This window comes from Lemur catta, chromosome 3 (assembly GCF_020740605.2).
Source record: "Lemur catta isolate mLemCat1 chromosome 3, mLemCat1.pri, whole genome shotgun sequence".
Classification (NCBI taxonomy): Eukaryota; Metazoa; Chordata; class Mammalia; order Primates; family Lemuridae; genus Lemur; species Lemur catta.
In genome coordinates, this window is record NC_059130.1 from 12,011,904 (window position 1) to 12,083,160 (window position 71,257).

The window sequence follows — 71,257 nt, forward strand, 5'->3', positions numbered from 1 at the left end:
CTTGCTATTTCCCATAGCTGGCACAGGAGCCTTGGAAGATAGGATTGTTTTCAGTATTATTTCACCATTTTTTCACCACTGTTTCAAGAACGGGAGCCCTTTTCAACCGGTAGCGGAAGAATCCTTCTTTGGAGATGAGATATTTTTCTGGGGTGGCAAGTGCAGGGCCTCTGTCAGTCCTGGGTTTGTTGGACTAGCGCCAGACATGAGAAGTGCGCCTTTGTGGGACAGGTGAATAGTGCGGATCCTGTTTCAGTCTAAAGACTGAAACAGGATCCGCACTTTTCACCGTTCCTTTCAGAATCATTTGATTCATCAGCTAGGAATGCCGATTGCTTCTCCAGACCAATAGAAGGCTAGGCCAAAGTAACTCGATCTTTCCAAGAGGTGTGTGGCCCAACTTTTGAAAGAACCGCTAAGTGGAGAACTATTTGGTATTTTTCCTAAGCACTTTTCACCGTAATTGTCCTAAGGTTCGTCTCTGCATCCTTAAGCATACCAGAGTTTTCACAGACGAAACAGGCTGAGGCCCATTAATCTTGGCATTTCCAATAGTTGGTCCTAGAGACTACCAAGAAAGTGTTCTTTTAAGTATTATTCTGTTGTGGTTTCAGCATTATTTTCAGAACGGGAGCAGGGTTCTCGCATTAGCATAAGAATCCTGCCTGGTAGTTGAGATTTCTGGGTGGGGTGTGGGTGCGGGGCTTCTGTCAGCCCTGCCTTTGATTTGTTTACCTCCAGAGTTGGAAAGTGCATAGTTGCGTGAGATGGGAAAAGTGTGGATCGTGCTTCAGATTTCATCCAGACACTTTGAAATGACCAGTGTGTTGGTAATTAATTGCCATTTCCATGGCGTTTGGCCCCGTAATAGTGATGAGGTCGGTCTCTGCATCCTGAAGCCTATGATGCTTTTTGCAGAGAAACCTCTGCTGAGGCCCAGGTAACTTGCTATTTCCCATAGCTGGCACAGGAGCCTTGGAAGATAGGAGTGTTTTCAGTATTATTTCACCATTTTTTCACCACTGTTTCAAGAACGGGAGCCCTTTTCAACCGTTAGCGGAAGAATCCTTTTTGGAGATGAGATATTTTTCTGGGGTGGCAAGTGCAGGGCCTCTGTCAGTCCTGGGTTTGTTGGACTAGCGCCAGACATGAGAAGTGCGCCTTTGTGGGACAGGTGAATAGTGCGGATCCTGTTTCAGTCTAAAGACTGAAACAGGATCCGCACTTTTCACCGTTCCTTTCAGAATCATTTGATTCATCAGCTAGGAATGCCGATTGCTTCTCCAGACCAATAGAAGGCTAGGCCAAAGTAACTCGATCTTTCCAAGAGGTGTGTGGCCCAACTTTTGAAAGAACCGCTAAGTGGAGAACTATTTGGTATTTTTCCTAAGCACTTTTCACCGTAATTGTCCTAAGGTTCGTCTCTGCATCCTTAAGCATACGAGAGTTTTCACAGACGAAACAGGCTGAGGCCCATTAATCTTGGCATTTCCAATAGTTGGTCCTAGAGACTACCAAGAAAGTGTTCTTTTAAGTATTATTCTGTTGTGGTTTCAGCATTATTTTCAGAACCCGAGCAGGGTTCTCGCATTAGCATAAGAATCCTGCCTGGTAGTTGAGATTTCTGGGTGGGGTGTAGGTGCGGGGCTTCTGTCAGCCCTGCCTTTGATTTGTTTACCTCCAGAGTTGGAAAGTGCATATTTGCGTGAGATGGGAAAAGTGTGGATCGTGCTTCAGATTTCATCCAGACACTTTGAAATGACCAGTGTGTTGGTAATTATTTGCCATTTCCATGGCATTTGGCCCCGTAATAGTCATGAGGTCGGTCTCTGCATCCTGAAGCCTATGATGCTTTTTGCAGAGAAACCTCTGCTGAGGCCCAGGTAACTTGCTATTTCCCATAGCTGGCACAGGAGCCTTGGAAGATAGGATTGTTTTCAGTATTATTTCACTATTTTTTCACCACTGTTTCAAGAACGGGAGCCCTTTTCAACCGGTAGCGGAAGAATCCTTCTTTGGAGATGAGATATTTTTCTGGGGTGGCAAGTGCAGGGCCTCTGTCACTCCTGGGTTTGTTGGACTAGCGCCAGACATGAGAAGTGCGCCTTTGTGGGACAGGGGAATAGTGCGGATCCTGTTTCAGTCTAAAGACTGAAACAGGATCCGCACTTTTCACCGTTCCTTTCAGAATCATTTGATTCATCAGCTAGGAATGGCGATTGCTTCTCCAGACCAATCGAAGGCTAGGCCAAAGTAACTCGATCTTTCCAAGAGGTGTGTGGCCCCACTTTTGAAAGAACCGCTAAGTGGAGAACTATTTGGTTTTTTTCCGAAGCACTTTTCACCGTAATTGTCATAAGGTTGGTCTCTGCATCCTTAAGCATACGAGAGTTTTCACAGACGAAACAGGCTGAGGCCCAGTAATCTTGGCATTTCCAATAGTTGGTCCTAGAGACTACCAAGAAAGTGTTTTTTTAAGTATTATTCTGTTGTGGTTTCAGCATTATTTTCAGAACCCGAGCAGGGTTCTCGCATTAGCATAAGAATCCTGCCTGGTAGTTGAGATTTCTGGGTGGGGTGTAGGTGCGGGGCTTCTGTCAGCCCTGCCTTTGATTTGTTTACCTCCAGAGTTGGAAAGTGCATAGTTGCCTGAGATGGGAAAAGTGTGGATCGTGCTTCAGATTTCATCCAGACACTTTGAAATGACCAGTGTGTTGGTAATTAATTGCCACTTCCATGGCGTTTGGCCCCGTAATAGTCATGAGGTCGGTCTCTGCATCCTGAAGCCTATGATGCTTTTTGCAGAGAAACCTCTGCTGAGGCCCAGGTAACTTGCTATTTCCCATAGCTGGCACAGGAGCCTTGGAAGATAGGAGTGTTTTCAGTATTATTTCACCATTTTTTCACCACTGTTTCAAGAACGGGAGCCCTTTTCAACCGTTAGCGGAAGAATCCTTCTTTGGAGATGAGATATTTTTCTGGGGTGGCAAGTGCAGGGCCTCTGTCAGTCCTGGGTTTGTTGGACTAGCGCCAGACATGACAAGTGCGCCTTTGTGGGACAGGTGAATAGTGCGGATCCTGTTTCAGTCTAAAGACTGAAACAGGATCCGCACTTTTCACCGTTCCTTTCAGAATCATTTGATTCATCAGCTAGGAATGCCGATTGCTTCTCCAGACCAATAGAAGGCTAGGCCAAAGTAACTCGATCTTTCCAAGAGGTGTGTGGCCCAACTTTTGAAAGAACCGCTAAGAGGAGAACTATTTGGTATTTTTCCTAAGCACTTTTCACCGTAATTGTCCTAAGGTTCGTCTCTGCATCCTTAAGCATACCAGAGTTTTCACAGACGAAACAGGCTGAGGCCCATTAATCTTGGCATTTCCAATAGTTGGTCCTAGAGACTACCAAGAAAGTGTTCTTTTAAGTATTATTCTGTTGTGGTTTCAGCATTATTTTCAGAACCCGAGCAGGGTTCTCGCATTAGCATAAGAATCCTGCCTGGTAGTTGAGATTTCTGGGTGGGGTGTAAGTGCGGGGCTTCTGTCAGCCCTGCCTTTGATTTGTTTACCTCCAGAGTTGGAAAGTGCATAGTTGCGTCTGATGGGAAATGTGTGGATCGTGCTTCAGATTTCATCCTGACACTTTGAAATGACCAGTGTGTTGGTAATTATTTGCCATTTCCATGGCATTTGGCGCCGTAATAGTGATGAGGTCGGTCTCTGCATCCTGAAGCCTATGATGCTTTTTGCAGAGAAACCTCTGCTGAGGCCCAGGTAACTTGCTATTTCCCATAGCTGGCACAGGAGCCTTGGAAGATAGGATTGTTTTCAGTATTATTTCACCATTTTTTCACCACTGTTTCAAGAACGGGAGCCCTTTTCAACCGGTAGCGGAAGAATCCTTCTTTGGAGATGAGATATTTTTCTGGGGTGGCAAGTGCAGGGCCTCTGTCAGTCCTGGGTTTGTAGGACTAGCGCCAGACATGAGAAGTGCGCCTTTGTGGGACAGGTGAATAGTGCGGATCCTGTTTCAGTCTAAAGACTGAAACAGGATCCGCACTTTTCACCGTTCCTTTCAGAATCATTTGATTCATCAGCTAGGAATGGCGATTGCTTCTCCAGACCAATCGAATGCTAGGCCAAAGTAACTCGATCTTTCCAAGAGGTGTGTGGCCCAACTTTTGAAAGAACCGCTAAGTGGAGAACTATTTGGTTTTTTCCGAAGCACTTTTCACCGTAATTGTCATAAGGTTGGTCTCTGCATCCTTAAGCATACGAGAGTTTTCACAGACGAAACAGGCTGAGGACCAGTAATCTTGGCATTTCCAATAGTTGGTCCTAGAGACTACCAAGAAAGTGTTTTTTTATGTATTATTCTGTTGTGGTTTCAGCATTATTTTCAGAACCCGAGCAGGGTTCTCGCATTAGCATAAGAATCCTGCCTGGTAGTTGAGATTTCTGGGTGGGGTGTAGGTGCGGGGCTTCTGTCAGCCCTGCCTTTGATTTGTTTGCCTCCAGAGTTGGAAAGTGCATATTTGCGTGAGATGGGAAAAGTGTGGATCGTGCTTCAGATTTCATCCAGACACTTTGAAATGACCAGTGTGTTGGTAATTATTTGCCATTTCCATGGCGTTTGGCCCCGTAATAGTCATGAGGTCGGTCTCTGCATCCTGAAGCCTATGATGCTTTTTGCAGAGAAACCTCTGCTGAGGCCCAGGTAACTTGCTATTTCCCATAGCTGGCACAGGAGCCTTGGAAGATAGGATTGTTTTCAGTATTATTTCACCATTTTTTCACCACTGTTTCAAGAACGGGAGCCCTTTTCAACCGGTAGCGGAAGAATCCTTCTTTGGAGATGAGATATTTTTCTGGGGTGGCAAGTGCAGGGCCTCTGTCAGTCCTGGGTTTGTTGGACTAGCGCCACACATGAGAAGTGCGCCTTTGTTTGACAGGGGAATAGTGCGGATGCTGTTTCAGTCTAAAGACTGAAACAGGATCCGCACTTTTCACCGTTCCTTTCAGAATCATTTGATTCATCAGCTAGGAATGGCGATTGCTTCTCCAGACCAATCGAAGGCTAGGCCAAAGTAACTCGATCTTTCCAAGAGGTGTGTGGCCCAACTTTTGAAAGAACCGCTAAGTGGAGAACTATTTGGTATTTTTCCTAAGCACTTTTCACCGTAATTGTCCTAAGGTTGGTCTCTGCATCCTTAAGCATACCAGAGTTTTCACAGACGAAACAGGCTGAGGCCCATTAATCTTGGCATTTCCAATAGTTGGTCCTAGAGACTACCAAGAAAGTGTTCTTTTAAGTATTATTCTGTTGTGGTTTCAGCATTATTATCAGAACGGGAGCAGGGTTCTCGCATTAGCATAAGAATCCTGCCTGGTAGTTGAGATTTCTGGGTGGGGTGTGGGTGCGGGGCTTCTGTCAGCCCTGCCTTTGATTTGTTTACCTCCAGAGTTGGAAAGTGCATAGTTGCGTGAGATGGGAAAAGTGTGGATCGTGCTTCAGATTTCATCCAGACACTTTGAAATGACCAGTGTGTTGGTAATTAATTGCCATTTCCATGGCGTTTGGCCCCGTAATAGTGATGAGGTCGGTCTCTGCATCCTGAAGCCTATGATGCTTTTTGCAGAGAAACCTCTGCTGAGGCCCAGGTAACTTGCTATTTCCCATAGCTGGCACAGGAGCCTTGGAAGATAGGAGTGTTTTCAGTATTATTTCACCATTTTTTCACCACTGTTTCAAGAACGGGAGCCCTTTTCAACCGTTAGCGGAAGAATCCTTTTTGGAGATGAGATATTTTTCTGGGGTGGCAAGTGCAGGGCCTCTGTCAGTCCTGGGTTTGCTGGACTAGCGCCAGACATGAGAAGTGCGCCTTTGTGGGACAGGTGAATAGTGCGGATCCTGTTTCAGTCTAAAGACTGAAACAGGATCCGCACTTTTCACCGTTCCTTTCAGAATCATTTGATTCATCAGCTAGGAATGGCGATTGCTTCTCCAGACCAATCGAAGGCTAGGCCAAAGTAACTCGATCTTTCCAAGAGGTGTGTGGCCCAACTTTTGAAAGAACCGCTAAGTGGAGAACTATTTGGTATTTTTCCTAAGCACTTTTCACCGTAATTGTCCTAAGGTTCGTCTCTGCATCCTTAAGCATACCAGAGTTTTCACAGACGAAACAGGCTGAGGCCCATTAATCTTGGCATTTCCAATAGTTGGTCCTAGAGACTACCAAGAAAGTGTTCTTTTAAGTATTATTCTGTTGTGGTTTCAGCATTATTTTCAGAACCCGAGCAGGGTTCTCGCATTAGCATAAGAATCCTGCCTGGTAGTTGAGATTTCTGGGTGGGGTGTGGGTGCGGGGCTTCTGTCAGCCCTGCCTTTGATTTGTTTACCTCCAGAGTTGGAAAGTGCATAGTTGCGTGAGATGGGAAAAGTGTGGATCGTGCTTCAGATTTCATCCAGACACTTTGAAATGACCAGTGTGTTGGTAATTAATTGCCATTTCCATGGCGTTTGGCCCCGTAATAGTGATGAGGTCGGTCTCTGCATCCTGAAGCCTATGATGCTTTTTGCAGAGAAACCTCTGCTGAGGCCCAGGTAACTTGCTATTTCCCATAGCTGGCACAGGAGCCTTGGAAGATAGGAGTGTTTTCAGTATTATTTCACCATTTTTTCACCACTGTTTCAAGAACGGGAGCCCTTTTCAACCGTTAGCGGAAGAATCCTTTTTGGAGATGAGATATTTTTCTGGGGTGGCAAGTGCAGGGCCTCTGTCAGTCCTGGGTTTGCTGGACTAGCGCCAGACATGAGAAGTGCGCCTTTGTGGGACAGGTGAATAGTGCGGATCCTGTTTCAGTCTAAAGACTGAAACAGGATCCGCACTTTTCACCGTTCCTTTCAGAATCATTTGATTCATCAGCTAGGAATGCCGATTGCTTCTCCAGACCAATAGAACGCTAGGCCAAAGTAACTCGATCTTTCCAAGAGGTGTGTGGCCCAACTTTTGAAAGAACCGCTAAGTGGAGAACTATTTGGTATTTTTCCTAAGCACTTTTCACCGTAATTGTCCTAAGGTTCGTCTCTGCATCCTTAAGCATACCAGAGTTTTCACAGACGAAACAGGCTGAGGCCCATTAATCTTGGCATTTCCAATAGTTGGTCCTAGAGACTACCAAGAAAGTGTTCTTTTAAGTATTATTCTGTTGTGGTTTCAGCATTATTTTCAGAACCCGAGCAGGGTTCTCGCATTAGCATAAGAATCCTGCCTGGTAGTTGAGATTTCTGGGTGGGGTGTAGGTGCGGGGCTTCTGTCAGCCCTGCCTTTGATTTGTTTACCTCCAGAGTTGGAAAGTGCATATTTGCGTGAGATGGGAAAAGTGTGGATCGTGCTTCAGATTTCATCCAGACACTTTGAAATGACCAGTGTGTTGGTAATTATTTGCCATTTCCATGGCGTTTGGCCCCGTAATAGTCATGAGGTCGGTCTCTGCATCCTGAAGCCTATGATGCTTTTTGCAGAGAAACCTCTGCTGAGGCCCAGGTAACTTGCTATTTCCCATAGCTGGCACAGGAGCCTTGGAAGATAGGATTGTTTTCAGTATTATTTCACCTTTTTTTCACCACTGTTTCAAGAACGGGAGCCCTTTTCAACCGGTAGCGGAAGAATCCTTCTTTGGAGATGAGATATTTTTCTGGGGTGGCAAGTGCAGGGCCTCTGTCACTCCTGGGTTTGTTGGACTAGCGCCAGACATGAGAAGTGCGCCTTTGTGGGACAGGGGAATAGTGCGGATCCTGTTTCAGTCTAAAGACTGAAACAGGATCCGCACTTTTCACCGTTCCTTTCAGAATCATTTGATTCATCAGCTGGGAATGGCGATTGCTTCTCCAGACCAATCGAAGTCTAGGCCAAAGTAACTCGATCTTTCCAAGAGGTGTGTGGCCCCACTTTTGAAAGAACCGCTAAGTGGAGAACTATTTGGTTTTTTTCCGAAGCACTTTTCACCGTAATTGTCCTAAGGTTGGCCTCTGCATCCTTAAGCATACCAGTGTCTTCACAGACGAAACTGGCTGAGGCCCAGTAATCTTGGCATTTCCAATAGTTGGTCCTAGAGACTACCAAGAAAGTGTTCTTTTAAGTATTATTCTATTGTGGTTTCAGCATTATTTTCAGAACCCGAGCAGGGTTCTCGCATTAGCATAAGAATCCTGCCTGGTAGTTGAGATTTCTGGGTGGGGTGTAGGTGCGGGGCTTCTGTCAGCCCTGCCTTTGATTTGTTTACCTCCAGAGTTGGAAAGTGCATAGTTGCGTGAGATGGGAAAAGTGTGGATCGTGCTTCAGATTTCATCCAGACACTTTGAAATGACCAGTGTGTTGGTAATTATTTGCCATTTCCATGGCGTTTGGCCCCGTAATAGTCATGAGGTCGGTCTCTGCATCCTGAAGCCTATGATGCTTTTTGCAGAGAAACCTCTGCTGAGGCCCAGGTAACTTGCTATTTCCCATAGCTGGCACAGGAGCCTTGGAAGATAGGATTGTTTTCAGTATTATTTCACCATTTTTTCACCACTGTTTCAAGAACGGGAGCCCTTTTCAACCGGTAGCGGAAGAATCCTTCTTTGGAGATGAGATATTTTTCTGGGGTGGCAAGTGCAGGGCCTCTGTCAGTCCTGGGTTTGTTGGACGAGCGCCAGACATGAGAAGTGCGCCTTTGTGGGACAGGTGAATAGTGCGGATCCTGTTTCAGTCTAAAGACTGAAACAGGATCCGCACTTTTCACCGTTCCTTTCAGAATCATTTGATTCATCAGCTAGGAATGGCGATTGCTTCTCCAGACCAATCGAAGGCTAGGCCAAAGTAACTCGATCTTTCCAAGAGGTGTGTGGCTCAACTTTTGAAAGAACCGCTAAGTGGAGAACTATTTGGTTTTTTTCCGAAGCACTTTTCACCGTAATTGTCATAAGGTTGGTCTCTGCATCCATAAGCATACGAGAGTTTTCACAGACGAAACAGGCTGAGGCCCAGTAATCTTGGCATTTCCAATAGTTGGTCCTAGAGACTACCAAGAAAGTGTTTTTTTATGTATTATTCTGTTGTGGTTTCAGCATTATTTTCAGAACCCGAGCAGGGTTCTCGCATTAGCATAAGAATCCTGCCTGGTAGTTGAGATTTCTGGGTGGGGTGTAGGTGCGGGGCTTCTGTCAGCCCTGCCTTTGATTTGTTTACCTCCAGAGTTGGAAAGTGCATAGTTGCGTGAGATGGGAAAAGTGTGGATCGTGCTTCAGATTTCATCCAGACACTTTGAAATGACCGGTGTGTTGGTAATTATTTGCCATTTCCATGGCGTTTGGCCCCGTAATAGTCATGAGGTCGGTCTCTGCATCCTGAAGCCTATGATGCTTTTTGCAGAGAAACCTCTGCTGAGGCCCAGGTAACTTGCTATTTCCCATAGCTGGCACAGGAGCCTTGGAAGATAGGATTGTTTTCAGTATTATTTCACCATTTTTTCACCACTGTTTCAAGAACGGGAGCCCTTTTCAACCGGTAGCGGAAGAATCCTTCTTTGGAGATGAGATATTTTTCTGGGGTGGCAAGTGCAGGGCCTCTGTCAGTCCTGGGTTTGTTGGACTAGCGCCAGACATGAGAAGTGCGCCTTTGTGGGACAGGTGAATAGTGCGGATCCTGTTTCAGTCTAAAGACTGAAACAGGATCCGCACTTTTCACCGTTCCTTTCAGAATCATTTGATTCATCAGCTAGGAATGCCGATTGCTTCTCCAGACCAATCGAAGGCTAGGCCAAAGTAACTCGATCTTTCCAAGAGGTGTGTGGCCCAACTTTTGAAAGAACCGCTAAGTGGAGAACTATTTGGTTTTTTTCCGAAGCACTTTTCACCGTAATTGTCATAAGGTTGGTCTCTGCATCCTTAAGCATACGAGAGTTTTCACAGACGAAACAGGCTGAGGCCCAGTAATCTTGGCATTTCCAATAGTTGGTCCTAGAGACTACCAAGAAAGTGTTTTTTTATGTATTATTCTGTTGTGGTTTCAGCATTATTTTCAGAACCCGAGCAGGGTTCTCGCATTAGCATAAGAATCCTGCCTGGTAGTTGAGATTTCTGGGTGGGGTGTAGGTGCGGGGCTTCTGTCAGCCCTGCCTTTGATTTGTTTACCTCCAGAGTTGGAAAGTGCATATTTGCGTGAGATGGGAAAAGTGTGGATCGTGCTTCAGATTTCATCCAGACACTTTGAAATGACCAGTGTGTTGGTAATTATTTGCCATTTCCATGGCGTTTGGCCCCGTAATAGTCATGAGGCCGGTCTCTGCATCCTGAAGCCTATGATGCTTTTTGCAGAGAAACCTCTGCTGAGGCCCAGGTAACTTGCTATTTCCCATAGCTGGCACAGGAGCCTTGGAAGATAGGATTGTTTTCAGTATTATTTCACCATTTTTTCACCACTGTTTCAAGAACGGGAGCCCTTTTCAACCGGTAGCGGAAGAATCCTTCTTTGGAGATGAGATATTTTTCTGGGGTGGCAAGTGCAGGGCCTCTGTCAGTCCTGGGTTTGTTGGACTAGCGCCAGACATGAGAAGTGCGCCTTTGTGGGACAGGTGAATAGTGCGGATCCTGTTTCAGTCTAAAGACTGAAACAGGATCCGCACTTTTCACCGTTCCTTTCAGAATCATTTGATTCATCAGCTAGGAATGGCGATTGCTTCTCCAGACCAATCGAAGGCTAGGCCAAAGTAACTCGATCTTTCCAAGAGAGTGTGGCCCAACTTTTGAAAGAACCGCTAAGTGGAGAACTATTTGGTATTTTTCCTAAGCACTTTTCACCGTAATTGTCCTAAGGTTGGTCTCTGCATCCTTAAGCATACCAGAGTTTTCACAGACGAAACAGGCTGAGGCCCATTAATCTTGGCATTTCCAATAGTTGGTCCTAGAGACTACCAAGAAAGTGTTCTTTTAAGTATTATTCTGTTGTGGTTTCAGCATTATTTTCAGAACCCGAGCAGGGTTCTCGCATTAGCATAAGAATCCTGCCTGGTAGTTGAGATTTCTGGGTGGGGTGTAAGTGTGGGGCTTCTGTCAGCCCTGCCTTTGATTTGTTTACCTCCAGAGTTGGAAAGTGCATATTTGCGTGAGATGGGAAAAGTGTGGATCGTGCTTTAGATTTCATCCAGACACTTTGAAATGACCAGTGTGTTGGTAATTATTTGCCATTTCCATGGCGTTTGGCCCCGTAATAGTCATGAGGTCGGTCTCTGCATCCTGAAGCCTATGATGCTTTTTGCAGAGAAACCTCTGCTGAGGCCCAGGTAACTTGCTATTTCCCATAGCTGGCACAGGAGCCTTGGAAGATAGGATTGTTTTCAGTATTATTTCACCATTTTTTCACCACTGTTTCAAGAACAGGAGCCCTTTTCAACCGGTAGCGGAAGAATCCTTCTTTGGAGATGAGATATTTTTCTGGGGTGGCAAGTGCAGGGCCTCTGTCAGTCCTGGGTTTGTTGGACTAGCGCCAGACATGAGAAGTGCGCCTTTGTGGGACAGGTGAATAGTGCGGATCCTGTTTCAGTCTAAAGACTGAAACAGGATCCGCACTTTTCACCGTTCCTTTCAGAATCATTTGATTCATCAGCTAGGAATGCCGTTTGCTTCTCCAGACCAATGGAAGGCTAGGCCAAAGTAACTCGATCTTTCCAAGAGTTGTGTGGCCCAACTTTTGAAAGAACCGCTAAGTGGAGAACTATTTGGTATTTTTCCGAAGCACTTTTCACCGTAATTGTCCTAAGGTTGGTCTCTGCATCCTTAAGCATACCAGTGTCTTCACAGACGAAACAGGCTGAGGCCCAGTAATCTTGGCATTTCCAATAGTTGGTCCTAGAGACTACCAAGAAAGTGTTCTTTTAAGTATTATTCTATTGTGGTTTCAGCATTATTTTCAGAACCCGAGCAGGGTTCTCGCATTAGCATAAGAATCCTGCCTGGTAGTTGAGATTTCTGGGTGGGGTGTAGGTGCGGGGCTTCTGTCAGCCCTGCCTTTGATTTGTTTACCTCCAGAGTTGGAAAGTGCATAGTTGCCTTAGATGGGAAAAGTGTGGATCGTGCTTCAGATTTCATCCAGACACTTTGAAATGACCAGTGTGTTGGTAATTATTTGCCATTTCCATGGCGTTTGGCCCCGTAATAGTCATGAGGTCGGTCTCTCCATCCTGAAGCCTATGATGCTTTTTGCAGAGAAACCTCTGCTGAGGCCCAGGTAACTTGCTATTTCCCATAGCTGGCACAGGAGCCTTGGAAGATAGGATTGTTTTCAGTATTATTTCACGATTTTTTCACCACTGTTTCAAGAACGGGAGCCCTTTTCAACCGTTAGCGGAAGAATCCTTCTTTGGAGATGAGATATTTTTCTGGGGTGGCAAGTGCAGGGCCTCTGTCAGTCCTGGGTTTGTAGGACTAGCGTCAGACATGAGAAGTGCGCCTTTGTGGGACAGGTGAATAGTGCGGATCCTGTTTCAGTCTAAAGACTGAAACAGGATCCGCACTTTTCACCGTTCCTTTCAGAATCATTTGATTCATCAGCTAGGAATGGCGATTGCTTCTCCAGACCAATCGAAGGCTAGGCCAAAGTAACTCGATCTTTCCAAGAGGTGTGTGGCCCAACTTTTGAAAGAACCGCTAAGTGGAGAACTATTTGGTATTTTTCCGAAGCACTTTTCACCGTAATTGTCCTATGGTTGGTCTCTGCATCCTTAAGCATACCAGAGTTTTCACAGACGAAACAGGCTGAGGCCCATTAATCTTGGCATTTCCAATAGTTGGTCCTAGAGACTACCAAGAAAGTGTTCTTTTAAGTATTATTCCATTGTGGTTTCAGCATTATTTTCAGAACCCGAGCAGGGTTCTCGCATTAGCATAAGAATCCTGCCTGGTAGTTGAGATTTCATGGTGGGGTGTAAGTGCGCGGCTTCTGTCAGCCCTGCCTTTGATTTGTTTACCTCCACAGTTGGAAAGTGCATAGTTGCGTGAGATGGGAAAAGTGTGGATCGTGCTTCAGATTTCATCCTGACACTTTGAAATGACCAGTGTGTTGGTAATTATTTGCCATTTCCATGGCGTTTGGCCCCGTAATAGTCATGAGGTCGGTCTCTGCATCCTGAAGCCTATGATGCTTTTTGCAGAGAAACCTCTGCTGAGGCCCAGGTAACTTGCTATTTCCCATAGCTGGCACAGGAGCCTTGGAAGATAGGATTGTTTTCAGTATTATTTCACCAATTTTTCACCACTGTTTGAAGAACGGGAGCCCTTTTCAACTGGTAGCGGAAGAATCCTTCTTTCGAGATGAGATATTTTTCTGGGGTGGCAAGTGCAGGGCCTCTGTCAGTCCTGGGTTTGTTGGACTAGCGCCAGACATGAGAAGTGCGCCTTTGTTTGACAGGGGAATAGTGCGGATGCTGTTTCAGTCTAAAGACTGAAACAGGATCCGCACTTTTCACCGTTCCTTTCAGAATCATTTGATTCATCAGCTAGGAATGGCGATTGCTTCTCCAGACCAATCGAAGGCTAGGCCAAAGTAACTCGATCTTTCCAAGAGGTGTGTGGCCCAACTTTTGAAAGAACCGCTAAGTGGAGAACTATTTGGTTTTTTTCCGAAGCACTTTTCACCGTAATTGTCCTAAGGTTGGTCTCTGCATCCTTAAGCATACCAGTGTCTTCACAGACGAAACTGGCTGAGGCCCAGTAATCTTGGCATTTCCAATAGTTGGTCCTAGAGACTACCAAGAAAGTGTTCTTTTAAGTATTATTCTATTGTGGTTTCAGCATTATTTTCAGAACCCGAGCAGGGTTCTCGCATTAGCATAAGAATCCTGCCTGGTAGTTGAGATTTCTGGGTGGGGTGTAGGTGCGGGGCTTCTGTCAGCCCTGCCTTTGATTTGTTTACCTCCAGAGTTGGAAAGTGCATAGTTGCCTGAGATGGGAAAAGTGTGGATCGTGCTTCAGATTTCATCCTGACACTTTGAAATGACCAGTGTGTTGGTAATTATTTGCCATTTCCATGGCGTTTGGCCCCGTAATAGTCATGAGGTCGGTCTCTGCATCCTGAAGCCTATGATGCTTTTTGCAGAGAAACCTCTGCTGAGGCCCAGGTAACTTGCTATTTCCCATAGCTGGAACAGGAGCCTTGGAAGACAGGATTGTTTTCAGTATTATTTCACCAATTTTTCACCACTGTTTGAAGAACGGGAGCCCTTTTCAACTGGTAGCGGAAGAATCCTTCTTTCGAGATGAGATATTTTTCTGGGGTGGCAAGTGCAGGGCCTCTGTCAGTCCTGGGTTTGTTGGACTAGCGCCAGACATGAGAAGTGCGCCTTTGTTTGACAGGGGAATAGTGCGGATGCTGTTTCAGTCTAAAGACTGAAACAGGATCCGCACTTTTCACCGTTCCTTTCAGAATCATTTGATTCATCAGCTAGGAATGGCGATTGCTTCTCCAGACCAATCGAAGGCTAGGCCAAAGTAACTCGATCTTTCCAAGAGGTGTGTGGCCCAACTTTTGAAAGAACCGCTAAGTGGAGAACTATTTGGTATTTTTCCGAAGCACTTTTCACCGTAATTGTCCTAAGGTTGGTCTCTGCATCCTTAAGCATACCAGAGTTTTCACAGACGAAACAGGCTGAGGCCCATTAATCTTGGCATTTCCAATAGTTGGTCCTAGAGACTACCAAGAAAGTGTTCTTTTAAGTATTATTCCATTGTGGTTTCAGCATTATTTTCAGAACCCGAGCAGGGTTCTCGCATTAGCATAAGAATCCTGCCTGGTAGTTGAGATTTCATGGTGGGGTGTAAGTGCGCGGCTTCTGTCAGCCCTGCCTTTGATTTGTTTACCTCCACAGTTGGAAAGTGCATAGTTGCGTGAGATGGGAAAAGTGTGGATCGTGCTTCAGATTTCATCCTGACACTTTGAAATGACCAGTGTGTTGGTAATTATTTGCCATTTCCATGGCGTTTGGCCCCGTAATAGTCATGAGGTCGGTCTCTGCATCCTGAAGCCTATGATGCTTTTTGCAGAGAAACCTCTGCTGAGGCCCAGGTAACTTGCTATTTCCCATAGCTGGCACAGGAGCCTTGGAAGATAGGATTGTTTTCAGTATTATTTCACCAATTTTTCACCACTGTTTGAAGAACGGGAGCCCTTTTCAACTGGTAGCGGAAGAATCCTTCTTTCGAGATGAGATATTTTTCTGGGGTGGCAAGTGCAGGGCCTCTGTCAGTCCTGGGTTTGTTGGACTAGCGCCAGACATGAGAAGTGCGCCTTTGTTTGACAGGGGAATAGTGCGGATGCTGTTTCAGTCTAAAGACTGAAACAGGATCCGCACTTTTCACCGTTCCTTTCAGAATCATTTGATTCATCAGCTAGGAATGGCGATTGCTTCTCCAGACCAATCGAAGGCTAGGCCAAAGTAACTCGATCTTTCCAAGAGGTGTGTGGCCCAACTTTTGAAAGAACCGCTAAGTGGAGAACTATTTGGTTTTTTTCCGAAGCACTTTTCACCGTAATTGTCCTAAGGTTGGTCTCTGCATCCTTAAGCATACCAGTGTCTTCACAGACGAAACTGGCTGAGGCCCAGTAATCTTGGCATTTCCAATAGTTGGTCCTAGAGACTACCAAGAAAGTGTTCTTTTAAGTATTATTCTATTGTGGTTTCAGCATTATTTTCAGAACCCGAGCAGGGTTCTCGCATTAGCATAAGAATCCTGCCTGGTAGTTGAGATTTCTGGGTGGGGTGTAGGTGCGGGGCTTCTGTCAGCCCTGCCTTTGATTTGTTTACCTCCAGAGTTGGAAAGTGCATATTTGCGTGAGATGGGAAAAGTGTGGATCGTGCTTCAGATTTCATCCTGACACTTTGAAATGACCAGTGTGTTGGTAATTATTTGCCATTTCCATGGCGTTTGGCCCCGTAATAGTCATGAGGTCGGTCTCTGCATCCTGAAGCCTATGATGCTTTTTGCAGAGAAACCTCTGCTGAGGCCCAGGTAACTTGCTATTTCCCATAGCTGGCACAGGAGCCTTGGAAGACAGGATTGTTTTCAGTATTATTTCACCAATTTTTCACCACTGTTTGAAGAACGGGAGCCCTTTTCAACTGGTAGCGGAAGAATCCTTCTTTCGAGATGAGATATTTTTCTGGGGTGGCAAGTTCAGGGCCTCTGTCAGTCCTGGGTTTGTTGGACTAGCGCCAGACATGAGAAGTGCGCCTTTGTTTGACAGGGGAATAGTGCGGATGCTGTTTCAGTCTAAAGACTGAAACAGGATCCGCACTTTTCACCGTTCCTTTCAGAATCATTTGATTCATCAGCTAGGAATGGCGATTGCTTCTCCAGACCAATCGAAGGCTAGGCCAAAGTAACTCGATCTTTCCAAGAAGTGTGTGGCCCAACTTTTGAAAGAACCGCTAAGTGGAGAACTATCTGGTTTTTTTCCGAAGCACTTTTCACCGTAATTGTCTTAAGGTTGGTCTCTGCATCCTTAAGCATACCAGTGTCTTCACAGACGAAACTGGCTGAGGCCCAGTAATCTTGGCATTTCCAATAGTTGGTCCTAGAGACTACCAAGAAAGTGTTCTTTTAAGTATTATTCTATTGTGGTTTCAGCATTATTTTCAGAACCCGAGCAGGGTTCTCGCATTAGCATAAGAATCCTGCCTGGTAGTTGAGATTTCTGGGTGGGGTGTAGGTGCGGGGCTTCTGTCAGCCCTGCCTTTGATTTGTTTACCTCCAGAGTTGGAAAGTGCATAGTTGCCTGAGATGGGAAAAGTGTGGATCGTGCTTCAGATTTCATCCAGACACTTTGAAATGACCAGTGTGTTGGTAATTATTTGCCATTTCCATGGCGTTTGGCCCCGTAATAGTCATGAGGTCGGTCTCTGCATCCTGAAGCCTATGATGCTTTTTGCAGAGAAACCTCTGCTGAGGCCCAGGTAACTTGCTATTTCCCATAGCTGGCACAGGAGCCTTGGAAGATAGGATTGTTTTCAGTATTATTTCACCATTTTTTCACCACTGTTTCAAGAACGGGAGCCCTTTTCAACCGGTAGCGGAAGAATCCTTCTTTGGAGATGAGATATTTTTCTGGGGTGGCAAGTGCAGGGCCTCTGTCAGTCCTGGGTTTGTTGGACTAGCGCCAGACATGAGAAGTGCGCCTTTGTGGGACAGGTGAATAGTGCGGATCCTGTTTCAGTCTAAAGACTGAAACAGGATCCGCACTTTTCACCGTTCCTTTCAGAATCATTTGATTCATCAGCTAGGAATGGCGATTGCTTCTCCAGACCAATCGAATGCTAGGCCAAAGTAACTCGATCTTTCCAAGAGGTGTGTGGCCCCACTTTTGAAAGAACCGCTAAGTGGAGAACTATTTGGTTTTTTCCGAAGCACTTTTCACCGTAATTGTCATAAGGTTGGTCTCTGCATCCTTAAGCATACGAGAGTTTTCACAGACGAAACAGGCTGAGGACCAGTAATCTTGGCATTTCCAATAGTTGGTCCTAGAGACTACCAAGAAAGTGTTTTTTTATGTATTATTCTGTTGTGGTTTCAGCATTATTTTCAGAACCCGAGCAGGGTTCTCGCATTAGCATAAGAATCCTGCCTGGTAGTTGAGATTTCTGGGTGGGGTGTAGGTGCGGGGCTTCTGTCAGCCCTGCCTTTGATTTGTTTACCTCCAGAGTTGGAAAGTGCATATTTGCGTGAGATGGGAAAAGTGTGGATCGTGCTTCAGATTTCATCCAGACACTTTGAAATGACCAGTGTGTTGGTAATTATTTGCCATTTCCATGGCGTTTGGCCCCGTAATAGTCATGAGGTCGGTCTCTGCATCCTGAAGCCTATGATGCTTTTTGCAGAGAAACCTCTGCTGAGGCCCAGGTAACTTGCTATTTCCCATAGCTGGCACAGGAGCCTTGGAAGATAGGATTGTTTTCAGTATTATTTCACCATTTTTTCACCACTGTTTCAAGAACGGGAGCCCTTTTCAACCGGTAGCGGAAGAATCCTTCTTTGGAGATGAGATATTTTTCTGGGGTGGCAAGTGCAGGGCCTCTGTCAGTCCTGGGTTTGTTGGACTAGCGCCAGACATGAGAAGTGCGCCTTTGTGGGACAGGTGAATAGTGCGGATCCTGTTTCAGTCTAAAGACTGAAACAGGATCCGCACTTTTCACCGTTCCTTTCAGAATCATTTGATTCATCAGCTAGGAATGGCGATTGCTTCTCCAGACCAATCGAAGGCTAGGCCAAAGTAACTCGATCTTTCCAAGAGGTGTGTGGCCCAACTTTTGAAAGAACCGCTAAGTGGAGAACTATTTGGTATTTTTCCTAAGCACTTTTCACCGTAATTGTCCTAAGGTTGGTCTCTGCATCCTTAAGCATACCAGAGTTTTCACAGACGAAACAGGCTGAGGCCCATTAATCTTGGCATTTCCAATAGTTGGTCCTAGAGACTACCAAGAAAGTGTTCTTTTAAGTATTATTCTGTTGTGGTTTCAGCATTATTTTCAGAACGGGAGCAGGGTTCTCGCATTAGCATAAGAATCCTGCCTGGTAGTTGAGATTTCTGGGTGGGGTGTGGGTGCGGGGCTTCTGTCAGCCCTGCCTTTGATTTGTTTACCTCCAGAGTTGGAAAGTGCATAGTTGCGTGAGATGGGAAAAGTGTGGATCGTGCTTCAGATTTCATCCAGACACTTTGAAATGACCAGTGTGTTGGTAATTAATTGCCATTTCCATGGCGTTTGGCCCCGTAATAGTGATGAGGTCGGTCTCTGCATCCTGAAGCCTATGATGCTTTTTGCAGAGAAACCTCTGCTGAGGCCCAGGTAACTTGCTATTTCCCATAGCTGGCACAGGAGCCTTGGAAGATAGGAGTGTTTTCAGTATTATTTCACCATTTTTTCACCACTGTTTCAAGAACGGGAGCCCTTTTCAACCGTTAGCGGAAGAATCCTTTTTGGAGATGAGATATTTTTCTGGGGTGGCAAGTGCAGGGCCTCTGTCAGTCCTGGGTTTGTTGGACTAGCGCCAGACATGAGAAGTGCGCCTTTGTGGGACAGGTGAATAGTGCGGATCCTGTTTCAGTCTAAAGACTGAAACAGGATCCGCACTTTTCACCGTTCCTTTCAGAATCATTTGATTCATCAGCTAGGAATGCCGATTGCTTCTCCAGACCAATAGAAGGCTAGGCCAAAGTAACTCGATCTTTCCAAGAGGTGTGTGGCCCAACTTTTGAAAGAACCGCTAAGTGGAGAACTATTTGGTATTTTTCCTAAGCACTTTTCACCGTAATTGTCCTAAGGTTCGTCTCTGCATCCTTAAGCATACCAGAGTTTTCACAGACGAAACAGGCTGAGGCCCATTAATCTTGGCATTTCCAATAGTTGGTCCTAGAGACTACCAAGAAAGTGTTCTTTTAAGTATTATTCTGTTGTGGTTTCAGCATTATTTTCAGAACCCGAGCAGGGTTCTCGCATTAGCATAAGAATCCTGCCTGGTAGTTGAGATTTCTGGGTGGGGTGTAGGTGCGGGGCTTCTGTCAGCCCTGCCTTTGATTTGTTTACCTCCAGAGTTGGAAAGTGCATAGTTGCGTGAGATGGGAAAAGTGTGGATCGTGCTTCAGATTTCATCCAGACACTTTGAAATGACCAGTGTGTTGGTAATTATTTGCCATTTCCATGGCGTTTGGCCCCGTAATAGTCATGAGGTCGGTCTCTGCATCCTGAAGCCTATGATGCTTTTTGCAGAGAAACCTCTGCTGAGGCCCAGGTAACTTGCTATTTCCCATAGCTGGCACAGGAGCCTTGGAAGATAGGATTGTTTTCAGTATTATTTCACCATTTTTTCACCACTGTTTCAAGAACGGGAGCCCTTTTCAACCGGTAGCGGAAGAATCCTTCTTTGGAGATGAGATATTTTTCTGGGGTGGCAAGTGCAGGGCCTCTGTCACTCCTGGGTTTGTTGGACTAGCGCCAGACATGAGAAGTGCGCCTTTGTGGGACAGGGGAATAGTGCGGATCCTGTTTCAGTCTAAAGACTGAAACAGGATCCGCACTTTTCACCGTTCCTTTCAGAATCATTTGATTCATCAGCTAGGAATGGCGATTGCTTCTCCAGACCAATCGAAGGCTAGGCCAAAGTAACTCGATCTTTCCAAGAGGTGTGTGGCCCCACTTTTGAAAGAACCGCTAAGTGGAGAACTATTTGGTTTTTTTCCGAAGCACTTTTCACCGTAATTGTCATAAGGTTGGTCTCTGCATCCTTAAGCATACGAGAGTTTTCACAGACGAAACAGGCTGAGGCCCAGTAATCTTGGCATTTCCAATAGTTGGTCCTAGAGACTACCAAGAAAGTGTTTTTTTAAGTATTATTCTGTTGTGGTTTCAGCATTATTTTCAGAACCCGAGCAGGGTTCTCGCATTAGCATAAGAATCCTGCCTGGTAGTTGAGATTTCTGGGTGGGGTGTAGGTGCGGGGCTTCTGTCAGCCCTGCCTTTGATTTGTTTACCTCCAGAGTTGGAAAGTGCATAGTTGCGTCTGATGGGAAATGTGTGGATCGTGCTTCAGATTTCATCCTGACACTTTGAAATGACCAGTGTGTTGGTAATTATTTGCCATTTCCATGGCATTTGGCGCCGTAATAGTGATGAGGTCGGTCTCTGCATCCTGAAGCCTATGATGCTTTTTGCAGAGAAACCTCTGCTGAGGCCCAGGTAACTTGCTATTTCCCATAGCTGGCACAGGAGCCTTGGAAGATAGGATTGTTTTCAGTATTATTTCACCATTTTTTCACCACTGTTTCAAGAACGGGAGCCCTTTTCAACCGGTAGCGGAAGAATCCTTCTTTGGAGATGAGATATTTTTCTGGGGTGGCAAGTGCAGGGCCTCTGTCAGTCCTGGGTTTGTTGGACTAGCGCCAGACATGAGAAGTGCGCCTTTGTGGGACAGGTGAATAGTGCGGATCCTGTTTCAGTCTAAAGACTGAAACAGGATCCGCACTTTTCACCGTTCCTTTCAGAATCATTTGATTCATCAGCTAGGAATGGCGATTGCTTCTCCAGACCAATCGAATGCTAGGCCAAAGTAACTCGATCTTTCCAAGAGGTGTGTGGCCCCACTTTTGAAAGAACCGCTAAGTGGAGAACTATTTGGTTTTTTCCGAAGCACTTTTCACCGTAATTGTCATAAGGTTGGTCTCTGCATCCTTAAGCATACGAGAGTTTTCACAGACGAAACAGGCTGAGGACCAGTAATCTTGGCATTTCCAATAGTTGGTCCTAGAGACTACCAAGAAAGTGTTTTTTTATGTATTATTCTGTTGTGGTTTCAGCATTATTTTCAGAACCCGAGCAGGGTTCTCGCATTAGCATAAGAATCCTGCCTGGTAGTTGAGATTTCTGGGTGGGGTGTAGGTGCGGGGCTTCTGTCAGCCCTGCCTTTGATTTGTTTACCTCCAGAGTTGGAAAGTGCATATTTGCGTGAGATGGGAAAAGTGTGGATCGTGCTTCAGATTTCATCCAGACACTTTGAAATGACCAGTGTGTTGGTAATTATTTGCCATTTCCATGGCGTTTGGCCCCGTAATAGTCATGAGGTCGGTCTCTGCATCCTGAAGCCTATGATGCTTTTTGCAGAGAAACCTCTGCTGAGGCCCAGGTAACTTGCTATTTCCCATAGCTGGCACAGGAGCCTTGGAAGATAGGATTGTTTTCAGTATTATTTCACCATTTTTTCACCACTGTTTCAAGAACGGGAGCCCTTTTCAACCGGTAGCGGAAGAATCCTTCTTTGGAGATGAGATATTTTTCTGGGGTGGCAAGTGCAGGGCCTCTGTCAGTCCTGGGTTTGTTGGACTAGCGCCAGACATGAGAAGTGCGCCTTTGCGGGACAGGTGAATAGTGCGGATCCTGTTTCAGTCTAAAGACTGAAACAGGATCCGCACTTTTCACCGTTCCTTTCAGAATCATTTGATTCATCAGCTAGGAATGCCGATTGCTTCTCCAGACCAATAGAAGGCTAGGCCAAAGTAACTCGATCTTTCCAAGAGGTGTGTGGCCCAACTTTTGAAAGAACCGCTAAGTGGAGAACTATTTGGTATTTTTCCTAAGCACTTTTCACCGTAATTGTCCTAAGGTTCGTCTCTGCATCCTTAAGCATACCAGAGTTTTCACAGACGAAACAGGCTGAGGCCCATTAATCTTGGCATTTCCAATAGTTGGTCCTAGAGACTACCAAGAAAGTGTTCTTTTAAGTATTATTCTGTTGTGGTTTCAGCATTATTTTCAGAACGGGAGCAGGGTTCTCGCATTAGCATAAGAATCCTGCCTGGTAGTTGAGATTTCTGGGTGGGGTGTGGGTGCGGGGCTTCTGTCAGCCCTGCCTTTGATTTGTTTACCTCCAGAGTTGGAAAGTGCATAGTTGCGTGAGATGGGAAAAGTGTGGATCGTGCTTCAGATTTCATCCAGACACTTTGAAATGACCAGTGTGTTGGTAATTAATTGCCATTTCCATGGCGTTTGGCCCCGTAATAGTGATGAGGTCGGTCTCTGCATCCTGAAGCCTATGATGCTTTTTGCAGAGAAACCTCTGCTGAGGCCCAGGTAACTTGCTATTTCCCATAGCTGGCACAGGAGCCTTGGAAGATAGGAGTGTTTTCAGTATTATTTCACCATTTTTTCACCACTGTTTCAAGAACGGGAGCCCTTTTCAACCGTTAGCGGAAGAATCCTTTTTGGAGATGAGATATTTTTCTGGGGTGGCAAGTGCAGGGCCTCTGTCAGTCCTGGGTTTGTTGGACTAGCGCCAGACATGAGAAGTGCGCCTTTGTGGGACAGGTGAATAGTGCGGATCCTGTTTCAGTCTAAAGACTGAAACAGGATCCGCACTTTTCACCGTTCCTTTCAGAATCATTTGATTCATCAGCTAGGAATGCCGATTGCTTCTCCAGACCAATAGAAGGCTAGGCCAAAGTAACTCGATCTTTCCAAGAGGTGTGTGGCCCAACTTTTGAAAGAACCGCTAAGTGGAGAACTATTTGGTATTTTTCCTAAGCACTTTTCACCGTAATTGTCCTAAGGTTCGTCTCTGCATCCTTAAGCATACGAGAGTTTTCACAGACGAAACAGGCTGAGGCCCATTAATCTTGGCATTTCCAATAGTTGGTCCTAGAGACTACCAAGAAAGTGTTCTTTTAAGTATTATTCTGTTGTGGTTTCAGCATTATTTTCAGAACCCGAGCAGGGTTCTCGCATTAGCATAAGAATCCTGCCTGGTAGTTGAGATTTCTGGGTGGGGTGTAGGTGCGGGGCTTCTGTCAGCCCTGCCTTTGATTTGTTTACCTCCAGAGTTGGAAAGTGCATATTTGCGTGAGATGGGAAAAGTGTGGATCGTGCTTCAGATTTCATCCAGACACTTTGAAATGACCAGTGTGTTGGTAATTATTTGCCATTTCCATGGCATTTGGCCCCGTAATAGTCATGAGGTCGGTCTCTGCATCCTGAAGCCTATGATGCTTTTTGCAGAGAAACCTCTGCTGAGGCCCAGGTAACTTGCTATTTCCCATAGCTGGCACAGGAGCCTTGGAAGATAGGATTGTTTTCAGTATTATTTCACTATTTTTTCACCACTGTTTCAAGAACGGGAGCCCTTTTCAACCGGTAGCGGAAGAATCCTTCTTTGGAGATGAGATATTTTTCTGGGGTGGCAAGTGCAGGGCCTCTGTCACTCCTGGGTTTGTTGGACTAGCGCCAGACATGAGAAGTGCGCCTTTGTGGGACAGGGGAATAGTGCGGATCCTGTTTCAGTCTAAAGACTGAAACAGGATCCGCACTTTTCACCGTTCCTTTCAGAATCATTTGATTCATCAGCTAGGAATGGCGATTGCTTCTCCAGACCAATCGAAGGCTAGGCCAAAGTAACTCGATCTTTCCAAGAGGTGTGTGGCCCCACTTTTGAAAGAACCGCTAAGTGGAGAACTATTTGGTTTTTTTCCGAAGCACTTTTCACCGTAATTGTCATAAGGTTGGTCTCTGCATCCTTAAGCATACGAGAGTTTTCACAGACGAAACAGGCTGAGGCCCAGTAATCTTGGCATTTCCAATAGTTGGTCCTAGAGACTACCAAGAAAGTGTTTTTTTAAGTATTATTCTGTTGTGGTTTCAGCATTATTTTCAGAACCCGAGCAGGGTTCTCGCATTAGCATAAGAATCCTGCCTGGTAGTTGAGATTTCTGGGTGGGGTGTAGGTGCGGGGCTTCTGTCAGCCCTGCCTTTGATTTGTTTACCTCCAGAGTTGGAAAGTGCATAGTTGCCTGAGATGGGAAAAGTGTGGATCGTGCTTCAGATTTCATCCAGACACTTTGAAATGACCAGTGTGTTGGTAATTAATTGCCACTTCCATGGCGTTTGGCCCCGTAATAGTCATGAGGTCGGTCTCTGCATCCTGAAGCCTATGATGCTTTTTGCAGAGAAACCTCTGCTGAGGCCCAGGTAACTTGCTATTTCCCATAGCTGGCACAGGAGCCTTGGAAGATAGGAGTGTTTTCAGTATTATTTCACCATTTTTTCACCACTGTTTCAAGAACGGGAGCCCTTTTCAACCGTTAGCGGAAGAATCCTTCTTTGGAGATGAGATATTTTTCTGGGGTGGCAAGTGCAGGGCCTCTGTCAGTCCTGGGTTTGTTGGACTAGCGCCAGACATGACAAGTGCGCCTTTGTGGGACAGGTGAATAGTGCGGATCCTGTTTCAGTCTAAAGACTGAAACAGGATCCGCACTTTTCACCGTTCCTTTCAGAATCATTTGATTCATCAGCTAGGAATGCCGATTGCTTCTCCAGACCAATAGAAGGCTAGGCCAAAGTAACTCGATCTTTCCAAGAGGTGTGTGGCCCAACTTTTGAAAGAACCGCTAAGAGGAGAACTATTTGGTATTTTTCCTAAGCACTTTTCACCGTAATTGTCCTAAGGTTCGTCTCTGCATCCTTAAGCATACCAGAGTTTTCACAGACGAAACAGGCTGAGGCCCATTAATCTTGGCATTTCCAATAGTTGGTCCTAGAGACTACCAAGAAAGTGTTCTTTTAAGTATTATTCTGTTGTGGTTTCAGCATTATTTTCAGAACCCGAGCAGGGTTCTCGCATTAGCATAAGAATCCTGCCTGGTAGTTGAGATTTCTGGGTGGGGTGTAAGTGCGGGGCTTCTGTCAGCCCTGCCTTTGATTTGTTTACCTCCAGAGTTGGAAAGTGCATAGTTGCGTCTGATGGGAAATGTGTGGATCGTGCTTCAGATTTCATCCTGACACTTTGAAATGACCAGTGTGTTGGTAATTATTTGCCATTTCCATGGCATTTGGCGCCGTAATAGTGATGAGGTCGGTCTCTGCATCCTGAAGCCTATGATGCTTTTTGCAGAGAAACCTCTGCTGAGGCCCAGGTAACTTGCTATTTCCCATAGCTGGCACAGGAGCCTTGGAAGATAGGATTGTTTTCAGTATTATTTCACCATTTTTTCACCACTGTTTCAAGAACGGGAGCCCTTTTCAACCGGTAGCGGAAGAATCCTTCTTTGGAGATGAGATATTTTTCTGGGGTGGCAAGTGCAGGGCCTCTGTCAGTCCTGGGTTTGTAGGACTAGCGCCAGACATGAGAAGTGCGCCTTTGTGGGACAGGTGAATAGTGCGGATCCTGTTTCAGTCTAAAGACTGAAACAGGATCCGCACTTTTCACCGTTCCTTTCAGAATCATTTGATTCATCAGCTAGGAATGGCGATTGCTTCTCCAGACCAATCGAATGCTAGGCCAAAGTAACTCGATCTTTCCAAGAGGTGTGTGGCCCAACTTTTGAAAGAACCGCTAAGTGGAGAACTATTTGGTTTTTTCCGAAGCACTTTTCACCGTAATTGTCATAAGGTTGGTCTCTGCATCCTTAAGCATACGAGAGTTTTCACAGACGAAACAGGCTGAGGACCAGTAATCTTGGCATTTCCAATAGTTGGTCCTAGAGACTACCAAGAAAGTGTTTTTTTATGTATTATTCTGTTGTGGTTTCAGCATTATTTTCAGAACCCGAGCAGGGTTCTCGCATTAGCATAAGAATCCTGCCTGGTAGTTGAGATTTCTGGGTGGGGTGTAGGTGCGGGGCTTCTGTCAGCCCTGCCTTTGATTTGTTTGCCTCCAGAGTTGGAAAGTGCATATTTGCGTGAGATGGGAAAAGTGTGGATCGTGCTTCAGATTTCATCCAGACACTTTGAAATGACCAGTGTGTTGGTAATTATTTGCCATTTCCATGGCGTTTGGCCCCGTAATAGTCATGAGGTCGGTCTCTGCATCCTGAAGCCTATGATGCTTTTTGCAGAGAAACCTCTGCTGAGGCCCAGGTAACTTGCTATTTCCCATAGCTGGCACAGGAGCCTTGGAAGATAGGATTGTTTTCAGTATTATTTCACCATTTTTTCACCACTGTTTCAAGAACGGGAGCCCTTTTCAACCGGTAGCGGAAGAATCCTTCTTTGGAGATGAGATATTTTTCTGGGGTGGCAAGTGCAGGGCCTCTGTCAGTCCTGGGTTTGTTGGACTAGCGCCACACATGAGAAGTGCGCCTTTGTTTGACAGGGGAATAGTGCGGATGCTGTTTCAGTCTAAAGACTGAAACAGGATCCGCACTTTTCACCGTTCCTTTCAGAATCATTTGATTCATCAGCTAGGAATGGCGATTGCTTCTCCAGACCAATCGAAGGCTAGGCCAAAGTAACTCGATCTTTCCAAGAGGTGTGTGGCCCAACTTTTGAAAGAACCGCTAAGTGGAGAACTATTTGGTATTTTTCCTAAGCACTTTTCACCGTAATTGTCCTAAGGTTGGTCTCTGCATCCTTAAGCATACCAGAGTTTTCACAGACGAAACAGGCTGAGGCCCATTAATCTTGGCATTTCCAATAGTTGGTCCTAGAGACTACCAAGAAAGTGTTCTTTTAAGTATTATTCTGTTGTGGTTTCAGCATTATTATCAGAACGGGAGCAGGGTTCTCGCATTAGCATAAGAATCCTGCCTGGTAGTTGAGATTTCTGGGTGGGGTGTGGGTGCGGGGCTTCTGTCAGCCCTGCCTTTGATTTGTTTACCTCCAGAGTTGGAAAGTGCATAGTTGCGTGAGATGGGAAAAGTGTGGATCGTGCTTCAGATTTCATCCAGACACTTTGAAATGACCAGTGTGTTGGTAATTAATTGCCATTTCCATGGCGTTTGGCCCCGTAATAGTGATGAGGTCGGTCTCTGCATCCTGAAGCCTATGATGCTTTTTGCAGAGAAACCTCTGCTGAGGCCCAGGTAACTTGCTATTTCCCATAGCTGGCACAGGAGCCTTGGAAGATAGGAGTGTTTTCAGTATTATTTCACCATTTTTTCACCACTGTTTCAAGAACGGGAGCCCTTTTCAACCGTTAGCGGAAGAATCCTTTTTGGAGATGAGATATTTTTCTGGGGTGGCAAGTGCAGGGCCTCTGTCAGTCCTGGGTTTGCTGGACTAGCGCCAGACATGAGAAGTGCGCCTTTGTGGGACAGGTGAATAGTGCGGATCCTGTTTCAGTCTAAAGACTGAAACAGGATCCGCACTTTTCACCGTTCCTTTCAGAATCATTTGATTCATCAGCTAGGAATGGCGATTGCTTCTCCAGACCAATCGAAGGCTAGGCCAAAGTAACTCGATCTTTCCAAGAGGTGTGTGGCCCAACTTTTGAAAGAACCGCTAAGTGGAGAACTATTTGGTATTTTTCCTAAGCACTTTTCACCGTAATTGTCCTAAGGTTCGTCTCTGCATCCTTAAGCATACCAGAGTTTTCACAGACGAAACAGGCTGAGGCCCATTAATCTTGGCATTTCCAATAGTTGGTCCTAGAGACTACCAAGAAAGTGTTCTTTTAAGTATTATTCTGTTGTGGTTTCAGCATTATTTTCAGAACCCGAGCAGGGTTCTCGCATTAGCATAAGAATCCTGCCTGGTAGTTGAGATTTCTGGGTGGGGTGTGGGTGCGGGGCTTCTGTCAGCCCTGCCTTTGATTTGTTTACCTCCAGAGTTGGAAAGTGCATAGTTGCGTGAGATGGGAAAAGTGTGGATCGTGCTTCAGATTTCATCCAGACACTTTGAAATGACCAGTGTGTTGGTAATTAATTGCCATTTCCATGGCGTTTGGCCCCGTAATAGTGATGAGGTCGGTCTCTGCATCCTGAAGCCTATGATGCTTTTTGCAGAGAAACCTCTGCTGAGGCCCAGGTAACTTGCTATTTCCCATAGCTGGCACAGGAGCCTTGGAAGATAGGAGTGTTTTCAGTATTATTTCACCATTTTTTCACCACTGTTTCAAGAACGGGAGCCCTTTTCAACCGTTAGCGGAAGAATCCTTTTTGGAGATGAGATATTTTTCTGGGGTGGCAAGTGCAGGGCCTCTGTCAGTCCTGGGTTTGCTGGACTAGCGCCAGACATGAGAAGTGCGCCTTTGTGGGACAGGTGAATAGTGCGGATCCTGTTTCAGTCTAAAGACTGAAACAGGATCCGCACTTTTCACCGTTCCTTTCAGAATCATTTGATTCATCAGCTAGGAATGCCGATTGCTTCTCCAGACCAATAGAACGCTAGGCCAAAGTAACTCGATCTTTCCAAGAGGTGTGTGGCCCAACTTTTGAAAGAACCGCTAAGTGGAGAACTATTTGGTATTTTTCCTAAGCACTTTTCACCGTAATTGTCCTAAGGTTCGTCTCTGCATCCTTAAGCATACCAGAGTTTTCACAGACGAAACAGGCTGAGGCCCATTAATCTTGGCATTTCCAATAGTTGGTCCTAGAGACTACCAAGAAAGTGTTCTTTTAAGTATTATTCTGTTGTGGTTTCAGCATTATTTTCAGAACCCGAGCAGGGTTCTCGCATTAGCATAAGAATCCTGCCTGGTAGTTGAGATTTCTGGGTGGGGTGTAGGTGCGGGGCTTCTGTCAGCCCTGCCTTTGATTTGTTTACCTCCAGAGTTGGAAAGTGCATATTTGCGTGAGATGGGAAAAGTGTGGATCGTGCTTCAGATTTCATCCAGACACTTTGAAATGACCAGTGTGTTGGTAATTATTTGCCATTTCCATGGCGTTTGGCCCCGTAATAGTCATGAGGTCGGTCTCTGCATCCTGAAGCCTATGATGCTTTTTGCAGAGAAACCTCTGCTGAGGCCCAGGTAACTTGCTATTTCCCATAGCTGGCACAGGAGCCTTGGAAGATAGGATTGTTTTCAGTATTATTTCACCTTTTTTTCACCACTGTTTCAAGAACGGGAGCCCTTTTCAACCGGTAGCGGAAGAATCCTTCTTTGGAGATGAGATATTTTTCTGGGGTGGCAAGTGCAGGGCCTCTGTCACTCCTGGGTTTGTTGGACTAGCGCCAGACATGAGAAGTGCGCCTTTGTGGGACAGGGGAATAGTGCGGATCCTGTTTCAGTCTAAAGACTGAAACAGGATCCGCACTTTTCACCGTTCCTTTCAGAATCATTTGATTCATCAGCTAGGAATGGCGATTGCTTCTCCAGACCAATCGAAGTCTAGGCCAAAGTAACTCGATCTTTCCAAGAGGTGTGTGGCCCCACTTTTGAAAGAACCGCTAAGTGGAGAACTATTTGGTTTTTTTCCGAAGCACTTTTCACCGTAATTGTCCTAAGGTTGGCCTCTGCATCCTTAAGCATACCAGTGTCTTCACAGACGAAACTGGCTGAGGCCCAGTAATCTTGGCATTTCCAATAGTTGGTCCTAGAGACTACCAAGAAAGTGTTCTTTTAAGTATTATTCTATTGTGGTTTCAGCATTATTTTCAGAACCCGAGCAGGGTTCTCGCATTAGCATAAGAATCCTGCCTGGTAGTTGAGATTTCTGGGTGGGGTGTAGGTGCGGGGCTTCTGTCAGCCCTGCCTTTGATTTGTTTACCTCCAGAGTTGGAAAGTGCATAGTTGCGTGAGATGGGAAAAGTGTGGATCGTGCTTCAGATTTCATCCAGACACTTTGAAATGACCAGTGTGTTGGTAATTATTTGCCATTTCCATGGCGTTTGGCCCCGTAATAGTCATGAGGTCGGTCTCTGCATCCTGAAGCCTATGATGCTTTTTGCAGAGAAACCTCTGCTGAGGCCCAGGTAACTTGCTATTTCCCATAGCTGGCACAGGAGCCTTGGAAGATAGGATTGTTTTCAGTATTATTTCACCATTTTTTCACCACTGTTTCAAGAACGGGAGCCCTTTTCAACCGGTAGCGGAAGAATCCTTCTTTGGAGATGAGATATTTTTCTGGGGTGGCAAGTGCAGGGCCTCTGTCAGTCCTGGGTTTGTTGGACGAGCGCCAGACATGAGAAGTGCGCCTTTGTGGGACAGGTGAATAGTGCGGATCCTGTTTCAGTCTAAAGACTGAAACAGGATCCGCACTTTTCACCGTTCCTTTCAGAATCATTTGATTCATCAGCTAGGAATGGCGATTGCTTCTCCAGACCAATCGAAGGCTAGGCCAAAGTAACTCGATCTTTCCAAGAGGTGTGTGGCTCAACTTTTGAAAGAACCGCTAAGTGGAGAACTATTTGGTTTTTTTCCGAAGCACTTTTCACCGTAATTGTCATAAGGTTGGTCTCTGCATCCATAAGCATACGAGAGTTTTCACAGACGAAACAGGCTGAGGCCCAGTAATCTTGGCATTTCCAATAGTTGGTCCTAGAGACTACCAAGAAAGTGTTTTTTTATGTATTATTCTGTTGTGGTTTCAGCATTATTTTCAGAACCCGAGCAGGGTTCTCGCATTAGCATAAGAATCCTGCCTGGTAGTTGAGATTTCTGGGTGGGGTGTAGGTGCGGGGCTTCTGTCAGCCCTGCCTTTGATTTGTTTACCTCCAGAGTTGGAAAGTGCATAGTTGCGTGAGATGGGAAAAGTGTGGATCGTGCTTCAGATTTCATCCGGACACTTTGAAATGACCAGTGTGTTGGTAATTATTTGCCATTTCCATGGCGTTTGGCCCCGTAATAGTCATGAGGTCGGTCTCTGCATCCTGAAGCCTATGATGCTTTTTGCAGAGAAACCTCTGCTGAGGCCCAGGTAACTTGCTATTTCCCATAGCTGGCACAGGAGCCTTGGAAGATAGGATTGTTTTCAGTATTATTTCACCATTTTTTCACCACTGTTTCAAGAACGGGAGCCCTTTTCAACCGGTAGCGGAAGAATCCTTCTTTGGAGATGAGATATTTTTCTGGGGTGGCAAGTGCAGGGCCTCTGTCAGTCCTGGGTTTGTTGGACTAGCGCCAGACATGAGAAGTGCGCCTTTGTGGGACAGGTGAATAGTGCGGATCCTGTTTCAGTCTAAAGACTGAAACAGGATCCGCACTTTTCACCGTTCCTTTCAGAATCATTTGATTCATCAGCTAGGAATGCCGATTGCTTCTCCAGACCAATCGAAGGCTAGGCCAAAGTAACTCGATCTTTCCAAGAGGTGTGTGGCCCAACTTTTGAAAGAACCGCTAAGTGGAGAACTATTTGGTTTTTTTCCGAAGCACTTTTCACCGTAATTGTCATAAGGTTGGTCTCTGCATCCTTAAGCATACGAGAGTTTTCACAGACGAAACAGGCTGAGGCCCAGTAATCTTGGCATTTCCAATAGTTGGTCCTAGAGACTACCAAGAAAGTGTTTTTTTATGTATTATTCTGTTGTGGTTTCAGCATTATTTTCAGAACCCGAGCAGGGTTCTCGCATTAGCATAAGAATCCTGCCTGGTAGTTGAGATTTCTGGGTGGGGTGTAGGTGCGGGGCTTCTGTCAGCCCTGCCTTTGATTTGTTTACCTCCAGAGTTGGAAAGTGCATATTTGCGTGAGATGGGAAAAGTGTGGATCGTGCTTCAGATTTCATCCAGACACTTAGAAATGACCAGTGTGTTGGTAATTATTTGCCATTTCCATGGCGTTTGGCCCCGTAATAGTCATGAGGCCGGTCTCTGCATCCTGAAGCCTATGATGCTTTTTGCAGAGAAACCTCTGCTGAGGCCCAGGTAACTTGCTATTTCCCATAGCTGGCACAGGAGCCTTGGAAGATAGGATTGTTTTCAGTATTATTTCACCATTTTTTCACCACTGTTTCAAGAACGGGAGCCCTTTTCAACCGGTAGCGGAAGAATCCTTCTTTGGAGATGAGATATTTTTCTGGGGTGGCAAGTGCAGGGCCTCTGTCAGTCCTGGGTTTGTTGGACTAGCGCCAGACATGAGAAGTGCGCCTTTGTGGGACAGGTGAATAGTGCGGATCCTGTTTCAGTCTAAAGACTGAAACAGGATCCGCACTTTTCACCGTTCCTTTCAGAATCATTTGATTCATCAGCTAGGAATGGCGATTGCTTCTCCAGACCAATCGAAGGCTAGGCCAAAGTAACTCGATCTTTCCAAGAGAGTGTGGCCCAACTTTTGAAAGAACCGCTAAGTGGAGAACTATTTGGTATTTTTCCTAAGCACTTTTCACCGTAATTGTCCTAAGGTTGGTCTCTGCATCCTTAAGCATACCAGAGTTTTCACAGACGAAACAGGCTGAGGCCCATTAATCTTGGCATTTCCAATAGTTGGTCCTAGAGACTACCAAGAAAGTGTTCTTTTAAGTATTATTCTGTTGTGGTTTCAGCATTATTTTCAGAACCCGAGCAGGGTTCTCGCATTAGCATAAGAATCCTGCCTGGTAGTTGAGATTTCTGGGTGGGGTGTAAGTGTGGGGCTTCTGTCAGCCCTGCCTTTGATTTGTTTACCTCCAGAGTTGGAAAGTGCATATTTGCGTGAGATGGGAAAAGTGTGGATCGTGCTTTAGATTTCATCCAGACACTTTGAAATGACCAGTGTGTTGGTAATTATTTGCCATTTCCATGGCGTTTGGCCCCGTAATAGTCATGAGGTCGGTCTCTGCATCCTGAAGCCTATGATGCTTTTTGCAGAGAAACCTCTGCTGAGGCCCAGGTAACTTGCTATTTCCCATAGCTGGCACAGGAGCCTTGGAAGATAGGATTGTTTTCAGTATTATTTCACCATTTTTTCACCACTGTTTCAAGAACGGGAGCCCTTTTCAACCGGTAGCGGAAGAATCCTTCTTTGGAGATGAGATATTTTTCTGGGGTGGCAAGTGCAGGGCCTCTGTCAGTCCTGGGTTTGTTGGACTAGCGCCAGACATGAGAAGTGCGCCTTTGTGGGACAGGTGAATAGTGCGGATCCTGTTTCAGTCTAAAGACTGAAACAGGATCCGCACTTTTCACCGTTCCTTTCAGAATCATTTGATTCATCAGCTAGGAATGCCGTTTGCTTCTCCAGACCAATGGAAGGCTAGGCCAAAGTAACTCGATCTTTCCAAGAGTTGTGTGGCCCAACTTTTGAAAGAACCGCTAAGTGGAGAACTATTTGGTATTTTTCCGAAGCACTTTTCACCGTAATTGTCCTAAGGTTGGTCTCTGCATCCTTAAGCATACCAGTGTCTTCACAGACGAAACAGGCTGAGGCCCAGTAATCTTGGCATTTCCAATAGTTGGTCCTAGAGACTACCAAGAAAGTGTTCTTTTAAGTATTATTCTATTGTGGTTTCAGCATTATTTTCAGAACCCGAGCAGGGTTCTCGCATTAGCATAAGAATCCTGCCTGGTAGTTGAGATTTCATGGTGGGGTGTAAGTGCGCGGCTTCTGTCAGCCCTGCCTTTGATTTGTTTACCTCCACAGTTGGAAAGTGCATAGTTGCGTGAGATGGGAAAAGTGTGGATCGTGCTTCAGATTTCATCCTGACACTTTGAAATGACCAGTGTGTTGGTAATTATTTGCCATTTCCATGGCGTTTGGCCCCGTAATAGTCATGAGGTCGGTCTCTGCATCCTGAAGCCTATGATGCTTTTTGCAGAGAAACCTCTGCTGAGGCCCAGGTAACTTGCTATTTCCCATAGCTGGCACAGGAGCCTTGGAAGATAGGATTGTTTTCAGTATTATTTCACCAATTTTTCACCACTGTTTGAAGAACGGGAGCCCTTTTCAACTGGTAGCGGAAGAATCCTTCTTTCGAGATGAGATATTTTTCTGGGGTGGCAAGTGCAGGGCCTCTGTCAGTCCTGGGTTTGTTGGACTAGCGCCAGACATGAGAAGTGCGCCTTTGTTTGACAGGGGAATAGTGCGGATGCTGTTTCAGTCTAAAGACTGAAACAGGATCCGCACTTTTCACCGTTCCTTTCAGAATCATTTGATTCATCAGCTAGGAATGGCGATTGCTTCTCCAGACCAATCGAAGGCTAGGCCAAAGTAACTCGATCTTTCCAAGAGGTGTGTGGCCCAACTTTTGAAAGAACCGCTAAGTGGAGAACTATTTGGTTTTTTTCCGAAGCACTTTTCACCGTAATTGTCCTAAGGTTGGTCTCTGCATCCTTAAGCATACCAGTGTCTTCACAGACGAAACTGGCTGAGGCCCAGTAATCTTGGCATTTCCAATAGTTGGTCCTAGAGACTACCAAGAAAGTGTTCTTTTAAGTATTATTCTATTGTGGTTTCAGCATTATTTTCAGAACCCGAGCAGGGTTCTCGCATTAGCATAAGAATCCTGCCTGGTAGTTGAGATTTCTGGGTGGGGTGTAGGTGCGGGGCTTCTGTCAGCCCTGCCTTTGATTTGTTTACCTCCAGAGTTGGAAAGTGCATAGTTGCCTGAGATGGGAAAAGTGTGGATCGTGCTTCAGATTTCATCCTGACACTTTGAAATGACCAGTGTGTTGGTAATTATTTGCCATTTCCATGGCGTTTGGCCCCGTAATAGTCATGAGGTCGGTCTCTGCATCCTGAAGCCTATGATGCTTTTTGCAGAGAAACCTCTGCTGAGGCCCAGGTAACTTGCTATTTCCCATAGCTGGAACAGGAGCCTTGGAAGACAGGATTGTTTTCAGTATTATTTCACCAATTTTTCACCACTGTTTGAAGAACGGGAGCCCTTTTCAACTGGTAGCGGAAGAATCCTTCTTTCGAGATGAGATATTTTTCTGGGGTGGCAAGTGCAGGGCCTCTGTCAGTCCTGGGTTTGTTGGACTAGCGCCAGACATGAGAAGTGCGCCTTTGTTTGACAGGGGAATAGTGCGGATGCTGTTTCAGTCTAAAGACTGAAACAGGATCCGCACTTTTCACCGTTCCTTTCAGAATCATTTGATTCATCAGCTAGGAATGGCGATTGCTTCTCCAGACCAATCGAAGGCTAGGCCAAAGTAACTCGATCTTTCCAAGAGGTGTGTGGCCCAACTTTTGAAAGAACCGCTAAGTGGAGAACTATTTGGTATTTTTCCGAAGCACTTTTCACCGTAATTGTCCTAAGGTTGGTCTCTGCATCCTTAAGCATACCAGAGTTTTCACAGACGAAACAGGCTGAGGCCCATTAATCTTGGCATTTCCAATAGTTGGTCCTAGAGACTACCAAGAAAGTGTTCTTTTAAGTATTATTCCATTGTGGTTTCAGCATTATTTTCAGAACCCGAGCAGGGTTCTCGCATTAGCATAAGAATCCTGCCTGGTAGTTGAGATTTCATGGTGGGGTGTAAGTGCGCGGCTTCTGTCAGCCCTGCCTTTGATTTGTTTACCTCCACAGTTGGAAAGTGCATAGTTGCGTGAGATGGGAAAAGTGTGGATCGTGCTTCAGATTTCATCCTGACACTTTGAAATGACCAGTGTGTTGGTAATTATTTGCCATTTCCATGGCGTTTGGCCCCGTAATAGTCATGAGGTCGGTCTCTGCATCCTGAAGCCTATGATGCTTTTTGCAGAGAAACCTCTGCTGAGGCCCAGGTAACTTGCTATTTCCCATAGCTGGCACAGGAGCCTTGGAAGATAGGATTGTTTTCAGTATTATTTCACCAATTTTTCACCACTGTTTGAAGAACGGGAGCCCTTTTCAACTGGTAGCGGAAGAATCCTTCTTTCGAGATGAGATATTTTTCTGGGGTGGCAAGTGCAGGGCCTCTGTCAGTCCTGGGTTTGTTGGACTAGCGCCAGACATGAGAAGTGCGCCTTTGTTTGACAGGGGAATAGTGCGGATGCTGTTTCAGTCTAAAGACTGAAACAGGATCCGCACTTTTCACCGTTCCTTTCAGAATCATTTGATTCATCAGCTAGGAATGGCGATTGCTTCTCCAGACCAATCGAAGGCTAGGCCAAAGTAACTCGATCTTTCCAAGAGGTGTGTGGCCCAACTTTTGAAAGAACCGCTAAGTGGAGAACTATTTGGTTTTTTTCCGAAGCACTTTTCACCGTAATTGTCCTAAGGTTGGTCTCTGCATCCTTAAGCATACCAGTGTCTTCACAGACGAAACTGGCTGAGGCCCAGTAATCTTGGCATTTCCAATAGTTGGTCCTAGAGACTACCAAGAAAGTGTTCTTTTAAGTATTATTCTATTGTGGTTTCAGCATTATTTTCAGAACCCGAGCAGGGTTCTCGCATTAGCATAAGAATCCTGCCTGGTAGTTGAGATTTCTGGGTGGGGTGTAGGTGCGGGGCTTCTGTCAGCCCTGCCTTTGATTTGTTTACCTCCACAGTTGGAAAGTGCATAGTTGCCTGAGATGGGAAAAGTGTGGATCGTGCTTCAGATTTCATCCTGACACTTTGAAATGACCAGTGTGTTGGTAATTATTTGCCATTTCCATGGCGTTTGGCCCCGTAATAGTCATGAGGTCGGTCTCTGCATCCTGAAGCCTATGATGCTTTTTGCAGAGAAACCTCTGCTGAGGCCCAGGTAACTTGCTATTTCCCATAGCTGGCACAGGAGCCTTGGAAGACAGGATTGTTTTCAGTATTATTTCACCAATTTTTCACCACTGTTTGAAGAACGGGAGCCCTTTTCAACTGGTAGCGGAAGAATCCTTCTTTCGAGATGAGATATTTTTCTGGGGTGGCAAGTGCAGGGCCTCTGTCAGTCCTGGGTTTGTTGGACTAGCGCCAGACATGAGAAGTGCGCCTTTGTTTGACAGGGGAATAGTGCGGATGCTGTTTCAGTCTAAAGACTGAAACAGGATCCGCACTTTTCACCGTTCCTTTCAGAATCATTTGATTCATCAGCTAGGAATGGCGATTGCTTCTCCAGACCAATCGAAGGCTAGGCCAAAGTAACTCGATCTTTCCAAGAAGTGTGTGGCCCAACTTTTGAAAGAACCGCTAAGTGGAGAACTATCTGGTTTTTTTCCGAAGCACTTTTCACCGTAATTGTCTTAAGGTTGGTCTCTGCATCCTTAAGCATACCAGTGTCTTCACAGACGAAACTGGCTGAGGCCCAGTAATCTTGGCATTTCCAATAGTTGGTCCTAGAGACTACCAAGAAAGTGTTCTTTTAAGTATTATTCTATTGTGGTTTCAGCATTATTTTCAGAACCCGAGCAGGGTTCTCGCATTAGCATAAGAATCCTGCCTGGTAGTTGAGATTTCTGGGTGGGGTGTAGGTGCGGGGCTTCTGTCAGCCCTGCCTTTGATTTGTTTACCTCCAGAGTTGGAAAGTGCATAGTTGCCTGAGATGGGAAAAGTGTGGATCGTGCTTCAGATTTCATCCAGACACTTTGAAATGACCAGTGTGTTGGTAATTATTTGCCATTTCCATGGCGTTTGGCCCCGTAATAGTCATGAGGTCGGTCTCTGCATCCTGAAGCCTATGATGCTTTTTGCAGAGAAACCTCTGCTGAGGCCCAGGTAACTTGCTATTTCCCATAGCTGGCACAGGAGCCTTGGAAGATAGGATTGTTTTCAGTATTATTTCACCATTTTTTCACCACTGTTTCAAGAACGGGAGCCCTTTTCAACCGGTAGCGGAAGAATCCTTCTTTGGAGATGAGATATTTTTCTGGGGTGGCAAGTGCAGGGCCTCTGTCAGTCCTGGGTTTGTTGGACTAGCGCCAGACATGAGAAGTGCGCCTTTGTGGGACAGGTGAATAGTGCGGATCCTGTTTCAGTCTAAAGACTGAAACAGGATCCGCACTTTTCACCGTTCCTTTCAGAATCATTTGATTCATCAGCTAGGAATGGCGATTGCTTCTCCAGACCAATCGAAGGCTAGGCCAAAGTAACTCGATCTTTCCAAGAGAGTGTGGCCCAACTTTTGAAAGAACCGCTAAGTGGAGAACTATTTGGTATTTTTCCTAAGCACTTTTCACCGTAATTGTCCTAAGGTTGGTCTCTGCATCCTTAAGCATACCAGAGTTTTCACAGACGAAACAGGCTGAGGCCCATTAATCTTGGCATTTCCAATAGTTGGTCCTAGAGACTACCAAGAAAGTGTTCTTTTAAGTATTATTCTGTTGTGGTTTCAGCATTATTTTCAGAACCCGAGCAGGGTTCTCGCATTAGCATAAGAATCCTGCCTGGTAGTTGAGATTTCTGGGTGGGGTGTAAGTGTGGGGCTTCTGTCAGCCCTGCCTTTGATTTGTTTACCTCCAGAGTTGGAAAGTGCATATTTGCGTGACATGGGAAAAGTGTGGATCGTGCTTTAGATTTCATCCAGACACTTTGAAATGACCAGTTTGTTGGTAATTATTTGCCATTTCCATGGCGTTTGGCCCCGTAATAGTCATGAGGTCGGTCTCTGCATCCTGAAGCCTATGATGCTTTTTGCAGAGAAACCTCTGCTGAGGCCCAGGTAACTTGCTATTTCCCATAGCTGGCACAGGAGCCTTGGAAGATAGGATTGTTTTCAGTATTATTTCACCATTTTTTCACCACTGTTTCAAGAACGGGAGCCCTTTTCAACCGTTAGCGGAAGAATCCTTCTTTGGAGATGAGATATTTTTCTGGGGTGGCAAGTGCAGGGCCTCTGTCAGTCCTGGGTTTGTTGGACTAGCGCCAGACATGAGAAGTGCGCCTTTGTGGGACAGGTGAATAGTGCGGATCCTGTTTCAGTCTAAAGACTGAAACAGGATCCGCACTTTTCACCGTTCCTTTCAGAATCATTTGATTCATCAGCTAGGAATGCCGATTGCTTCTCCAGACCAATCGAATGCTAGGCCAAAGTAACTCGATCTTTCCAAGAGGTGTGAGGCCCAACTTTTGAAAGAACCGCTAATTGGAGAACTATTTGGTTTTTTTCCGAAGCACTTTTCACCGTAATTGTCATAAGGTTGGTCTCTGCATCCTTAAGCATACGAGAGTTTTCACAGACGAAACAGGCTGAGGCCCAGTAATCTTGGCATTTCCAATAGTTGGTCCTAGAGACTACCAAGAAAGTGTTTTTTAAAGTATTATTCTGTTGTGGTTTCAGCATTATTTTCAGAACCCGAGCAGGGTTCTCGCATTAGCATAAGAATCCTGCCTGGTAGTTGAGATTTCTGGGTGGGGTGTAGGTGCGGGGCTTCTGTCAGCCCTGCCTTTGATTTGTTTACCTCCAGAGTTGGAAAGTGCATAGTTGCCTTAGATGGGAAAAGTGTGGATCGTGCTTCAGATTTCATCCAGACACTTTGAAATGACCAGTGTGTTGGTAATTATTTGCCATTTCCATGGCGTTTGGCCCCGTAATAGTCATGAGGTCGGTCTCTGCATCCTGAAGCCTATGATGCTTTTTGCAGAGAAACCTCTGCTGAGGCCCAGGTAACTTGCTATTTCCCATAGCTGGCACAGGAGCCTTGGAAGATAGGATTGTTTTCAGTATTATTTCACGATTTTTTCACCACTGTTTCAAGAACGGGAGCCCTTTTCAACCGTTAGCGGAAGAATCCTTCTTTGGAGATGAGATATTTTTCTGGGGTGGCAAGTGCAGGGCCTCTGTCAGTCCTGGGTTTGTAGGACTAGCGTCAGACATGAGAAGTGCGCCTTTGTGGGACAGGTGAATAGTGCGGATCCTGTTTCAGTCTAAAGACTGAAACAGGATCCGCACTTTTCACCGTTCCTTTCAGAATCATTTGATTCATCAGCTAGGAATGGCGATTGCTTCTCCAGACCAATCGAAGGCTAGGCCAAAGTAACTCGATCTTTCCAAGAGGTGTGTGGCCCAACTTTTGAAAGAACCGCTAAGTGGAGAACTATTTGGTATTTTTCCGAAGCACTTTTCACCGTAATTGTCCTAAGGTTGGTCTCTGCATCCTTAAGCATACCAGAGTTTTCACAGACGAAACAGGCTGAGGCCCATTAATCTTGGCATTTCCAATAGTTGGTCCTAGAGACTACCAAGAAAGTGTTCTTTTAAGTATTATTCCATTGTGGTTTCAGCATTATTTTCAGAACCCGAGCAGGGTTCTCGCATTAGCATAAGAATCCTGCCTGGTAGTTGAGATTTCATGGTGGGGTGTAAGTGCGCGGCTTCTGTCAGCCCTGCCTTTGATTTGTTTACCTCCACAGTTGGAAAGTGCATAGTTGCGTGAGATGGGAAAAGTGTGGATCGTGCTTCAGATTTCATCCTGACACTTTGAAATGACCAGTGTGTTGGTAATTATTTGCCATTTCGATGGCGTTTGGCCCCGTAATAGTCATGAGGTCGGTCTCTGCATCCTGAAGCCTATGATGCTTTTTGCAGAGAAACCTCTGCTGAGGCCCAGGTAACTTGCTATTTCCCATAGCTGGCACAGGAGCCTTGGAAGATAGGATTGTTTTCAGTATTATTTCACCAATTTTTCACCACTGTTTGAAGAACGGGAGCCCTTTTCAACTGGAAGCGGAAGAATCCTTCTTTCGAGATGAGATATTTTTCTGGGGTGGCAAGTGCAGGGCCTCTGTCAGTCCTGGGTTTGTTGGACTAGCGCCAGACATGAGAAGTGCGCCTTTGTTTGACAGGGGAATAGTGCGGATGCTGTTTCAGTCTAAAGACTGAAACAGGATCCGCACTTTTCACCGTTCCTTTCAGAATCATTTGATTCATCAGCTAGGAATGGCGATTGCTTCTCCAGACCAATCGAAGGCTAGGCCAAAGTAACTCGATCTTTCCAAGAGGTGTGTGGCCCAACTTTTGAAAGAACCGCTAAGTGGAGAACTATTTGGTTTTTTTCCGAAGCACTTTTCACCGTAATTGTCCTAAGGTTGGTCTCTGCATCCTTAAGCATACCAGTGTCTTCACAGACGAAACTGGCTGAGGCCCAGTAATCTTGGCATTTCCAATAGTTGGTCCTAGAGACTACCAAGAAAGTGTTCTTTTAAGTATTATTCTATTGTGGTTTCAGCATTATTTTCAGAACCCGAGCAGGGTTCTCGCATTAGCATAAGAATCCTGCCTGGTAGTTGAGATTTCTGGGTGGGGTGTAGGTGCGGGGCTTCTGTCAGCCCTGCCTTTGATTTGTTTACCTCCAGAGTTGGAAAGTGCATAGTTGCCTGAGATGGGAAAAGTGTGGATCGTGCTTCAGATTTCATCCAGACACTTTGAAATGACCAGTGTGTTGGTAATTATTTGCCATTTCCATGGCGTTTGGCCCCGTAATAGTCATGAGGTCGGTCTCTGCATCCTGAAGCCTATGATGCTTTTTGCAGAGAAACCTCTGCTGAGGCCCAGGTAACTTGCTATTTCCCATAGCTGGCACAGGAGCCTTGGAAGACAGGATTGTTTTCAGTATTATTTCACCAATTTTTCACCACTGTTTGAAGAACGGGAGCCCTTTTCAACTGGTAGCGGAAGAATCCTTCTTTCGAGATGAGATATTTTTCTGGGGTGGCAAGTGCAGGGCCTCTGTCAGTCCTGGGTTTGTTGGACTAGCGCCAGACATGAGAAGTGCGCCTTTGTTTGACAGGGGAATAGTGCGGATGCTGTTTCAGTCTAAAGACTGAAACAGGATCCGCACTTTTCACCGTTCCTTTCAGAATCATTTGATTCATCAGCTAGGAATGGCGATTGCTTCTCCAGACCAATCGAAGGCTAGGCCAAAGTAACTCGATCTTTCCAAGAAGTGTGTGGCCCAACTTTTGAAAGAACCGCTAAGTGGAGAACTATCTGGTTTTTTTCCGAAGCACTTTTCACCGTAATTGTCTTAAGGTTGGTCTCTGCATCCTTAAGCATACCAGTGTCTTCACAGACGAAACTGGCTGAGGCCCAGTAATCTTGGCATTTCCAATAGTTGGTCCTAGAGACTACCAAGAAAGTGTTCTTTTAAGTATTATTCTATTGTGGTTTCAGCATTATTTTCAGAACCCGAGCAGGGTTCTCGCATTAGCATAAGAATCCTGCCTGGTAGTTGAGATTTCTGGGTGGGGTGTAGGTGCGGGGCTTCTGTCAGCCCTGCCTTTGATTTGTTTACCTCCAGAGTTGGAAAGTGCATAGTTGCCTGAGATGGGAAAAGTGTGGATCGTGCTTCAGATTTCATCCAGACACTTTGAAATGACCAGTGTGTTGGTAATTATTTGCCATTTCCATGGCGTTTGGCCCCGTAATAGTCATGAGGTCGGTCTCTGCATCCTGAAGCCTATGATGCTTTTTGCAGAGAAACCTCTGCTGAGGCCCAGGTAACTTGCTATTTCCCATAGCTGGCACAGGAGCCTTGGAAGATAGGATTGTTTTCAGTATTATTTCACCATTTTTTCACCACTGTTTCAAGAACGGGAGCCCTTTTCAACCGGTAGCGGAAGAATCCTTCTTTGGAGATGAGATATTTTTCTGGGGTGGCAAGTGCAGGGCCTCTGTCAGTCCTGGGTTTGTTGGACTAGCGCCAGACATGAGAAGTGCGCCTTTGTGGGACAGGTGAATAGTGCGGATCCTGTTTCAGTCTAAAGACTGAAACAGGATCCGCACTTTTCACCGTTCCTTTCAGAATCATTTGATTCATCAGCTAGGAATGGCGATTGCTTCTCCAGACCAATCGAAGGCTAGGCCAAAGTAACTCGATCTTTCCAAGAGTTGTGTGGCCCAACTTTTGAAAGAACCGCTAAGTGGAGAACTATTTGGTTTTTTTCCGAAGCACTTTTCACCGTAATTGTCATAAGGTTGGTCTCTGCATCCTTAAGCATACGAGAGTTTTCACAGACGAAACAGGCTGAGGCCCAGTAATCTTGGCATTTCCAATAATTGGTCCTAGAGACTACCAAGAAAGTGTTTTTTTATGTATTATTCTGTTGTGGTTTCAGCATTATTTTCAGAACCCGAGCAGGGTTCTCGCATTAGCATAAGAATCCTGCCTGGTAGTTGAGATTTCTGGGTGGGGTGTAGGTGCGGGGCTTCTGTCAGCCCTGCCTTTGATTTGTTTACCTCCAGAGTTGGAAAGTGCATAGTTGCGTGAGATGGGAAAAGTGTGGATCGTGCTTCAGATTTCATCCAGACACTTTGAAATGACCAGTGTGTTGGTAATTATTTGCCATTTCCATGGCGTTTGGCCCCGTAATAGTCATGAGGTCGGTCTCTGCATCCTGAAGCCTATGATGCTTTTTGCAGAGAAACCTCTGCTGAGGCCCAGGTAACTTGCTATTTCCCATAGCTGGCACAGGAGCCTTGGAAGATAGGATTGTTTTCAGTATTATTTCACCATTTTTTCACCACTGTTTCAAGAACGGGAGCCCTTTTCAACCGGTAGCGGAAGAATCCTTCTTTGGAGATGAGATATTTTTCTGGGGTGGCAAGTGCAGGGCCTCTGTCAGTCCTGGGTTTGTTGGACTAGCGCCAGACATGAGAAGTGCGCCTTTGTGGGACAGGTGAATAGTGCGGATCCTGTTTCAGTCTAAAGACTGAAACAGGATCCGCACTTTTCACCGTTCCTTTCAGAATCATTTGATTCATCAGCTAGGAATGGCGATTGCTTCTCCAGACCAATCGAAGGCTAGGCCAAAGTAACTCGATCTTTCCAAGAGAGTGTGGCCCAACTTTTGAAAGAACCGCTAAGTGGAGAACTATTTGGTATTTTTCCTAAGCACTTTTCACCGTAATTGTCCTAAGGTTGGTCTCTGCATCCTTAAGCATACCAGAGTTTTCACAGACGAAACAGGCTGAGGCCCATTAATCTTGGCATTTCCAATAGTTGGTCCTAGAGACTACCAAGAAAGTGTTCTTTTAAGTATTATTCTGTTGTGGTTTCAGCATTATTTTCAGAACCCGAGCAGGGTTCTCGCATTAGCATAAGAATCCTGCCTGGTAGTTGAGATTTCTGGGTGGGGTGTAAGTGTGGGGCTTCTGTCAGCCCTGCCTTTGATTTGTTTACCTCCAGAGTTGGAAAGTGCATATTTGCGTGACATGGGAAAAGTGTGGATCGTGCTTTAGATTTCATCCAGACACTTTGAAATGACCAGTGTGTTGGTAATTATTTGCCATTTCCATGGCGTTTGGCCCCGTAATAGTCATGAGGTCGGTCTCTGCATCCTGAAGCCTATGATGCTTTTTGCAGAGAAACCTCTGCTGAGGCCCAGGTAACTTGCTATTTCCCATAGCTGGCACAGGAGCCTTGGAAGATAGGATTGTTTTCAGTATTATTTCACCATTTTTTCACCACTGTTTCAAGAACGGGAGCCCTTTTCAACCGTTAGCGGAAGAATCCTTCTTTGGAGATGAGATATTTTTCTGGGGTGGCAAGTGCAGGGCCTCTGTCAGTCCTGGGTTTGTTGGACTAGCGCCAGACATGAGAAGTGCGCCTTTGTGGGACAGGTGAATAGTGCGGATCCTGTTTCAGTCTAAAGACTGAAACAGGATCCGCACTTTTCACCGTTCCTTTCAGAATCATTTGATTCATCAGCTAGGAATGCCGATTGCTTCTCCAGACCAATCGAATGCTAGGCCAAAGTAACTCGATCTTTCCAAGAGGTGTGAGGCCCAACTTTTGAAAGAACCGCTAATTGGAGAACTATTTGGTTTTTTTCCGAAGCACTTTTCACCGTAATTGTCATAAGGTTGGTCTCTGCATCCTTAAGCATACGAGAGTTTTCACAGACGAAACAGGCTGAGGCCCAGTAATCTTGGCATTTCCAATAGTTGGTCCTAGAGACTACCAAGAAAGTGTTTTTTAAAGTATTATTCTGTTGTGGTTTCAGCATTATTTTCAGAACCCGAGCAGGGTTCTCGCATTAGCATAAGAATCCTGCCTGGTAGTTGAGATTTCTGGGTGGGGTGTAGGTGCGGGGCTTCTGTCAGCCCTGCCTTTGATTTGTTTACCTCCAGAGTTGGAAAGTGCATATTTGCGTGAGATGGGAAAAGTGTGGATCGTGCTTCAGATTTCATCCAGACACTTTGAAATGACCAGTGTGTTGGTAATTATTTGCCATTTCCATGGCGTTTGGCCCCGTAATAGTCATGAGGTCGGTCTCTGCATCCTGAAGCCTATGATGCTTTTTGCAGAGAAACCTCTGCTGAGGCCCAGGTAACTTGCTATTTCCCATAGCTGGCACAGGAGCCTTGGAAGATAGGATTGTTTTCAGTATTATTTCACCATTTTTTCACCACTGTTTCAAGAACGGGAGCCCTTTTCAACCGGTAGCGGAAGAATCCTTCTTTGGAGATGAGATATTTTTCTGGGGTGGCAAGTGCAGGGCCTCTGTCAGTCCTGGGTTTGTTGGACTAGCGCCAGACATGAGAAGTGCGCCTTTGTGGGACAGGTGAATAGTGCGGATCCTGTTTCAGTCTAAAGACTGAAACAGGATCCGCACTTTTCACCGGTCCTTTCAGAATCATTTGATTCATCAGCTAGGAATGGCGATTGCTTCTCCAGACCAATGGAAGGCTAGGCCAAAGTAACTCGATCTTTCCAAGAGTTGTGTGGCCCAACTTTTGAAAGAACCGCTATGTGGAGAACTATTTGGTATTTTTCCGAAGCACTTTTCACCGTAATTGTCCTAAGGTTGGTGTCTGCATCCTTAAGCATACCAGAGTTTTCACAGACGAAACAGGCTGAGGCCCATTAATCTTGGCATTTCCAATAGTTGGTCCTAGAGACTACCAAGAAAGTGTTCTTTTAAGTATTATTCTATTGTGGTTTCAGCATTATTTTCAGAACCCGAGCAGGGTTCTCGCATTAGCATAAGAATCCTGCCTGGTAGTTGAGATTTCATGGTGGGTGTAAGTGCGAGGCTTCTGTCAGCCCTGCCTTTGATTTGTTTACCTCCACAGTTGGAAAGTGCATAGTTGCGTGAGATGGGAAAAGTGTGGATCGTGCTTCAGATTTCATCCTGACACTTTGAAATGACCAGTGTGTTGGTAATTATTTGCCATTTCCATGGCGTTTGGCCCCGTAATAGTCATGAGGTCGGTTTCTGCATCCTGAAGCCTATGATGCTTTTTGCAGAGAAACCTCTGCTGAGGCCCAGGTAACTTGCTATTTCCCATAGCTGGCACAGGAGCCTTGGAAGATAGGATTGTTTTCAGTATTATTTCACCAATTTTTCACCACTGTTTGAAGAACGGGAGCCCTTTTCAACTGGTAGCGGAAGAATCCTTCTTTCGAGATGAGATATTTTTCTGGGGTGGCAAGTGCAGGGCCTCTGTCAGTCCTGGGTTTGTTGGACTAGCGCCAGACATGAGAAGTGCGCCTTTGTTTGACAGGGGAATAGTGCGGATGCTGTTTCAGTCTAAAGACTGAAACAGGATCCGCACTTTTCACCGTTCCTTTCAGAATCATTTGATTCATCAGCTAGGAATGGCGATTGCTTCTCCAGACCAATCGAAGGCTAGGCCAAAGTAACTCGATCTTTCCAAGAGGTGTGTGGCCCAACTTTTGAAAGAACCGCTAAGTGGAGAACTATTTGGTTTTTTTCCGAAGCACTTTTCACCGTAATTGTCCTAAGGTTGGTCTCTGCATCCTTAAGCATACCAGTGTCTTCACAGACGAAACTGGCTGAGGCCCAGTAATCTTGGCATTTCCAATAGTTGGTCCTAGAGACTACCAAGAAAGTGTTCTTTTAAGTATTATTCTATTGTGGTTTCAGCATTATTTTCAGAACCCGAGCAGGGTTCTCGCATTAGCATAAGAATCCTGCCTGGTAGTTTAGATTTCTGGGTGGGGTGTAGGTGCGGGGCTTCTGTCAGCCCTGCCTTTGATTTGTTTACCTCCAGAGTTGGAAAGTGCATAGTTGCCTTAGATGGGAAAAGTGTGGATCGTGCTTCAGATTTCATCCAGACACTTTGAAATGACCAGTGTGTTGGTAATTATTTGCCATTTCCATGGCGTTTGGCCCCGTAATAGCCATGAGGTCGGTCTCTGCATCCTGAAGCCTATGATGCTTTTTGCAGAGAAACCTCTGCTGAGGCCCAGGTAACTTGCTATTTCCCATAGCTGGCACAGGAGCCTTGGAAGATAGGATTGTTTTCAGTATTATTTCACCATTTTTTCACCACTGTTTCAAGAACGGGAGCCCTTTTCAACCGGTAGCGGAAGAATCCTTCTTTGGAGATGAGATATTTTTCTGGGGTGGCAAGTGCAGGGCCTCTGTCAGTCCTGGGTTTGTTGGACTAGCGCCAGACATGAGAAGTGCGCCTTTGTGGGACAGGTGAATAGTGCGGATCCTGTTTCAGTCTAAAGACTGAAACAGGATCCGCACTTTTCACCGTTCCTTTCAGAATCATTTGATTCATCAGCTAGGAATGGCGATTGCTTCTCCAGACCAATCGAAGGCTAGGCCAAAGTAACTCGATCTTTCCAAGAGAGTGTGGCCCAACTTTTGAAAGAACCGCTAAGTGGAGAACTATTTGGTATTTTTCCTAAGCACTTTTCACCGTAATTGTCCTAAGGTTGGTCTCTGCATCCTTAAGCATACCAGAGTTTTCACAGAAGAAACAGGCTGAGGCCCATTAATCTTGGCATTTCCAATAGTTGGTCCTAGAGACTACCAAGAAAGTGTTCTTTTAAGTATTATTCTGTTGTGGTTTCAGCATTATTTTCAGAACCCGAGCAGGGTTCTCGCATTAGCATAAGAATCCTGCCTGGTAGTTGAGATTTCTGGGTGGGGTGTAAGTGTGGGGCTTCTGTCAGCCCTGCCTTTGATTTGTTTACCTCCAGAGTTGGAAAGTGCATATTTGCGTGAGATGGGAAAAGTGTGGATCGTGCTTCAGATTTCATCCAGACACTTTGAAATGACCAGTGTGTTGGTAATTATTTGCCATTTCCATGGCGTTTGGCCCCGTAATAGTCATGAGGTCGGTCTCTGCATCCTGAAGCCTATGATGCTTTTTGCAGAGAAACCTCTGCTGAGGCCCAGGTAACTTGCTATTTCCCATAGCTGGCACAGGAGCCTTGGAAGATAGGATTGTTTTCAGTATTATTTCACCATTTTTTTCACCACTGTTTCAAGAACGGGAGCCCTTTTCAACCGGTAGCGGAAGAATCCTTCTTTGGAGATGAGATATTTTTCTGGGGTGGCAAGTGCAGGGCCTCTGTCAGTCCTGGGTTTGTTGGACTAGCGCCAGACATGAGAAGTGCGCCTTTGTGGGACAGGTGAATAGTGCGGATCCTGTTTCAGTCTAAAGACTGAAACAGGATCCGCACTTTTCACCGTTCCTTTCAGAATCATTTGATTCATCAGCTAGGAATGGCGATTGCTTCTCCAGACCAATCGAAGGCTAGGCCAAAGTAACTCGATCTTTCCAAGAGGTGTGTGGCCCAACTTTTGAAAGAACCGCTAAGTGGAGAACTATTTGGTATTTTTCCTAAGCACTTTTCACCGTAATTGTCCTAAGGTTGGTCTCTGCATCCTTAAGCATACCAGAGTTTTCACAGACGAAACAGGCTGAGGCCCATTAATCTTGGCATTTCCAATAGTTGGTCCTAGAGACTACCAAGAAAGTGTTCTTTTAAGTATTATTCTGTTGTGGTTTCAGCATTATTTTCAGAACCCGAGCAGGGTTCTCGCATTAGCATAAGAATCCTGCCTGGTAGTTGAGATTTCTGGGTGGGGTGTAGGTGCGGGGCTTCTGTCAGCCCTGCCTTTGATTTGTTTACCTCCAGAGTTGGAAAGTGCATAGTTGCGTGAGATGGGAAAAGTGTGGATCGTGCTTCAGATTTCATCCAGACACTTTGAAATGACCAGTGTGTTGGTAATTATTTGCCATTTCCATGGCGTTTGGCCCCGTAATAGTCATGAGGTCGGTCTCTGCATCCTGAAGCCTATGATGCTTTTTGCAGAGAAACCTCTGCTGAGGCCCAGGTAACTTGCTATTTCCCATAGCTGGCACAGGAGCCTTGGAAGATAGGATTGTTTTCAGTATTATTTTACCATTTTTTCACCACTGTTTCAAGAACGGGAGCCCTTTTCAACCGGTAGCGGAAGAATCCTTCTTTGGAGATGAGATATTTTTCTGGGGTGGCAAGTGCAGGGCCTCTGTCAGTCCTGGGTTTGTTGGACTAGCGCCAGACATGAGAAGTGCGCCTTTGTGGGACAGGTGAATAGTGCGGATCCTGTTTCAGTCTAAAGACTGAAACAGGATCCGCACTTTTCACCGGTCCTTTCAGAATCATTTGATTCATCAGCTAGGAATGCCGTTTGCTTCTCCAGACCAATGGAAGGCTAGGCCAAAGTAACTCGATCTTTCCAAGAGTTGTGTGGCCCAACTTTTGAAAGAACCGCTAAGTGGAGAACTATTTGGTATTTTTTCCGAAGCACTTTTCACCGTAATTGTCCTAAGGTTGGTGTCTGCATCCTTAAGCATACCAGAGTTTTCACAGACGAAACAGGCTGAGGCCCATTAATCTTGGCATTTCCAATAGTTGGTCCTAGAGACTACCAAGAAAGTGTTCTTTTAAGTATTATTCTATTGTGGTTTCAGCATTATTTTCAGAACCCGAGCAGGGTTCTCGCATTAGCATAAGAATCCTGCCTGGTAGTTGAGATTTCTGGGTGGGGGGTAGGTGCGGGGCTTCTGTCAGCCCTGCCTTTGATTTGTTTACCTCCAGAGTTGGAAAGTGCATAGTTGCCTTAGATGGGAAAAGTGTGGATCGTGCTTCAGATTTCATCCAGACACTTTGAAATGACCAGTGTGTTGGTAATTATTTGCCATTTCCATGGCGTTTGGCCCCGTAATAGTCATGAGGTCGGTCTCTGCATCCTGAAGCCTATGATGCTTTTTGCAGAGAAACCTCTGCTGAGGCCCAGGTAACTTGCTATTTCCCATAGCTGGCACAGGAGCCTTGGAAGATAGGATTGTTTTCAGTATTATTTCACCAATTTTTCACCACTGTTTGAAGAACGGGAGCCCTTTTCAACTGGTAGCGGAAGAATCCTTCTTTCGAGATGAGATATTTTTCTGGGGTGGCAAGTGCAGGGCCTCTGTCAGTCCTGGGTTTGTTGGACTAGCGCCAGACATGAGAAGTGCGCCTTTGTTTGACAGGGGAATAGTGCGGATGCTGTTTCAGTCTAAAGACTGAAACAGGATCCGCACTTTTCACCGTTCCTTTCAGAATCATTTGATTCATCAGCTAGGAATGGCGATTGCTTCTCCAGACCAATCGAAGGCTAGGCCAAAGTAACTCGATCTTTCCAAGAGGTGTGTGGCCCAACTTTTGAAAGAACCGCTAAGTGGAGAACTATTTGGTTTTTTTCCGAAGCACTTTTCACCGTAATTGTCCTAAGGTTGGTCTCTGCATCCTTAAGCATACCAGTGTCTTCACAGACGAAACTGGCTGAGGCCCAGTAATCTTGGCATTTCCAATAGTTGGTCCTAGAGACTACCAAGAAAGTGTTCTTTTAAGTATTATTCTATTGTGGTTTCAGCATTATTTTCAGAACCCGAGCAGGGTTCTCGCATTAGCATAAGAATCCTGCCTGGTAGTTGAGATTTCTGGGTGGGGTGTAGGTGCGGGGCTTCTGTCAGCCCTGCCTTTGATTTGTTTACCTCCAGAGTTGGAAAGTGCATAGTTGCCTGAGATGGGAAAAGTGTGGATCGTGCTTCAGATTTCATCCTGACACTTTGAAATGACCAGTGTGTTGGTAATTATTTGCCATTTCCATGGCGTTTGGCCCCGTAATAGTCATGAGGTCGGTCTCTACATCCTGAAGCCTATGATGCTTTTTGCAGAGAAACCTCTGCTGAGGCCCAGGTAACTTGCTATTTCCCATAGCTGGCACAGGAGCCTTGGAAGACAGGATTGTTTTCAGTATTATTTCACCAATTTTTCACCACTGTTTGAAGAACGGGAGCCCTTTTCAACTGGTAGCGGAAGAATCCTTCTTTCGAGATGAGATATTTTTCTGGGGTGGCAAGTGCAGGGCCTCTGTCAGTCCTGGGTTTGTTGGACTAGCGCCAGACATGAGAAGTGCGCCTTTGTTTGACAGGGGAATAGTGCGGATGCTGTTTCAGTCTAAAGACTGAAACAGGATCCGCACTTTTCACCGTTCCTTTCAGAATCATTTGATTCATCAGCTAGGAATGGCGATTGCTTCTCCAGACCAATCGAAGGCTAGGCCAAAGTAACTCGATCTTTCCAAGAAGTGTGTGGCCCAACTTTTGAAAGAACCGCTAAGTGGAGAACTATCTGGTTTTTTTCCGAAGCACTTTTCACCGTAATTGTCTTAAGGTTGGTCTCTGCATCCTTAAGCATACGAGAGTTTTCACAGACGAAACAGGCTGAGGCCCAGTAATCTTGGCATTTCCAATAGTTGGTCCTAGAGACTACCAAGAAAGTGTTTTTTAAAGTATTATTCTGTTGTGGTTTCAGCATTATTTTCAGAACCCGAGCAGGGTTCTCGCATTAGCATAAGAATCCTGCCTGGTAGTTGAGATTTCTGGGTGGGGTGTAGGTGCGGGGCTTCTGTCAGCCCTGCCTTTGATTTGTTTACCTCCAGAGTTGGAAAGTGCATATTTGCCTGAGATGGGAAAAGTGTGGATCGTGCTTCAGATTTCATCCAGACACTTTGAAATGACCAGTGTGTTGGTAATTATTTGCCATTTCCATGGCGTTTGGCCCCGTAATAGTCATGAGGCCGGTCTCTGCATCCTGAAGCCTATGATGCTTTTTGCAGAGAAACCTCTGCTGAGGCCCAGGTAACTTGCTATTTCCCATAGCTGGCACAGGAGCCTTGGAAGATAGGATTGTTTTCAGTATTATTTCACCATTTTTTCACCACTGTTTCAAGAACGGGAGCCCTTTTCAACCGGTAGCGGAAGAATCCTTCTTTGGAGATGAGATATTTTTCTGGGGTGGCAAGTGCAGGGCCTCTGTCAGTCCTGGGTTTGTTGGACTAGCGCCAGACATGAGAAGTGCGCCTTTGTGGGACAGGTGAATAGTGCGGATCCTGTTTCAGTCTAAAGACTGAAACAGGATCCGCACTTTTCACCGTTCCTTTCAGAATCATTTGATTCATCAGCTAGGAATGGCGATTGCTTCTCCAGACCAATGGAAGGCTAGGCCAAAGTAACTCGATCTTTCCAAGAGTTGTGTGGCCCAACTTTTGAAAGAACCGCTAAGTGGAGAACTATTTGGTATTTTTCCGAAGCACTTTTCACCGTAATTGTCCTAAGGTTGGTGTCTGCATCCTTAAGCATACCAGAGTTTTCACAGACGAAACAGGCTGAGGCCCATTAATCTTGGCATTTCCAATAGTTGGTCCTAGAGACTACCAAGAAAGTGTTCTTTTAAGTATTATTCTATTGTGGTTTCAGCATTATTTTCAGAACCCGAGCAGGGTTCTCGCATTAGCATAAGAATCCTGCCTGGTAGTTGAGATTTCTGGGTGGGGTGTAGGTGCGGGGCTTCTGTCAGCCCTGCCTTTGATTTGTTTACCTCCAGAGTTGGAAAGTGCATAGTTGCCTTAGATGGGAAAAGTGTGGATCGTGCTTCAGATTTCATCCAGACACTTTGAAATGACCAGTGTGTTGGTAATTATTTGCCATTTCCATGGCGTTTGGCCCCGTAATAGTCATGAGGTCGGTCTCTGCATCCTGAAGCCTATGATGCTTTTTGCAGAGAAACCTCTGCTGAGGCCCAGGTAACTTGCTATTTCCCATAGCTGGCACAGGAGCCTTGGAAGATAGGATTGTTTTCAGTATTATTTCACCATTTTTTCACCACTGTTTCAAGAACGGGAGCCCTTTTCAACCGGTAGCGGAAGAATCCTTCTTTGGAGATGAGATATTTTTCTGGGGTGGCAAGTGCAGGGCCTCTGTCAGTCCTGGGTTTGTTGGACTAGCGCCAGACATGAGAAGTGCGCCTTTGTGGGACAGGTGAATAGTGCGGATCCTGTTTCAGTCTAAAGACTGAAACAGGATCCGCACTTTTCACCGTTCCTTTCAGAATCATTTGATTCATCAGCTAGGAATGCCGATTGCTTCTCCAGACCAATCGAATGCTAGGCCAAAGTAACTCGATCTTTCCAAGAGGTGTGAGGCCCTACTTTTGAAAGAACCGCTAATTGGAGAACTATTTGGTTTTTTTCCGAAGCACTTTTCACCGTAATTGTCATAAGGTTGGTCTCTGCATCCTTAAGCATACGAGAGTTTTCACAGACGAAACAGGCTGAGGCCCAGTAATCTTGGCATTTCCAATAGTTGGTCCTAGAGACTACCAAGAAAGTGTTTTTTAAAGTATTATTCTGTTGTGGTTTCAGCATTATTTTCAGAACCCGAGCAGGGTTCTCGCATTAGCATAAGAATCCTGCCTGGTAGTTGAGATTTCTGGGTGGGGTGTAGGTGCGGGGCTTCTGTCAGCCCTGCCTTTGATTTGTTTACCTCCAGAGTTGGAAAGTGCATATTTGCGTGAGATGGGAAAAGTGTGGATCGTGCTTCAGATTTCATCCAGACACTTTGAAATGACCAGTGTGTTGGTAATTATTTGCCATTTCCATGGCGTTTGGCCCCGTAATAGTCATGAGGTCGGTCTCTGCATCCTGAAGCCTATGATGCTTTTTGCAGAGAAACCTCTGCTGAGGCCCAGGTAACTTGCTATTTCCCATAGCTGGCACAGGAGCCTTGGAAGATAGGATTGTTTTCAGTATTATTTCACCATTTTTTCACCACTGTTTCAAGAACGGGAGCCCTTTTCAACCGGTAGCGGAAGAATCCTTCTTTGGAGATGAGATATTTTTCTGGGGTGGCAAGTGCAGGGCCTCTGTCAGTCCTGGGTTTGTTGGACTAGCGCCAGACATGAGAAGTGCGCCTTTGTGGGACAGGTGAATAGTGCGGATCCTGTTTCAGTCTAAAGACTGAAACAGGATCCGCACTTTTCACCGGTCCTTTCAGAATCATTTGATTCATCAGCTAGGAATGCCGTTTGCTTCTCCAGACCAATGGAAGGCTAGGCCAAAGTAACTCGATCTTTCCAAGAGTTGTGTGGCCCAACTTTTGAAAGAACCGCTAAGTGGAGAACTATTTGGTATTTTTCCGAAGCACTTTTCACCGTAATTGTCCTAAGGTTGGTGTCTGCATCCTTAAGCATACCAGAGTTTTCACAGACGAAACAGGCTGAGGCCCATTAATCTTGGCATTTCCAATAGTTGGTCCTAGAGACTACCAAGAAAGTGTTCTTTTAAGTATTATTCTATTGTGGTTTCAGCATTATTTTCAGAACCCGAGCAGGGTTCTCGCATTAGCATAAGAATCCTGCCTGGTAGTTGAGATTTCTGGGTGGGGGGTAGGTGCGGGGCTTCTGTCAGCCCTGCCTTTGATTTGTTTACCTCCAGAGCTGGAAAGTGCATAGTTGCCTTAGATGGGAAAAGTGTGGATCGTGCTTCAGATTTCATCCAGACACTTTGAAATGACCAGTGTGTTGGTAATTATTTGCCATTTCCATGGCGTTTGGCCCCGTAATAGTCATGAGGTCGGTCTCTGCATCCTGAAGCCTATGATGCTTTTTGCAGAGAAACCTCTGCTGAGGCCCAGGTAACTTGCTATTTCCCATAGCTGGCACAGGAGCCTTGGAAGATAGGATTGTTTTCAGTATTATTTCACGATTTTTTCACCACTGTTTCAAGAACGGGAGCCCTTTTCAACCGTTAGCGGAAGAATCCTTCTTTGGAGATGAGATATTTTTCTGGGGTGGCAAGTGCAGGGCCTCTGTCAGTCCTGGGTTTGTAGGACTAGCGTCAGATATGAGAAGTGCGCCTTTGTGGGACAGGTGAATAGTGCGGATCCTGTTTCAGTCTAAAGACTGAAACAGGATCCGCACTTTTCACCGTTCCTTTCAGAATCATTTGATTCATCAGCTAGGAATGGCGATTGCTTCTCCAGACCAATCGAAGGCTAGGCCAAAGTAACTCGATCTTTCCAAGAGGTGTGTGGCCCAACTTTTGAAAGAACCGCTAAGTGGAGAACTATTTGGTATTTTTCCGAAGCACTTTTCACCGTAATTGTCCTAAGGTTGGTCTCTGCATCCTTAAGCATACCAGAGTTTTCACAGACGAAACAGGCTGAGGCCCATTAATCTTGGCATTTCCAATAGTTGGTCCTAGAGACTACCAAGAAAGTGTTCTTTTAAGTATTATTCCATTGTGGTTTCAGCATTATTTTCAGAACCCGAGCAGGGTTCTCGCATTAGCATAAGAATCCTGCCTGGTAGTTGAGATTTCATGGTGGGTGTAAGTGCGCGGCTTCTGTCAGCCCTGCCTTTGATTTGTTTACCTCCACAGTTGGAAAGTGCATAGTTGCGTGAGATGGGAAAAGTGTGGATCGTGCTTCAGATTTCATCCTGACACTTTGAAATGACCAGTGTGTTGGTAATTATTTGCCATTTCCATGGCGTTTGGCCCCGTAATAGTCATGAGGTCGGTCTCTGCATCCTGAAGCCTATGATGCTTTTTGCAGAGAAACCTCTGCTGAGGCCCAGGTAACTTGCTATTTCCCATAGCTGGCACAGGAGCCTTGGAAGATAGGATTGTTTTCAGTATTATTTCACCAATTTTTCACCACTGTTTGAAGAACGGGAGCCCTTTTCAACTGGTAGCGGAAGAATCCTTCTTTCGAGATGAGATATTTTTCTGGGGTGGCAAGTGCAGGGCCTCTGTCAGTCCTGGGTTTGTTGGACTAGCGCCAGACATGAGAAGTGCGCCTTTGTTTGACAGGGGAATAGTGCGGATGCTGTTTCAGTCTAAAGACTGAAACAGGATCCGCACTTTTCACCGTTCCTTTCAGAATCATTTGATTCATCAGCTAGGAATGGCGATTGCTTCTCCAGACCAATCGAAGGCTAGGCCAAAGTAACTCGTTCTTTCCAAGAGGTGTGTGGCCCAACTTTTGAAAGAACCGCTAAGTGGAGAACTATTTGGTTTTTTTCCGAAGCACTTTTCACCGTACTTGTCTTAAGGTTGGTCTCTGCATCCTTAAGCATACGAGAGTTTTCACAGACGAAACAGGCTGAGGCCCAGTAATCTTGGCATTTCCAATAGTTGGTCCTAGAGACTACCAAGAAAGTGTTTTTTAAAGTATTATTCTGTTGTGGTTTCAGCATTATTTTCAGAACCCGAGCAGGGTTCTCGCATTAGCATAAGAATCCTGCCTGGTAGTTGAGATTTCTGGGTGGGGTGTAGGTGCGGGGCTTCTGTCAGCCCTGCCTTTGATTTGTTTACCTCCAGAGTTGGAAAGTGCATATTTGCCTGAGATGGGAAAAGTGTGGATCGTGCTTCAGATTTCATCCAGACACTTTGAAATGACCAGTGTGTTGGTAATTATTTGCCATTTCCATGGCGTTTGGCCCCGTAATAGTCATGAGGTCGGTCTCTGCATCCTGAAGCCTATGATGCTTTTTGCAGAGAAACCTCTGCTGAGGCCCAGGTAACTTGCTATTTCCCATAGCTGGCACAGGAGCCTTGGAAGATAGGATTGTTTTCAGTATTATTTCACCATTTTTTCACCACTGTTTCAAGAACGGGAGCCCTTTTCAACCGGTAGCGGAAGAATCCTTCTTTGGAGATGAGATATTTTTCTGGGGTGGCAAGTGCAGGGCCTCTGTCAGTCCTGGGTTTGTTGGACTAGCGCCAGACATGAGAAGTGCGCCTTTGTGGGACAGGTGAATAGTGCGGATCCTGTTTCAGTCTAAAGACTGAAACAGGATCCGCACTTTTCACCGGTCCTTTCAGAATCATTTGATTCATCAGCTAGGAATGGCGATTGCTTCTCCAGACCAATGGAAGGCTAGGCCAAAGTAACTCGATCTTTCCAAGAGTTGTGTGGCCCAACTTTTGAAAGAACCGCTAAGTGGAGAACTATTTGGTATTTTTCCGAAGCACTTTTCACCGTAATTGTCCTAAGGTTGGTGTCTGCATCCTTAAGCATACCAGAGTTTTCACAGACGAAACAGGCTGAGGCCCATTAATCTTGGCATTTCCAATAGTTGGTCCTAGAGACTACCAAGAAAGTGTTCTTTTAAGTATTATTCTATTGTGGTTTCAGCATTATTTTCAGAACCCGAGCAGGGTTCTCGCATTAGCATAAGAATCCTGCCTGGTAGTTGAGATTTCTGGGTGGGGTGTAGGTGCGGGGCTTCTGTCAGCCCTGCCTTTGATTTGTTTACCTCCAGAGTTGGAAAGTGCATAGTTGCCTTAGATGGGAAAAGTGTGGATCGTGCTTCAGATTTCATCCAGACACTTTGAAATGACCAGTGTGTTGGTAATTATTTGCCATTTCCATGGCGTTTGGCCCCGTAATAGTCATGAGGTCGGTCTCTGCATCCTGAAGCCTATGATGCTTTTTGCAGAGAAACCTCTGCTGAGGCCCAGGTAACTTGCTATTTCCCATAGCTGGCACAGGAGCCTTGGAAGATAGGATTGTTTTCAGTATTATTTCACCATTTTTTCACCACTGTTTCAAGAACGGGAGCCCTTTTCAACCGGTAGCGGAAGAATCTTTCTTTGGAGATGAGATATTTTTCTGGGGTGGCAAGTGCAGGGCCTCTGTCAGTCCTGGGTTTGTTGGACTAGCGCCAGACATGAGAAGTGCGCCTTTGTGGGACAGGTGAATAGTGCGGATCCTGTTTCAGTCTAAAGACTGAAACAGGATCCGCACTTTTCACCGTTCCTTTCAGAATCATTTGATTCATCAGCTAGGAATGCCGATTGCTTCTCCAGACCAATCGAATGCTAGGCCAAAGTAACTCGATCTTTCCAAGAGGTGTGTGGCCCAACTTTGGAAAGAACCGCTAAGTGGAGAACTATTTGGTATTTTTCCTAAGCACTTTTCACCGTAATTGTCCTAAGGTTGGTCTCTGCATCCTTAAGCATACCAGAGTTTTCACAGTCGAAACAGGCTGAGGGCCATTAATCTTGGCATTTCCAATAGTTGGTCCTAGAGACTACCAAGGAAGTGTTCTTTTAAGTATTATTCTGTTGTGGTTTCAGCATTATTTTCAGAACCCGAGCAGGGTTCTCGCATTAGCATAAGAATCCTGCCTGGTAGTTGAGATTTCATGGTGGGGTGTAAGTGCGGGGCTTCTGTCAGCCCTGCCTTTGATTTGTTTACCTCCAGAGTTGGAAAGTGCATATTTGCGTGAGATGGGAAAAGTGTGGATCGTGCTTCAGATTTCATCCTGACACTTTGAAATGACCAGTGTGTTGGTAATTATTTGCCATTTCCATGGCGTTTGGCCCCGTAATAGTCATGAGGTCGGTCTCTGCATCCTGAAGCCTATGATGCTTTTTGCAGAGAAACCTCTGCTGAGGCCCAGGTAACTTGCTATTTCCCATAGCTGGCACAGGAGCCTTGGAAGATAGGATTGTTTTCAGTATTATTTCACCATTTTTTCACCACTGTTTCAAGAACGGGAGCCCTTTTCAACCGGTAGCGGAAGAATCCTTCTTTGGAGATGAGATATTTTTCTGGGGTGGCAAGTGCAGGGCCTCTGTCATTCCTGGGTTTGTAGGACTAGCGTCAGACATGAGAAGTGCGCCTTTGTGGGACAGGTGAATAGTGCGGATCCTGTTTCAGTCTAAAGACTGAAACAGGATCCGCACTTTTCACCGGTCCTTTCAGAATCATTTGATTCATCAGCTAGGAATGGCGATTGCTTCTCCAGACCAATCGAAGGCTAGGCCAAAGTAACTCGATCTTTCCAAGAGGTGTGTGGCCCAACTTTTGAAAGAACCGCTAAGTGGAGAACTATTTGGTATTTTTCCGAAGCACTTTTCACCGTAATTGTCCTAAGGTTGGTCTCTGCATCCTTAAGCATACCAGAGTTTTCACAGACGAAACAGGCTGAGGCCCATTAATCTTGGCATTTCCAATAGTTGGTCCTAGAGACTACCAAGAAAGTGTTCTTTTAAGTATTATTCCATTGTGGTTTCAGCATTATTTTCAGAACCCGAGCAGGGTTCTCGCATTAGCATAAGAATCCTGCCTGGTAGTTGAGATTTCATGGTGGGTGTAAGTGCGCGGCTTCTGTCAGCCCTGCCTTTGATTTGTTTACCTCCACAGTTGGAAAGTGCATAGTTGCGTGAGATGGGAAAAGTGTGGATCGTGCTTCAGATTTCATCCTGACACTTTGAAATGACCAGTGTGTTGGTAATTATTTGCCATTTCCATGGCGTTTGGCCCCGTAATAGTCATGAGGTCGGTCTCTGCATCCTGAAGCCTATGATGCTTTTTGCAGAGAAACCTCTGCTGAGGCCCAGGTAACTTGCTATTTCCCATAGCTGGCACAGGAGCCTTGGAAGATAGGATTGTTTTCAGTATTATTTCACCAATTTTTCACCACTGTTTGAAGAACGGGAGCCCTTTTCAACTGGTAGCGGAAGAATCCTTCTTTCGAGATGAGATATTTTTCTGGGGTGGCAAGTGCAGGGCCTCTGTCAGTCCTGGGTTTGTTGGACTAGCGCCAGACATGAGAAGTGCGCCTTTGTTTGACAGGGGAATAGTGCGGATGCTGTTTCAGTCTAAAGACTGAAACAGGATCCGCACTTTTCACCGTTCCTTTCAGAATCATTTGATTCATCAGCTAGGAATGGCGATTGCTTCTCCAGACCAATCGAAGGCTAGGCCAAAGTAACTCGATCTTTCCAAGAGGTGTGTGGCCCAACTTTTGAAAGAACCGCTAAGTGGAGAACTATTTGGTTTTTTTCCGAAGCACTTTTCACCGTAATTGTCCTAAGGTTGGTCTCTGCATCCTTAAGCATACCAGTGTCTTCACAGACGAAACTGGCTGAGGCCCAGTAATCTTGGCATTTCCAATAGTTGGTCCTAGAGACTACCAAGAAAGTGTTCTTTTAAGTATTATTCTATTGTGGTTTCAGCATTATTTTCAGAACCCGAGCAGGGTTCTCGCATTAGCATAAGAATCCTGCCTGGTAGTTGAGATTTCTGGGTGGGGTGTAGGTGCGGGGCTTCTGTCAGCCCTGCCTTTGATTTGTTTACCTCCAGAGTTGGAAAGTGCATAGTTGCCTTAGATGGGAAAAGTGTGGATCGTGCTTCAGATTTCATCCAGACACTTTGAAATGACCAGTGTGTTGGTAATTATTTGCCATTTCCATGGCGTTTGGCCCCGTAATAGTCATGAGGTCGGTCTCTGCATCCTGAAGCCTATGATGCTTTTTGCAGAGAAACCTCTGCTGAGGCCCAGGTAACTTGCTATTTCCCATAGCTGGCACAGGAGCCTTGGAAGATAGGATTGTTTTCAGTATTATTTCACCATTTTTTCACCACTGTTTCAAGAACGGGAGCCCTTTTCAACCGGTAGCGGAAGAATCCTTCTTTGGAGATGAGATATTTTTCTGGGGTGGCAAGTGCAGGGCCTCTGTCAGTCCTGGGTTTGTTGGACTAGCGCCAGACATGAGAAGTGCGCCTTTGTGGGACAGGTGAATAGTGCGGATCCTGTTTCAGTCTAAAGACTGAAACAGGATCCGCACTTTTCACCGTTCCTTTCAGAATCATTTGATTCATCAGCTAGGAATGCCGTTTGCTTCTCCAGACCAATCGAAGGCTAGGCCAAAGTAACTCGATCTTTCCAAGAGAGTGTGGCCCAACTTTTGAAAGAACCGCTAAGTGGAGAACTATTTGGTATTTTTCCTAAGCACTTTTCACCGTAATTGTCCTAAGGTTGGTCTCTGCATCCTTAAGCATACCAGAGTTTTCACAGACGAAACAGGCTGAGGTCCAGTAATCTTGGCATTTCCAATAGTTGGTCCTAGAGACTACCAAGAAAGTGTTTTTTAAAGTATTATTCTGTTGTGGTTTCAGCATTATTTTCAGAACCCGAGCAGGGTTCTCGCATTAGCATAAGAATCCTGCCTGGTAGTTGAGATTTCTGGGTGGGGTGTAGGTGCGGGGCTTCTGTCAGCCCTGCCTTTGATTTGTTTACCTCCAGAGTTGGAAAGTGCATATTTGCCTGAGATGGGAAAAGTGTGGATCGTGCTTCAGATTTCATCCAGACACTTTGAAATGACCAGTGTGTTGGTAATTATTTGCCATTTCCATGGCGTTTGGCCCCGTAATAGTCATGAGGTCGGTCTCTGCATCCTGAAGCCTATGATGCTTTTTGCAGAGAAACCTCTGCTGAGGCCCAGGTAACTTGCTATTTCCCATAGCTGGCACAGGAGCCTTGGAAGATAGGATTGTTTTCAGTATTATTTCACCATTTTTTCACCACTGTTTCAAGAACGGGAGCCCTTTTCAACCGGTAGCGGAAGAATCCTTCTTTGGAGATGAGATATTTTTCTGGGGTGGCAAGTGCAGGGCCTCTGTCAGTCCTGGGTTTGTTGGACTAGCGCCAGACATGAGAAGTGCGCCTTTGTGGGACAGGTGAATAGTGCGGATCCTGTTTCAGTCTAAAGACTGAAACAGGATCCGCACTTTTCACCGGTCCTTTCAGAATCATTTGATTCATCAGCTAGGAATGGCGATTGCTTCTCCAGACCAATGGAAGGCTAGGCCAAAGTAACTCGATCTTTCCAAGAGTTGTGTGGCCCAACTTTTGAAAGAACCGCTAAGTGGAGAACTATTTGGTATTTTTCCGAAGCACTTTTCACCGTAATTGTCCTAAGGTTGGTGTCTGCATCCTTAAGCATACCAGAGTTTTCACAGACGAAACAGGCTGAGGCCCATTAATCTTGGCATTTCCAATAGTTGGTCCTAGAGACTACCAAGAAAGTGTTCTTTTAAGTATTATTCTATTGTGGTTTCAGCATTATTTTCAGAACCCGAGCAGGGTTCTCGCATTAGCATAAGAATCCTGCCTGGTAGTTGAGATTTCTGGGTGGGGTGTAGGTGCGGGGCTTCTGTCAGCCCTGCCTTTGATTTGTTTACCTCCAGAGTTGGAAAGTGCATAGTTGCCTTAGATGGGAAAAGTGTGGATCGTGCTTCAGATTTCATCCAGACACTTTGAAATGACCAGTGTGTTGGTAATTATTTGCCATTTCCATGGCGTTTGGCCCCGTAATAGTCATGAGGTCGGTCTCTGCATCCTGAAGCCTATGATGCTTTTTGCAGAGAAACCTCTGCTGAGGCCCAGGTAACTTGCTATTTCCCATAGCTGGCACAGGAGCCTTGGAAGATAGGATTGTTTTCAGTATTATTTCACCATTTTTTCACCACTGTTTCAAGAACGGGAGCCCTTTTCAACCGGTAGCGGAAGAATCCTTCTTTGGAGATGAGATATTTTTCTGGGGTGGCAAGTGCAGGGCCTCTGTCAGTCCTGGGTTTGTTGGACTAGCGCCAGACATGAGAAGTGCGCCTTTGTGGGACAGGTGAATAGTGCGGATCCTGTTTCAGTCTAAAGACTGAAACAGGATCCGCACTTTTCACCGTTCCTTTCAGAATCATTTGATTCATCAGCTAGGAATGCCGATTGCTTCTCCAGACCAATCGAATGCTAGGCCAAAGTAACTCGATCTTTCCAAGAGGTGTGTGGCCCAACTTTGGAAAGAACCGCTAAGTGGAGAACTATTTGGTATTTTTCCTAAGCACTTTTCACCGTAATTGTCCTAAGGTTGGTCTCTGCATCCTTAAGCATACCAGAGTTTTCACAGTCGAAACAGGCTGAGGGCCATTAATCTTGGCATTTCCAATAGTTGGTCCTAGAGACTACCAAGGAAGTGTTCTTTTAAGTATTATTCTGTTGTGGTTTCAGCATTATTTTCAGAACCCGAGCAGGGTTCTCGCATTAGCATAAGAATCCTGCCTGGTAGTTGAGATTTCATGGTGGGGTGTAAGTGCGGGGCTTCTGTCAGCCCTGCCTTTGATTTGTTTACCTCCAGAGTTGGAAAGTGCATATTTGCGTGAGATGGGAAAAGTGTGGATCGTGCTTCAGATTTCATCCTGACACTTTGAAATGACCAGTGTGTTGGTAATTATTTGCCATTTCCATGGCGTTTGGCCCCGTAATAGTCATGAGGTCGGTCTCTGCATCCTGAAGCCTATGATGCTTTTTGCAGAGAAACCTCTGCTGAGGCCCAGGTAACTTGCTATTTCCCATAGCTGGCACAGGAGCCTTGGAAGATAGGATTGTTTTCAGTATTATTTCACCATTTTTTCACCACTGTTTCAAGAACGGGAGCCCTTTTCAACCGGTAGCGGAAGAATCCTTCTTTGGAGATGAGATATTTTTCTGGGGTGGCAAGTGCAGGGCCTCTGTCAGTCCTGGGTTTGTAGGACTAGCGTCAGACATGAGAAGTGCGCCTTTGTGGGACAGGTGAATAGTGCGGATCCTGTTTCAGTCTAAAGACTGAAACAGGATCCGCACTTTTCACCGGTCCTTTCAGAATCATTTGATTCATCAGCTAGGAATGGCGATTGCTTCTCCAGACCAATCGAAGGCTAGGCCAAAGTAACTCGATCTTTCCAAGAGGTGTGTGGCCCAACTTTTGAAAGAACCGCTAAGTGGAGAACTATTTGGTATTTTTCCGAAGCACTTTTCACCGTAATTGTCCTAAGGTTGGTCTCTGCATCCTTAAGCATACCAGAGTTTTCACAGACGAAACAGGCTGAGGCCCATTAATCTTGGCATTTCCAATAGTTGGTCCTAGAGACTACCAAGAAAGTGTTCTTTTAAGTATTATTCCATTGTGGTTTCAGCATTATTTTCAGAACCCGAGCAGGGTTCTCGCATTAGCATAAGAATCCTGCCTGGTAGTTGAGATTTCATGGTGGGTGTAAGTGCGCGGCTTCTGTCAGCCCTGCCTTTGATTTGTTTACCTCCACAGTTGGAAAGTGCATAGTTGCGTGAGATGGGAAAAGTGTGGATCGTGCTTCAGATTTCATCCTGACACTTTGAAATGACCAGTGTGTTGGTAATTATTTGCCATTTCCATGGCGTTTGGCCCCGTAATAGTCATGAGGTCGGTCTCTGCATCCTGAAGCCTATGATGCTTTTTGCAGAGAAACCTCTGCTGAGGCCCAGGTAACTTGCTATTTCCCATAGCTGGCACAGGAGCCTTGGAAGATAGGATTGTTTTCAGTATTATTTCACCAATTTTTCACCACTGTTTGAAGAACGGGAGCCCTTTTCAACTGGTAGCGGAAGAATCCTTCTTTCGAGATGAGATATTTTTCTGGGGTGGCAAGTGCAGGGCCTCTGTCAGTCCTGGGTTTGTTGGACTAGCGCCAGACATGAGAAGTGCGCCTTTGTTTGACAGGGGAATAGTGCGGATGCTGTTTCAGTCTAAAGACTGAAACAGGATCCGCACTTTTCACCGTTCCTTTCAGAATCATTTGATTCATCAGCTAGGAATGGCGATTGCTTCTCCAGACCAATCGAAGGCTAGGCCAAAGTAACTCGATCTTTCCAAGAGGTGTGTGGCCCAACTTTTGAAAGAACCGCTAAGTGGAGAACTATTTGGTTTTTTTCCGAAGCACTTTTCACCGTAATTGTCCTAAGGTTGGTCTCTGCATCCTTAAGCATACCAGTGTCTTCACAGACGAAACTGGCTGAGGCCCAGTAATCTTGGCATTTCCAATAGTTGGTCCTAGAGACTACCAAGAAAGTGTTCTTTTAAGTATTATTCTATTGTGGTTTCAGCATTATTTTCAGAACCCGAGCAGGGTTCTCGCATTAGCATAAGAATCCTGCCTGGTAGTTGAGATTTCTGGGTGGGGTGTAGGTGCGGGGCTTCTGTCAGCCCTGCCTTTGATTTGTTTACCTCCAGAGTTGGAAAGTGCATAGTTGCCTTAGATGGGAAAAGTGTGGATCGTGCTTCAGATTTCATCCAGACACTTTGAAATGACCAGTGTGTTGGTAATTATTTGCCATTTCCATGGCGTTTGGCCCCGTAATAGTCATGAGGTCGGTCTCTGCATCCTGAAGCCTATGATGCTTTTTGCAGAGAAACCTCTGCTGAGGCCCAGGTAACTTGCTATTTCCCATAGCTGGCACAGGAGCCTTGGAAGATAGGATTGTTTTCAGTATTATTTCACCATTTTTTCACCACTGTTTCAAGAACGGGAGCCCTTTTCAACCGGTAGCGGAAGAATCCTTCTTTGGAGATGAGATATTTTTCTGGGGTGGCAAGTGCAGGGCCTCTGTCAGTCCTGGGTTTGTTGGACTAGCGCCAGACATGAGAAGTGCGCCTTTGTGGGACAGGTGAATAGTGCGGATCCTGTTTCAGTCTAAAGACTGAAACAGGATCCGCACTTTTCACCGTTCCTTTCAGAATCATTTGATTCATCAGCTAGGAATGCCGTTTGCTTCTCCAGACCAATCGAAGGCTAGGCCAAAGTAACTCGATCTTTCCAAGAGAGTGTGGCCCAACTTTTGAAAGAACCGCTAAGTGGAGAACTATTTGGTATTTTTCCTAAGCACTTTTCACCGTAATTGTCCTAAGGTTGGTCTCTGCATCCTTAAGCATACCAGAGTTTTCACAGACGAAACAGGCTGAGGTCCATTAATCTTGGCATTTCCAATAGTTGGTCCTAGAGACTACCAAGAAAGTGTTCTTTTAAGTATTATTCTGTTGTGGTTTCAGCATTATTTTCAGAACCCGAGCAGGGTTCTCGCATTAGCATAAGAATCCTGCCTGGTAGTTGAGATTTCTGGGTGGGGTGTAAGTGTGGGGCTTCTGTCAGCCCTGCCTTTGATTTGTTTACCTCCAGAGTTGGAAAGTGCATATTTGCGTGAGATGGGAAAAGTGTGGATCGTGCTTTAGATTTCATCCAGACACTTTGAAATGACCAGTGTGTTGGTAATTATTTGCCATTTCCATGGCGTTTGGCCCCGTAATAGTCATGAGGTCGGTCTCTGCATCCTGAAGCCTATGATGCTTTTTGCAGAGAAACCTCTGCTGAGGCCCAGGTAACTTGCTATTTCCCATAGCTGGCACAGGAGCCTTGGAAGATAGGATTGTTTTCAGTATTATTTCACCATTTTTTCACCACTGTTTCAAGAACGGGAGCCCTTTTCAACCGGTAGCGGAAGAATCCTTCTTTGGAGATGAGATATTTTTCTGGGGTGGCAAGTGCAGGGCCTCTGTCAGTCCTGGGTTTGTTGGACTAGCGCCAGACATGAGAAGTGCGCCTTTGTGGGACAGGTGAATAGTGCGGATCCTGTTTCAGTCTAAAGACTGAAACAGGATCCGCACTTTTCACCGTTCCTTTCAGAATCATTTGATTCATCAGCTAGGAATGGCGATTGCTTCTCCAGACCAATCGAATGCTAGGCCAAAGTAACTCGATCTTTCCAAGAGGTGTGAGGCCCAACTTTTGAAAGAACCGCTAATTGGAGAACTATTTGGTTTTTTTCCGAAGCACTTTTCACCGTAATTGTCATAAGGTTGGTCTCTGCATCCTTAAGCATACGAGAGTTTTCACAGACGAAACAGGCTGAGGCCCAGTAATCTTGGCATTTCCAATAGTTGGTCCTAGAGACTACCAAGAAAGTGTTTTTTAAAGTATTATTCTGTTGTGGTTTCAGCATTATTTTCAGAACCCGAGCAGGGTTCTCGCATTAGCATAAGAATCCTGCCTGGTAGTTGAGATTTCTGGGTGGGGTGTAGGTGCGGGGCTTCTGTCAGCCCTGCCTTTGATTTGTTTACCTCCACAGTTGGAAAGTGCATATTTGCGTGAGATGGGAAAAGTGTGGATCGTGCTTCAGATTTCATCCAGACACTTTGAAATGACCAGTGTGTTGGTAATTATTTGCCATTTCCATGGCGTTTGGCCCCGTAATAGTCATGAGGTCGGTCTCTGCATCCTGAAGCCTATGATGCTTTTTGCAGAGAAACCTCTGCTGAGGCCCAGGTAACTTGCTATTTCCCATAGCTGGCACAGGAGCCTTGGAAGATAGGATTGTTTTCAGTATTATTTCACCATTTTTTCACCACTGTTTCAAGAACGGGAGCCCTTTTCAACCGGTAGCGGAAGAATCCTTCTTTGGAGATGAGATATTTTTCTGGGGTGGCAAGTGCAGGGCCTCTGTCAGTCCTGGGTTTGTTGGACTAGCGCCAGACATGAGAAGTGCGCCTTTGTGGGACAGGTGAATAGTGCGGATCCTGTTTCAGTCTAAAGACTGAAACAGGATCCGCACTTTTCACCGGTCCTTTCAGAATCATTTGATTCATCAGCTAGGAATGCCGTTTGCTTCTCCAGACCAATGGAAGGCTAGGCCAAAGTAACTCGATCTTTCCAAGAGGTGTGTGGCCCAACTTTTGAAAGAACCGCTAAGTGGAGAACTATTTGGTATTTTTCCGAAGCACTTTTCACCGTAATTGTCCTAAGGTTGGTGTCTGCATCCTTAAGCATACCAGAGTTTTCACAGACGAAACAGGCTGAGGCCCATTAATCTTGGCATTTCCAATAGTTGGTCCTAGAGACTACCAAGAAAGTGTTCTTTTAAGTATTATTCTATTGTGGTTTCAGCATTATTTTCAGAACCCGAGCAGGGTTCTCGCATTAGCATAAGAATCCTGCCTGGTAGTTGAGATTTCATGGTGGGGTGTAAGTGCGCGGCTTCTGTCAGCCCTGCCTTTGATTTGTTTACCTCCACAGTTGGAAAGTGCATAGTTGCGTGAGATGGGAAAAGTGTGGATCGTGCTTCAGATTTCATCCTGACACTTTGAAATGACCAGTGTGTTGGTAATTATTTGCCATTTCCATGGCGTTTGGCCCCGTAATAGTCATGAGGTCGGTCTCTGCATCCTGAAGCCTATGATGCTTTTTGCAGAGAAACCTCTGCTGAGGCCCAGGTAACTTGCTATTTCCCATAGCTGGCACAGGAGCCTTGGAAGATAGGATTGTTTTCAGTATTATTTCACCATTTTTTCACCACTGTTTCAAGAACGGGAGCCCTTTTCAACCGGTAGTGGAAGAATCCTTCTTTGGAGATGAGATATTTTTCTGGGGTGGCAAGTGCAGGGCCTCTGTCAGTCCTGGGTTTGTTGGACTAGCGCCAGACATGAGAAGTGCGCCTTTGTGGGACAGGTGAATAGTGCGGATCCTGTTTCAGTCTAAAGACTGAAACAGGATCCGCACTTTTCACCGTTCCTTTCAGAATCATTTGATTCATCAGCTAGGAATGCCGATTGCTTCTCCAGACCAATCGAATGCTAGGCCAAAGTAACTCGATCTTTCCAAGAGGTGTGAGGCCCAACTTTTGAAAGAACCGCTAATTGGAGAACTATTTGGTTTTTTTCCGAAGCACTTTTCACCGTAATTGTCATAAGGTTGGTCTCTGCATCCTTAAGCATACGAGAGTTTTCACAGACGAAACAGGCTGAGGCCCAGTAATCTTGGCATTTCCAATAGTTGGTCCTAGAGACTACCAAGAAAGTGTTTTTTAAAGTATTATTCTGTTGTGGTTTCAGCATTATTTTCAGAACCCGAGCAGGGTTCTCGCATTAGCATAAGAATCCTGCCTGGTAGTTGAGATTTCTGGGTGGGGTGTAGGTGCGGGGCTTCTGTCAGCCCTGCCTTTGATTTGTTTACCTCCACAGTTGGAAAGTGCATATTTGCGTGAGATGGGAAAAGTGTGGATCGTGCTTCAGATTTCATCCAGACACTTTGAAATGACCAGTGTGTTGGTAATTATTTGCCATTTCCATGGCGTTTGGCCCCGTAATAGTCATGAGGTCGGTCTCTGCATCCTGAAGCCTATGATGCTTTTTGCAGAGAAACCTCTGCTGAGGCCCAGGTAACTTGCTATTTCCCATAGCTGGCACAGGAGCCTTGGAAGATAGGATTGTTTTCAGTATTATTTCACCATTTTTTCACCGTAATTGTCCTAAGGTTGGTCTCTGCATCCTTAAGCATACCAGTGTCTTCACAGACGAAACTGGCTGAGGCCCAGTAATCTTGGCATTTCCAATAGTTGGTCCTAGAGACTACCAAGAAAGTGTTCTTTTAAGTATTATTCTATTGTGGTTTCAGCATTATTTTCAGAACCCGAGCAGGGTTCTCGCATTAGCATAAGAATCCTGCCTGGTAGTTGAGATTTCTGGGTGGGGTGTAGGTGCGGGGCTTCTGTCAGCCCTGCCTTTGATTTGTTTACCTCCAGAGTTGGAAAGTGCATAGTTGCCTTAGATGGGAAAAGTGTGGATCGTGCTTCAGATTTCATCCAGACACTTTGAAATGACCAGTGTGTTGGTAATTATTTGCCATTTCCATGGCGTTTGGCCCCGTAATAGTCATGAGGTCGGTCTCTGCATCCTGAAGCCTATGATGCTTTTTGCAGAGAAACCTCTGCTGAGGCCCAGGTAACTTGCTATTTCCCATAGCTGGCACAGGAGCCTTGGAAGACAGGATTGTTTTCAGTATTATTTCACCAATTTTTCACCACTGTTTGAAGAACGGGAGCCCTTTTCAACTGGTAGCGGAAGAATCCTTCTTTCGAGATGAGATATTTTTCTGGGGTGGCAAGTGCAGGGCCTCTGTCAGTCCTGGGTTTGTTGGACTAGCGCCAGACATGAGAAGTGCGCCTTTGTTTGACAGGGGAATAGTGCGGATGCTGTTTCAGTCTAAAGACTGAAACAGGATCCGCACTTTTCACCGTTCCTTTCAGAATCATTTGATTCATCAGCTAGGAATGGCGATTGCTTCTCCAGACCAGTCGAAGGCTAGGCCAAAGTAACTCGATCTTTCCAAGAAGTGTGTGGCCCAACTTTTGAAAGAACCGCTAAGTGGAGAACTATCTGGTTTTTTTCCGAAGCACTTTTCACCGTAATTGTCCTAAGGTTGGTCTCTGCATCCTTAAGCATACCAGTGTCTTCACAGACGAAACTGGCTGAGGCCCAGTAATCTTGGCATTTCCAATAGTTGGTCCTAGAGACTACCAAGAAAGTGTTCTTTTAAGTATTATTCTATTGTGGTTTCAGCATTATTTTCAGAACCCGAGCAGGGTTCTCGCATTAGCATAAGAATCCTGCCTGGTAGTTGAGATTTCTGGGTGGGGTGTAGGTGCGGGGCTTCTGTCAGCCCTGCCTTTGATTTGTTTACCTCCAGAGTTGGAAAGTGCATAGTTGCCTGAGATGGGAAAAGTGTGGATCGTGCTTCAGATTTCATCCAGACACTTTGAAATGACCAGTGTGTTGGTAATTATTTGCCATTTCCATGGCGTTTGGCCCCGTAATAGTCATGAGGTCGGTCTCTGCATCCTGAAGCCTATGATGCTTTTTGCAGAGAAACCTCTGCTGAGGCCCAGGTAACTTGCTATTTCCCATAGCTGGCACAGGAGCCTTGGAAGATAGGATTGTTTTCAGTATTATTTCACCATTTTTTCACCACTGTTTCAAGAACGGGAGCCCTTTTCAACCGTTAGCGGAAGAATCCTTCTTTGGAGATGAGATATTTTTCTGGGGTGGCAAGTGCAGGGCCTCTGTCAGTCCTGGGTTTGTTGGACTAGCGCCAGACATGAGAAGTGCGCCTTTGTGGGACAGGTGAATAGTGCGGATCCTGTTTCAGTCTAAAGACTGAAACAGGAACCCCACTTTTCACCGTTCCTTTCAGAATCATTTGATTCATCAGCTAGGAATGCCGTTTGCTTCTCCAGACCAATGGAATTCTAGGCCAAAGTAACTCGATCTTTCCAAGAGGTGTGTGGCCCAACTTTTGAAAGAACCGCTAAGTGGAGAACTATTTGGTATTTTTCCGAAGCACTTTTCACCGTAATTGTCCTAAGGTTGGTGTCTGCATCCTTAAGCATACCAGAGTTTTCACAGACGAAACAGGCTGAGGCCCATTAATCTTGGCATTTCCAATAGTTGGTCCTAGAGACTACCAAGAAAGTGTTCTTTTAAGTATTATTCTGTTGTGGTTTCAGCATTATTTTCAGTACCCGAGCAGGGTTCTCGCATTAGCATAAGAATCCTGCCTGGTAGTTGAGATTTCATGGTGGGGTGTAAGTGCGCGGCTTCTGTCAGCCCTGCCTTTGATTTGTTTACCTCCACAGTTGGAAAGTGCATAGTTGCGTGAGATGGGAAAAGTGTGGATCGTGCTTCAGATTTCATCCTGACACTTTGAAATGACCAGTGTGTTGGTAATTATTTGCCATTTCCATGGCGTTTG